The following is a 69,917-nucleotide window of genomic DNA, read 5'->3' on the forward strand; positions in this document are numbered from 1 at the left end:
TTTCTGCCCATAAAGTAGCATGGACTTTATCTACTATGTCAGGGGGTGATTCATCTTTGTTAAGTTTACAAGACTGTAAAAAGGTTGCATCATGCATGGCACGGGAAGTTTAACACCCTTTTAACCACCCCCTGGCCCCTGGGGAGGTTGTGGTTTGCTAAAGTTGATTTGACACTAAAAAAAGATGAGTACCCCTTTGGCACGATCGTGTGAGTTTGACTGACCAAAGTTTTTTTTTTAAGGAGTCGCTCTCAAGTGAAGCGTGAATATATTTGACCTGATTATTGCAACAACAAAAACGATAAACATGCGAAACCGCATGTATTGACCGCCGTTTGGTTCATTTTTTATCGCTGGAATTGAAGGAGCTGTCGTTTACGTTTGCTAAACTACGATATGACAGTCTATTCAGAGATGAAGGAAGGTCATTGATTAGTACCTACCACAGCTCAAGAAAGATGACTCTGTTTAAGCCTGTCCTCTTGGGGGGCCATGTCAACGGATCCGACTTTGTGTACTAAGGATTAATGGACCACTGCGATATGTTTGCACTTTGAAGCCTTTTAGCATTGCACTTGCACCAGAAGGAATAAACCACGAACCATCGTCAATATAACCCATCTACTCCGGTTACCGTATATCACATGGTATCTGCTTACCTGGGCAATGAGCATGTACCGAGTGGCAGTAGTGAATACGGAATTTCACAGGAATATGGTCAATTCCTTGCATTTCACAGTAATTTAATTTTAAATTTGATATATATCATTTCACAGTAAATCATGGGAAAAAATTACACTTTTTTATTACAAAAGAAAATTTACATGTTTTGAACCATCTGGTTGAATAATTCACTTTGCGAATATGCATGGTCAGTTCCTTGCAAGTTCACTTCACAGTAACTAGCATAGTGGCCCGCGTAGATTGCACGGCTAGTATTACTATATTTTCTCTCTTATAATAGCATATATATTTTCTCAATGTATTATTCAAATATATTAAAATGACAACATAATTTTGCATGTCTTAGAGCATCTCCAACAATCTCTCCATCCCATTCTCCAAGTCAAAATTTAGCCATTCTAGCCAAAAATCGTGCTCCAACAGCCTCTCCAACCGGCTGGCCAAAACCCTCCCTCCACTAGCCAAATTTAGCCACTCCATTTGGCTGGCCAATGGTGGGCCCCACACAGCCCATCTCCTCCATCCCCACACGACAACCAGGCACGGAAGGAGCACGACTGCACGAGGAGGAGGCGCTCGCCGCGACCGCCATCCTCCGCTCGGCGTAGCCCGCCACCTCCGCTCGCCGCGGCTGCAGGCCTCCGCTCGCCGCCGTCGTCCCCCACGCGGTGCGGCCCGCCGCCTCCGCTCGCCGTGGTCGCCGTCCCCCGCGCGGCGCGGCCCGCCGTTCTCCGCTCGCCGCAACCACCGGCCCCCGCGCGCCGCAGCCCTGGCCGCCGCTTGGCGTAGCCCGCCGCCTCTGCTCGCCGCCGCCGCCGGCCCCCGCTCGGCGTAGGGCGCGCCGCCCCCGCTCGCCGCGGCCGCCGTCCCACGCGCGGCGTGGCCTGCTGTCTCGGCTCGCCGCGGCCGCCGTCCCCCTGTTAACGACCAAATTTGGTAAATTCTATCACTATTGGCATCGGAGATGAAGATCAGATCGAAGTGGAATCCAAGATGAAGATCGTTGCGGAAACAAAGTAAGAATCGGCTGCAGTCCAAATCGGCTAAGGTCAGGATCGGCAGAGTTCGAGTCAGACGGGGCTAGCCGATACAGCCAATTTCGATAATATGACCCGGTGTACGTCATCGGGTTTAAGTTGATGTGCTTCAAGATGATTGCCACGCATGGATAGAGTCCTGGGAAGGCAATTGTATTTATTAATTAGAATATTCTATGTAATTTCCTTAGAGATATGTTTGGGCAAAAGTCTGCTATAGAGACTTATGGTATCTTAGAGTTTGTTAGAGATAATAGTCGTGTCTGTTATGGACGTATCTTGTAATTCTCGGGTATAAATAGACCCGAGCCCTATGTAAAAAAAAAGGACATTCAATACAATCTCGGCGCATCGCCACCCTTTTTGCTTTACTTTTATTTCGACGAGTTTGTGCTTTCGGGTTGAGCTGCATCGGCTTCGATCTTCAACAAGAGGTAAAACTTGTCGCGACGATTTATGTTCTTAGGATTAGTGCTTCCATCTTTATGATACTCTAATCTTGTCTATGTAATTCGTCGAGTTATCATATATCTCATATAATCTTCGATAATATCTTTATCTAACCTATAATCGACTAACATCTGTTAATGGAAGGCAGCCGATTAGGTTAGACAACAATGTTAACTTAGATTATGTGATATATCTACCACTCTATAAAACTTCCAGCGGCTTGATTGTCTAGATATTGTTTTTTCTTTTCATACTTAATGCTACATCAGTTGAGTTTGATCTATTAAGTCGTGTTTAGAACTGCAATCTCTAGCCTGCTTTCTGGTTGCCGATCAGGGTAGTATCGGAGTTTCAGCCGATCTTATCTGATTTAACTACTTTTATTCCATATGCTTAATCTATATGTTAAATCTGCCCTTTATGTTAAGATTTTGTCGCATCTAAATATATTAGGCTTCTGTTTGATATATTCTACTTGCTTTAACATCTTAATATAGAGTGGTATCGGAGTATTAGCCGATACATGCTAGATCCATTTGATCGGCTATGCTATAAATGTATATAATCCCACTATTAATATATATTTCGATCTAAGTGATTTATACTGTCTCGGCAAGGCAACCGATCTATCTCAATCACTTGATTTAAGTATATATCGATATAAGGATTATATATCATTAATATTTACAGCCGATCGAGTAGATTTAGTTCTGATTTGCTTATTGATATTTGCCGATCGATGTACGCATGACATCGGCTTGAAATAAATGATATGTCATCGGCACCTAGCTGATCGGCTATCATTTATAGGATTAATTGCGGTTTTTTTGTTTTATTTCTTGTTGATTGCAGGATCAAATCAACTGGCACGCTCATACATCCGAAGGCGAGTTTTGGACATGCACTGGAGTTAAGCAGATCTCCTAGGCCTCGTGTTTTCTGTCAACACCCCCACGCGCCGAGGCGCCGCCCCCGCTCACCGCGACCGCCGTCCCACGCGCGGCGCGGCCCGCCGTCTCGGCTCGCCGGGGCCGCTGTCCCCCGCGCGCCGCGGCTGCCGCCTCCGCTCGCTGCGGCCACCCGTGCGGCACAAGCTCCCCGCCGCGCCCACCACCGGTCCACCGCCGTCCCCTCCCAGCTTGTCGGCGTCGTCTGCTCCCAGCCAACGCGAGAAAAAAAGAGGAAGAGGGGAAGGAAGGGGAGAAAGAAGAAGGCAGAGGCTGACATATGGGTCCCGGTGTCATAGGGTTGGTTTGGTTTGAGGCCTATATTGGCCTTACCAATATTTGGCAATTTCAATAGTGTTTATTGTCTATTTGGTTTGGAGCCAAATTTTGGCATGCCTAAGAAATAGGCCATTTCAACAGTTAATTTAGGCTATTTTGGCTTCAATCCAAACACAATTTTTTCTTTTGCCAAAATTAGCCATGCCAAAAGTTGCCAAAATTTGACATTGACAAAAATTGGTAAGGCCAATTTAGGCTACAAACCAAACTAGCCCATAGAGTTAAAGTAGAGAGCGTAGATAAAGAGGCTATTGGAGTGAACAACTAGTTTGACTAGCCAAATCAAATGGAGAGTTGGCTATATGGGTGTTTGGAGAGTTAGATTTGGAGAGGCTGTTGGAGATGCTCTTATGAGAGCAAACTTCCAATATTCCTTTGAATTTTAGTTATTTATAAATTGTATTTCTATTTGTACTCTAAATTCTACTTTAATTTTATTAGTTTTATTCTAAATTTTAAAATCTTATATGTATTCTGTACTCTTATTCCGATATTCCTTATTTTAATTCCTAATTTCTATTATTTCTAAATTGTATTTTTATATATGGATTCTAAACTTATCTTTCAATATTTTTTTAATTCCGAATTTTAATTATTTTTAAATTCTATTTCTATATGGACTCTATATTCTTCATCCAATATATTTTTTTAATTTCGATTTTTTTTATTTCTAAATTGTATTTCTAGATGGACTCTAACCTTTACATTTAATTTTTTTTATTTTTTTAATTCTGAATTTCCATTAGTTCTATTGTATACCGATTTAGACTCTAATCTTAGCTTCCTATATTCCTTACTTTTAATTCCAAATTTCAGCTATTATTAAATTGTATTCTTATATAGACTCTGTTTTTTCTTTTTCTCCTATTAATGTGGAAATTTCTAGACCATTAAAGCAAACTTGAAGGCTTTTTTTTCTATTCCTTTAATAATATAATAGATTTGAATTCAAATTTGATAAATGTCATTTGACGGGAAATAATGGGAAAGATACACTTTTTTCTTACAAAAGAATATTGACATGTTTTGAACCATCCGGTTAAATTATTCGCAATGCTTTCTCCAACTCTAATGTTCATCTCCGGCAACTACGAAGATATGAGTTTAGCGGGTTTTGTGAAGGTGGTGGTTTTTTAGAGAGACTAAGGCAAACTGTGGATCCGTTCATCGTTCATCCGTGTTTGGATGTAAACTAAGAAATCGAATTTGTATAGGTAAAAAATTTATCATAAAATCTTGTTCGAAAAAAAACACCAATAAAGTAAGAGTAGAAGCTTTATCAAATGATATACGGATGACCCCTCAGGCTAAACATGTTATAAAATATAAATAACGTTTTGTCGATCAAACCACTCTTGACGAAGTTCAAATTTGGCGATCCAGGCCAGCGGCAACACAACCCATCTGGTACAGTCTGACCCAGCCCATCTTGATGTTTAACAGGCACTCAGGCCTTGGTTACTCAAGCTGGGACTGATCATTGTTCCTGCGTGCCTGCACTATGCCAACGCTAACCATGAGAAGTCGGTACAGAAGCTGGGAGCTAGGAGGAAGTGACTCATATATACTCTCTCCATTCAACAAAATAAATAAATTCTAGGCCTGGTTTAGTTTTCAACTTTTTCTTTAAACTTCTAACTTTTATATCACATTAAAACTTTCCTACACACATAAACTTTCAATTTTTCCGTCACATAGTTTCAATTTTAATCAAACTTCCAATTTTAGCGTGAACTAAACACACCCCTAGACAAATACTCCATCCGTTTCTAAATATTTCACACCGTTGACGTTTTAGCACATGTTTAACCGTTTATCTTATTTAAAAACTTTTGTGAAATATGTAGAACTATATGTATATATAAAAGTATATTTAACAATGAATTAAATGATAAAAAATTAATAATTACTTAAATTTTTTTAATAAGATAAACGGTCAAATATATTTAAAAAAGTTAAAAGCGTTAAATATTTAGAAACGGAGACGGTAGATAGTTTGGGTCGAGACGCGCGGGCGCCGGGCGGCTCTCGGCTCTCTCGTGGAGTTCCGCCCGCCGGCGCAGACGACGGGGGAGACGACTGCGCCGCGCGTCGCCGTTGCACAGGGCAGCGTTCAGCGTGTGCGCAGGGCGCGCGCCCCACGAGTCCACCACCGGTAGCTACACGAAAAGCCATTCGTTTTACGAGCGCAAAAGGCGCTCGCTTTTGTGTTGACTTTACCCTCGAAAAGCCTGGGATCCCCTCAAAAAACGGCGACGCAGACGGGGGACCACGATTTACGGGTGCATGCATGGACGGCGCCATCCGTCCGGGCCACATCTCTCGTCTCCATTGTTGGCTTGATGCCGCTAAAACAAACACAACACACCGTAGAGCTTATTACTGTACGTACACCAGGATGCATTTTACTGGCAGCAGCACTGCAGCAATAACGCTTGCTATGGCCTGGAACAGTAGTAATATTAGCGTGTAGCCGTGTACTGCTGACAAAGCACTCTGATTACCAGCAGAGAAGAGGTGCGTGTGTGGGGCCGTGGGGGTGCATCCGTCCGGGGGTTGTTCGTGTTGCCTGAGCGCTGACACGCTCGCATGTGGGATGCGCTGGATCGACGTTTCACGTGCTGACTTCCGTGCACAGGCGACGCACGTACGAACGTAGTACCGCCCTCTGCGTTTGCCTTTGTCCACCGCAACAGCACACTGCCTCTGCCGGCGTGGTCCACCGGCAATTGTGATCGTCGTATGCTAGTAGCCAATTAGCTCCCTGTTTTCTCAGCCAGTGATTGATTGTTCGTGTAGTCGTGTGCCAGAAAGTGCATCAGCTCTCTCTAAACTCTAATGGCCCCTTTGATTTGTAGGAAAAATATAGAAATTTTAGAGGATTTCAATTCTATGAAAAAAAAATCCTATGAAGACCTTTGAAACAGAGGATTGAATCCTATACAATCCTTTAAAATTCCTATAGAATGGACAATCCTATGCACATTTTGGAGGAAAGTTAGCAAGAGGTCTAACCTCTTGGAACATTTACTTTGAGTCCATCTCTCTCATCTGATTCCTGCATTTTTCCTGTGGTCCAATCAAACGGCCATTCCTGTTTTTTTCCTGTGTATTCCTGCTAGAATATTGTATTTTTCCTATTCCTCTGTTTTTTCATTCCTACGATTTAAAGGGGCCCTAAACTCTCTTTCTCTATCTCTATCCACATTAACGCTGGACGGCTGGAGATTCCACTTGCGAGAGAAACAGGAAGAGGGCTCATTCGGAATGGAGGAAATGTGAAGAAAAAAATGGAGGATTGATGATTCCTTTGAACTGGGTACTATAGATGCATTCGTTTGAAAGGGTTAGCTATCTTGAATTCCATAGGAATACTATTCCCTACCCATGTTTTCACAAGGAAAAAAAGAATCCACTTTAGCCTCTTTGTTGTAAGAATCCTGCGCACGGAGAACAAGAAATTCTTATGTTTTTCAATCCTCTGTTTTACACATACAATCCTACCATATTCCTATAATTTTTCTATTTCTTCGTTTTTACTATCTATATTCCGAATAAGCCATGAAAGGTTGGGGTCCTGTGAATCTGCGACGATAGGACAACGCGGGTGATGGGGAGAAGAGGGGGTGGGGCCGGGGGGGAGGCGCTTCGGCTTATCCACGCACGCCCGGCAGCGGAAAAAGGACTCGTCTTTGCCCTTTTTGGTAAAGCGGAGGCAAGGAGCGAGCTGACCTCTAGCGTAGCAACTAGCACGACGGTGGAGAAAAGGGTTTTTCACTAATTTGCTGGAGTTCACGTTTGACGTTTCCACGTCAATTTCGTGGGAGCTTTGTCACATGTGGTGCTTTTAACATGGAAGTTATAACCAGCAGTGGCTTCTCTTTTGAAACAAATGAGTTTTACATGACTATGCATGGCATAATAATATAATTCTATAGGAATTAAAAAAAGAACGCTCCAAAGAAACCCTAAGAATGCATGGTTGAGCTTGTTATCACATGACTGATAACTACTCCCTCACGCCGTTGGCTTTTTGACTAATGTTTAACCATTCGTCTTATTTAAAATTTTTGTGCAAATGTAAACATACTTATGTCATGCTTAAAGAAAATTTGATGATAAATCAAGTCACAATAAAATAAATTATAATTACATAAATTTTTTGAATAAGACGAAAAGTCAAACGTTTATCAAAAAGTCAACGGCGTCATACATTAAAATACGGAGGGAGTATATTAGTTACTCCCTCGGTCCCATAATATAGTAACCTAGTATAGGATGTGACACTTCATACTTCATAGTACAATAGATCCGAACATGCTTTCTTTTCCAGGTTCGTTGTACTATAAAGTGTCTGTTCTAGATTACTACTCCTATATTATGAGACGGAGGGAGTAGGGTCCATGGACTGGAAGAAATGATTATGTCTTGGAAAGCATATATACTTGTGAAATCTCCTTTACAGATGGTATATAAAATGATCTCTCTCTTACAAAAGTGAAAGGGTTTGAAAAAGGGATAAGGTGCAAGCAAGTTGGATAAAAGCTAACTGAAGATTAAATCTGAAAGATGAAGAAATTTGGATCAATAGATGTTCTTTCATTAGACATGTAGAGTATGTTCAGCTGCTCTTTTTTACTGTAGCTATGTGGCTGCAACTGTAAGCCAACATCAGTTGTTTGTGTCATGTCTGGCTGTAGTTGTAGCCACAGTAATGTTGCAACCCCTCCTACCGAACATAACCTGAGTTGAAAACACGCAATAGCTGGGTTCTGGAATTGTTGTTTTGGTGGTAAGCTTGTTAGGGTGCTGATAATGTAAGCTCAAATTCACAGCAGCGTGTTTTAGGTTTATGTTGTGAGTGTTGTGTCGGACAGTTTTAGCCTGTGTTTGGTTTTAGGGATGGAAACTAGTCCCTCCCGCATAGAAAACTGAGCAATCCATTAATGCATAATTAATTAAGTATTAGCTATTTTTAAAAAAATGGATTATTTTGATTTTTTAAGTAATTTTTGTATAGAAACTTTTTGCAAAAAACACACCGTTTAACAGTTTGAAAAATGTGCGCGTGAAAAATAAGGGGAAGGGGCTGAAAAAAGGGGTGCCTAATACACCCTACTCTGTTCGTTTTCTTAGAAAGCTGGATCGTATCTCTCGATCCATCTTTGATACTCTTAAAAAAGAGTTGGACCTAATATAACAAATTGGCCACGTTTGTGGCAAATTGTGGGACTATTCAGTTTGTCGCCGCTTTTAAAGTAGGTGACAAACTAGACACATATCAACCATTGCTATCTTACTAAATTTTGGTATTTTCAGAAGCTTCCTCTCTAAAAACTCTATCAAAATAAAATTTAGCGAAGGCATCAAAACAAAGTCAACACTAAAATTTATAAAAAAATAGAATTACTAAAATTTGATATGATTGATTCGGACAACAAAGTGAACTAAGCCATGTGTACCTATGAGGAGTGGCAGCTGTGTTCGGCATCCTCTTTTCCCAACCCTTCTTTCTCGTTTTCCGCGCGCACGCTTTTCAAACTGCTAAACGGTGTGTTTTTTGCAACAAGTTTCTATACGAAAGATGCTTAAAAAAATCAAATTAATCTAATTTTGGAAAAAAATTAGCTAATACTTAATTAATCACGCACTAATAGACCGCTCCGTTTTTCGTGTGGAGGGAATGAGTTCCCAACTCACATACACGAACACAACAACCCACATATATGTGTTGTCGCGCATCACGGCGGCGCTGGTGCCGGCGCTGGTTTCTGGGTGTTCGCGTACGAGCCCCGCCTAGCGACGCCAGCCATTGGCCTCCATGGAGCACCGCCTGGATGGAGTAAAGAAAGAAAAAAGAATGGGGAAAGAGAGAGATGACGTGGCACGCTGACACGTGGGGCCCACGTGGGTCCCACGCTGACTCAGCCGCCACGTAGACAAAAACCGGGGTCAAAACCACCGAAGGACCTCGGGTAATCAGTTTTGTATAGTTAAGGGACCCCGCGTATATTCTGCGGTTCGAGAATTTTTTTATCCTGATAACAAATTGAGGGACCTTCGGTGCACTTTTTCCTAGAAAATTTCTGAAGGATAAAGTACACCGAAGGTCCCTCAACTTGTTGTCCAGTTACAAAATCATCCCTCAACTACAATACCAGATATATGAGATCCTTTAACTTCCAAAACCGTTTATTTGAGGTCCCTCGGTGGTTTTGACCCCGGTTTTATCTGACGTGGCAGCTGAGTTGCGTGGGTCCCACATGTCAGGATGCCACATCATTATTTTCTTCTTATTTTTTATCTTTTCTTTTATTTCTTCTCTTTCCCTCTCTTCTCGATGCACCCGGCGCCAAATGGGGAGTGGCGGTCGTTGAGGACGGCCCCGGCCGAGCTCTGCGCGGCGGAGCGGAAGGCGGCGAGAGCCTTCTCGGGGAGGGACACGGCGGCGTAGGAGCAGAAGACACCGACAAGGTGCGGCTCGGTGGGAGGCTGAGAGGGAGGTGTCGTCGATGGCCTTGAAGAGGGAGACGGCACGGTTGGGATCGTGCTTGCGGCAGAGGTAGGTCTTGGCCGCTGATGCCATAAGGGGCGGCTCGCCAGCGGTGGTAGTGAGGACACGGAGGAGAGCGCGGCCACGACAATGGCTCCGCACGGCCCTCCTCTCCACCACGCTCGTTCCTCGTTAGCCGCCGGCCACGCCGGCCCTCCTCCCCGCCGCATCGAAGGAGACGGAGCGGAGCTCCACGGAGTCGTCCGTGGCATCGGGGCTCGACTTCGAGGACACCATCCTCACCCTCTGCCTCCCGTGCTCCCTTGCCGTCGCCGTCCCCGACCCCGACCACAAGCGCTCCTCCTCCAAAGCCGACACCGCCGACAACTCCTCCCCCCTCGCCACCTCCGGTTACGACCAGCGGCTTTCCCACTGCGGGCGCTGCCGACAGGGTGACGCCGACGTTGGCTTCCCCGCGCCTCCGCCGTGGCCGTGCTTCCTCACTACGGCCGCCGCGCCGTCAGGGCGCTGCCGACGCCGGCCTCCCCGCGCCTCGCCGCCACCGCCTGGGCGACGCCGACGCTGGCCTCCCTGCGCTTCCGCCGTGCTTCCCCACTGCGGCGGCCGCCGCCAACAGGGCGATGCCGACGCCGGCCTCCCCGCGCCTTGCTGCCACCGACTGGGCGACGCCGACGCCGGCCTCCCCGCGCCTCCGCCGTGCTTCCCAACTACGGCCGCTGCGCCGTCAGGGCGAGACCGACGCCGGCCTCCCAGCGCCTCGCCGCCACCGCCTGGGCGACGCCGACGCCGGCCTCCCCGCGCCTCGCCACCACCACCTGGGCGAGACCGACGCCGGCCTCCCAGCGCCTCGCCGCCACCGCCTGGGCGACGCCGACGCCGGCCTCCCCGCGCCTCCGCCATGCTTCCCCACTACGGCCACCGCCGTCGCCGTTGCGGTGCTGCCCTCCTCCTCTCTCGCTGCCCTGGCTAGCTTGCAGATTAGTGAGAGAGAGATATGAGTAAAGGGAGAGAAGCGGGGGAAGAGAAGAGAGAGGAGGCTGACGTGGATTACGCTGACATGTGGGGCCTATGTGGGTCCCACGCTAACTCAGCAGCCACGTAGGATAAAACTGGGGTCAAAACTGCCGAGGGACCTTTTGTGACCGGTTTTGATTAGTTATGGGACGCGGAATATCTGGTTTTGCGGTTTGAGGACGATTTTGTATCTCGATAACAAGTTGAGAGACCTTGGGTGTACTTTTTCCATTTCTGAACTTCCGATGCGTAATAAGGCTTTAGTCCCACAACTGACGTCGAACTAGGCCCATATACACATGGATTAAGCCCACCTGCGGCCGCCGAACAGTGGCGTCGTGCAGCTCGGGCTCTGGAAAAAAGAGAGAGGCGCATCTGTTTCCTTTCCTCCCAAAAAGTGGCCGCGGAAAATTTCGAATTCCCCCCACCCGTCGTCGGCGGCGACCGCGGGTGCCCAAGCCCAACCCCCCGCCGCCGCTCCCCTCGCCGTCCGCCGACCCACACCACCACCACTCAGGACCCCCTCATACCAGGCATGGAGGAGAGCGACGAGACCGCCGTGGAGGCGGCGCTGGGGCTGAGCGCCTCGTTCTTCGTCAACTCGGTCCTCAACGCGGTCGACGACGTCCGCTACGGGGCCTTCGAGTACTGCCTCCAGTAAGGCTACCGAACCCTCTCTACTTCTCCTCCCCCCCTTTCTCGCTCGCCCCCTCTTTCGCTGCTCGGTTGTTCGTTAACTTGCCCTCTTGCTGTTCTTCTCTCTTCTCCAGGGAAGGCGCCCCCGAGGCCGTCGGCGCCGCCATGGCGACCCAGAAGGCCGAGGAGCTGGAGCGGGTAAGTTCCCCCCCCAACCACTGGATTTCATGAAGCGTGCCGGCCCCCTCAGTTTTTTTCCCTTTAAAAAAATAATCCGGTTCTGGAACGCGATTTCCCATTCCACGATTCGATAGAAGGTGTCTTGTATGGTGTGGTTGTGTTTTTAGACGAATTCCATCTTTGTGCGTCGGGTTCTTAACAATGCTTGATCGTAGTCTTAGGGTAGCTTCACCTGCCTTAGCGCTCGTGATGTTCACCAATTTATCAGCCTTAGCACTCTCAGACTCAGCGTTCACCAATTTATCGGGGTCAGCCAGCGGTTATGACTAGTAGACATTGATCAATTTTGGTTCATTTCAAGGCTCAAGCTGGCTATTGGATCCTATATCAAAGGAATTTATGCGGCTATGTGGATGTGCCTTTCAGCAGTTCAGCTGCAGAACTATGATTACTTGTTTTGTAGCCCCTTTTGTACAGGATGTGACGTGCCGTCCTTCTTTTTTCAATTCAGATGACTTTTCCGTGCTGCACAGTGTGTAGTATCAGACCATCAGTACCACTTTGCAATGGCCTATAAAACACATATGTTTCTATTTGCATATATGCTTGATAAACAAACTTGTGCGGAAACTTTCTACGCATAAATTTAAAACCAAATGAATTACTAAGTGTGGCTTTCTTGTAAAGCTGGGTCAATCAATGATTTATCTTCTAAAAAGAAAAATTAAAACACAAATGGATTACTGAGTGTAAATATTGAAACAGCTAGAAAAATACCAAAGCAAAGCATGGTTCCAGATAACAATTCTTTCGATTGTTAGCTTCTCTGTTTTCATATTTTTGCTATAGAATGGATATTGTTCATTTGGTTTCAGAACTATGGAATGGATATTGTTCATTTTGTTTTAAAAAAAAGATACCACTTATTGTGGTCAAAAGCAACTATGGACCTATCAGGCTAGCTCTCCTTGGAAGCATTACATTACTTTAACACTTCTAATGATTTAGTAGCCCTATGAGTTATCATGTATCATATTTAATAACAATTGCTTTGTTTTATCATGGTGCAGTAATGTTTTTAGTATATTTTATTCTGGAAGCTATTGCATATCGTTCATATGTTTGTCAATTGGCACATGTTTCCCCCAATAGACCAGTCCAGCTTGAACGTTCTGAAAAGTATAGTTCTTCTTATGATTTTCTTTTTAGGGTGTAATCAGCATTCACAACTTGGTGAAGGATGTATTGGATAAGAGAATGAGCAATTGGGAGAAATACTGCCTTCGACATTGTTTCGCAATACCTGAAGGATTCCTGACACGTGAAGATGTATGTTCCTCATATTGAAGTGATTGGTTTATTTAATTTTTTTGTGAGGTTGAAGTGATTGATTTAGTGAAGTCAAGATATTTAATTATACTACATCATGTTTCTTTTGGAATTCATATTGTGTCAAAGTTGTACAGTCTTCATTTTCATATGTTCTTATGATGAAGCAGAACATACAATTCTGTTTCCTGAAACCTTGCTTTACTTTTATGTTTACTTCAATGTTCTATTTCAAAAAATGGTGTCATGAAGATGGTTAAACATGAGTTGTTTTCTTCATCAGGATATTCCTGCAAAAAAATCACTCAATGATGGGAATTCTGATTCGGATCTCGATGCTGAACTTGTTTCTCTTAGGAAAAAACTTGAAGATGTAAGCAGCTTACTTAAATGAATTAGCTTCTCTATATCTGCATTTATATGACAAACACATGTTGTTTCATCAGGCTAACAATGAATCTGAAGAACTTCAAAAAGAGCTTTCTTCCTTAGAAAGACAAGCTGAGTGCCAGAGAAATTTGGATTCCTCTATGGCTGAATTATTGAAGGTGTTTGAAAGCAAGGCCTTTCAAGACAATTTTCAAGGTATGACATTAGATTCAGTAGTTGTGTACAACAGGAGGAAGAGAAATCCACGCCATTTGATTATGATTAAACATCAATTAAGTTTCACGCTGCTTTTGTTTTTCACAAATAGTTATTTGGCATGCTTAAGCTGCAGTTTCACTTCGATATTGCTGGCATTAAAAGACTTTTATTTTATTTAGGCCAATGCCTTTCCATGAAATAAGGCTTACAATTTTGAATTTTTCAAGTGATCAGAACTCCAACCTGTTCACTTATGGTTGGGTAATTATTGTTGACATAATTTGAGTAATTGTGATGATGCTGATGTTATATCCTTCCTTGTCACCTTGTTTGACAATTGACATGCTACATGGCAGATTGTTAGTAATTGTAACGTATGGTGCATATTGGTTATGGGTTACTTCGCATGGTTAAAAAACTAGTAAGCTTCAGCCACTGGCATCAACAATTTTGAGTTTCAGAAAGCAAAATATTCTTGCCCGCCGCCCAAATTCTATGACATTTCTTAATCTGCTTTTGTTAATTTGTTTATGTCACGTACAAATACAGTTCAATGTTGTTTATAGGATCTCGATACTAACTACAAAGGAGTAAATTCTTCATAAGTATGATTTTTGGGCAGCCTGGTTAACTCTGGTTCAGAACATGCCTGACTAACTGTGCTATACCTGCAGATCTTGTGAACGTAATACCACTATTTCAGCGGAAACTGGAAGGTATGAAAAGGAAGATTGTTGAGAACATTGACGATCAAATTGATTGGAACGTCAATGGACACCACAAGCGGTTAGCATCAGGTAATCCATTTTCCCCTCTATCTCGCCACATTTCCTGTGCGTGCATTTGCTCGTTTGCCGTAATCTTTACTCACTACCTTAGCACCTTGCCTCGCAGGTTTCACTGCCAGAACAGAAGACAGTCAAGATGTTGTGAATGTCTTAAAGAAGTATTAGTAGCTCCCACTTTTATGCGACCTGTGCGATAACAGGACGCCTGCTATGTGCTATCCTTCGTAGCACGGGATAAGCTGGTTATATGTTTGGACTCTTGCTAACTGAGTACCGCCAATGCAGATCTTCAATGTAATCCTGAACTGCGATTCCTTCCGAACAATTTGTACGTAAACGTAAAGTACATGGGCTTTCCATAATTGGTTTATACGTGGTTATTTCTCCGGATGGCCGGATAGAACCACTATCGTATTGTTCACGTACTGGTTCTCAGTGCGACCGAATTTTGGTATGGTTCACATAAAAGGCCTGAACACATCCCCAAAGGCCCAAACGCACACGAGACAATCACAAAACGCAACGAGAAAAGGAAGACGGTATTCATTCCAAATAAAATTTGGCAGGTGATGAGATGAATTACCTTTTAACAATGTCGAGCAAATCCGTATGAAAAAAAAGAAGAATTCACAAATAGCATCATGTAGAACAGGGGAGAGGGCCTAGCGACGCGGCCAGCCCAAATAGGCCCAGAGATCGGAAGGCAAAGGGGCTCATTGATGCCGTCACTCTAAAAAGAAAAGGGAAAATAAATAAATAAAATTAAAAACAAAACAAAAAAACTCGTGGCACACGACGAAGGCGACGCACAAATCTCCAGAACTCGGGGGGCACAAGCACAACTTTATATGGAGTCGAGGACGACGCGTCGCCCCCATCCAAGGCACCGCAGCGGGCGCGCCCCACCACCGGGCCCTCCTCCCCCTCTCCGCCCTCGCCACCCCGCTCCTCCCCTTCCTTCCCCGCAGTGGTCCCGCAAAAACCCTAGCCATCCCGCCGCCTCCGCCGCCGACGACGACATGGACGACGACGCCATCACGGCGCTGATGGACATCGACGACTCCCCCCGCAGCAGCGGCGCCGGCGCCGTCTTCCTCGACGACGAGGAGGACGCGGAGGTCTTCCCCGGCCACCGCGCGGCCCGCGCCAACGAGGCCCGCGGGCCCCTCCCCTTCGCCGGCTTCTACAACTCCTTCGACGGCGCCGACTTCGACGACACCGACCTCGCCTGAGGCGCTTACGGTAACGTGTGGGGGCCGGTGCTCTTGTGGGGGGCTCTCCTGGAAGTTTGAGAGGCTGATCTGTCTCTATGGTGATGGATTCTTCTAGTTAGTTCGTCGGTTAGATTTCTTTTCATGTATCTCGAGACGTCGTGAGATCAATCTGGGTACCTTTTGCTGCCGATGTTTTTGAATCTCTATGCCTTGCCTGCATTGTTGGTTGCTTGGTTAGTGCTTTTGGCTCTTGATTGGTACCAATCTCTGCGAGGTTTTCTTAAATTCTCGTAGTACTTTGATTCACAAGATAGATTTTTGTTTATATATGTTGGCTTCAATGTGCGCGATGTTGGAAGCAGGTGGGTGTAACGTCGATGTCACATTGATCGATTGGCTTCGATTTTTCCTGCTAGAGTTTTCCACAACAGGAATATCTGGAGGGTCCAGACGTACTGTTGCAATGGGATAATTAGCAGCCTCATCCAATCAGTAGTGGCGTTGCAGTGGAAACTCCATTAGCACGGCGAATTAACCTAAATAAAAGTCTCTACCACGCAAATTTCTGTCTGAAATTGCAGAGGAAATACTTTTATGTTTGTAACCCATGAGCACTAGTTGGAGTCAGTCGGGAAAGGACCAGCCTCATGTCACATTGCTAGTTCTAGCTAGAAGGTGTTGATGTTGGGTGTAAAGTGCGTTCATGAGTCAACAAGCTGCTTCTGATTGTTGATTAGTAATATTAAATGCTTTCAAGAGTACCAAACTGCTATTGGGTTGAATTGTGCTACAGTTGGGGATGATTTGATGCCAATTTAATAGATTTGACAAACTGTTTGGTAGTACTGGTAGTGGCTATCTCCACTTCACAACAAAAAAAAGTTTGGGGATCCTATGGTAGATTTGATCAATTTCTCTTGAAATTAGTTCTAACTTGCAAGTAGCCTAAAAACAGCCCTCATTTTGTTTACCATGAGGCTATGCCATCTAGAGTTCTGAAGCGAGAGTGTTCAAGCAATGATTGTTTCCATATGAGATTGCATGTCTTTGCTTCTAACTGACTGAAACAATGTCAACAAGATCTGCAATTTAGAATTTATCTATATTGATTATCCTATTGGCCCCGCGAAAAAGTGATTATCACATTGAATGTGCTATTGAATATTATTTCTGATTTGTCCATCAGTTGAATTTGTCATCCAGAAAAGTGGTGAAAATAAATTTTCAGATATTCCGTCCTCTGATATTTGGCTAGACGAGGTGAAAATGAAAGACGAGACTGTTTTCACGTTCACTTGGCTGCTGCATTTGACTGCTGGTTGCCTGATTGATTGTTAGACTGCTACCAAGGGAGAAACGTCAAGTTGTGGTATCATTCCATTTCTTGTTTCCGAGATCTACCACTTGCGTGAACTGTTTATCCGCCAGCAGCTGGTCCTCGTTCTTGGCTCCAGCTTTGCCGCTGATCTGTTGTTTTGTGAACTTGCAATGCTGGAAATCTTTCAAGTTTCAACCAAAACGTCACTGTAGCGTCTAATTGACAGTACCTGCTTGAAACTTGAAGTTTGATCCGTGCTATGTTTCTGTTACCACTTAGCTTCTGAGTTCTGTGACGCGATTCTTCACTTCTGCGGGATTGCTTGTTTCTTACTGCTACAACCTAGTAGCTGACTCCCTCAACTGTGTGAACAAACAATTTTACCTGAAAGATTTGGAATCCAGATACTAAGGCCGTGTTTAGTTTTCCCCCTATTATCAACTTTCCATCATATTATATTACATCAAAAAATTTTCTACACATAAACTTTCAACTTTTTTTTTCTGAACTCCCAACTTTCTTCGAACTTCCAATTTTTTTCAGGAACTAAACACACCCTAATGTAGCATTGCATTAGCATGTTGACAAAAGATACTGTAATAAAGAATTGGTTGAACAGCATGTTGACAAAAGATACTGTAATAAAGAATTGGTTGTTCAACCAGTTTCTCTTCAGAGGGGAGAACTGCCATGGTGCCGCGGGTAGGCCATTATCTGGCGTATTGTTGGCTTGTTGTAATGGACCCTGCAATTTTCCTGATTAGGCCCCTCCTAAACCCGACCAACAGTTTGTTACAAAAAGCGGGCATTTCGTGTTTCGTTGTTTTAACTCGAATTCCGTCGTATTGTACCGAATCATACCAGATTCTACGATTTCATTTGCAAACTCAAAGCTGAAGCGCGATCCACGCCCTGTTTGACTCTCTGTCGTCTTGTGTCACGCTGCCGCCGCGAGAAAAGCACAAACGATCCGCGCCCTCCGGCAGCTGCGCCGGCGCCGGCCACGCGTCGCGCGCCCACTGGCCCCACATGTTTCGGGGAGCACGGCGTACGAACAGGGGAAAAGGATGGGTGTATCATCCCCTCATCCATCGAAGCCGTCGCATCGCCACCGTCCATCGGCGCATAGGCCAGTTCGCCCGGCAGAGGGCCCCGCTGCCGCGCCAGCCAAGCCAGCCGTCCGATCGCATCTCGCGGTCCCGTCCGCCGCACGTGTCCCGCCCGCACGGGCGGGGGGAAGGAAGGAAGGAGGCCATGTGGCCTGTCGCCGCACGGGATCCCGGGCCGGCGGGGGCTGGCGGTCAATGGCCTGGTCGTATGGTGGGCCCCGCCCGAGGCGCCACGTCAGCGAAGCGGATAGGGACGGCGGGGTTTTAACCCCTTCGTCGTCGCGCGGCTCGCGGTTGATCGCGAGCTCTAGCTGTTTTGACCGCTTCTCCGGTGGTGGCGTGGTGTGTGATTGTGTGGTGTGTGGTCGGTGGGTCTCGTTCTTCTCGTGACAAATTCGGTGGAGGTTGCTTTCAAGTTTGCAGCCGGCTGAGAGTTGTTTCTTTGCCCCCCGAGCTCAACAATTATCTCTGATACTGTATGTCTCTGTTTATTTATGTAATGTTCACTAAGCTGTCTAAGCATGTGTTTCATATGACGACGGTTTTTCTTTTCATGTGCGATGAACGGTGTGGCCTCCATGAGAATTGACCACTTGTTATCCGCCCCACAACCAAATTTTCAATAGATATAAATATATTGTACTAAGTTGCTAGGGGTAATGTAGTATATGCAATGATTGATCGACGAAATAATGTCTAAAGTTTCATCGGTCAAACAACGATACTTGCTAGACTGATTGCCACAATATATTATTGCTAGACCGGTTGCATAATAGAATGTGTTAGGAATCAAATTCAACTTTATCCAACTAAATGGTTAAGGACCAAGTTCAATGGCTACCTTAGTCGTTAGCCCGGGCAACCAGGAATAGTTGTACATAGTTTTTATTTTCTTTTTACCTTGTTCAATATTTTCTGCTCTATTTATTGAATTTGGCGGCTCGCCAATTCGTTTAAGAACTGAATGGTTTGGAGGTGGTTAGAGCCACAAGTTCAAAGAGGTACATAGTTTTACGTAAAGAGAAAAAGATTAGATAGGACAAGGATAGAACAGGTAGATAAGATGTCGCATTACTCCTCTTATTGACTGATCAACTTTTAATAATAACGTAAAGCATTTAAAATATCTAATTATGCAACATAAAAGTGTCATTTTACATTGTAATGTACCTAACAAAAGTTATACATTCAGAGTGGTTCGCATTTATATCTCTAAACTTAAAACTTAAAGAGTCAAAAGCCACATGTTTGTGAAAAAATCAAATTTGATAAGTATTACCAATATAGGAGTATAGAATACACTTATGTTTGCTATCACATTGACAAGTAGGGTTGGGCCTTAAAACAACAATAGGTAAATGTTGTGGATACATAAGTTGTTGTGTGAATATTTCCTTTTCAATAATATTCCCTTGGTTCCAAAATAACTTAATTTTTCACTATCTTATTTGCACAAAGTTAATGCACCATGGCTCTTGGCTGTCTGACCGCAGCTTATTAGTCTGCAACAGCAAGCCATGGCATTGCTGTTTCATGTAGCAAACAGTTGTACGGGAGCAATCAAGCAGGCACAAAAAATGTTAGAAAAACATAATATATCTCATTTCCAAACAAGTTTTATTAAAAAAAAACCAAAGTATATGTTCGTGTCATGGATATGTGTTTAATGCTAATTTTGATACAAATATCAAAATACTACTACTCCCTCCGGTTTAGAATATAAATATTTCTGGCTATGTATCTCTACACATATCTAAAAATACTTATATTTTAGATGAAGAGTACAAATAAGAGAAAATTCTCTCATAAAAGGTAATATCGCCTTTCTAAAATATAAGGGATTTTGTCCATCTAATAACATAGGCAAAATATTTTACTACTTCCATCCCAAAATATAAAAACTTTTAGTTATTACATCCGTCTCAAAATATAAGAAGTTAGGATTGAATGAGATATTCTTTAGGACTATTAATTTGGATAGGATGAATTTGGACAGCCTGTCCAGATTCGTAGTACCACGAAATATTAGATCCAATCATTGGTTCTTATATTTTGGGATAAAGAGAGTATGAATTTGGATAACTACATCTTCAGATTTATCACTAAAAATACTTATATTTTAAAACGGATATAGTATATTTTAGAGCAGAGATAGTAAGCAACATAGAGCTATTTTGGCCTCATAGGAAGAGGATAAAATTGACTTGTTTCCATTCAGAAAAAAATATGTATAATATTGACTTGTCCCAAATGATATACACATGCTGGGTAAAAATAATATAATATTATTGCACACACTTGTATATATTAAAAACATGAAGGAAGGAGATTCCTCTTGCCCTTGTTTTGATACAGGAAAGCCATCAGTCCAACTGCCCTCTCTTGGAGCCTTCCCCCCTCGCGAGAACTAGAAGTAGAAGAACTCATCATCTCACCTCCCAAACTGACACAACCCTCCTTAACTCATTCCTCCTACTCCTAACTGCAAGCTACTGCTCACCCTCTCCCGGTCTCCCTCCTCTCCTCCTCGACCTCGCGCGCGAGCTCATGGCCTCGAGCTCAAACCCGGACACCATGGACACGGACCCTCCCGGCGGCGGCGGCACCCTCTCCATCGCCGTGGAGCGCAACCCGCCGGAGTCGCGCCTGCTCCAGCTAGGCGTCAAGTCCTGGCCCAAGTGAGTCGCCACAGTGCCGATCGATCGCTGTCCATTTCCTGCTCCTTCATGGCGTACGTGTTTAATTGAGCGCGTGGGCGGGTGCGTGCGTGCGCAGGTGGGGTTGCCCGACGGGGAAGTTCCCGGTGAAGTTCGACGCGCGGGAGACGTGCTACCTGGTGAAGGGGAAGGTGAGGGCGCACATCAAGGGCTCGTCGGAGTGCGTGGAGTTCGGCGCCGGCGACCTCGTCGTCTTCCCCAAGGGGCTAAGCTGCACCTGGGACGTCCTCGCCGCCGTCGACAAGTACTACAAGTTCGATTCATCTTGACGTCTGTCTCGTCGTCGATCGATCTCTCTCCCTCGCCGAATTCGGTGACTAATTCGCTTCCTGATTAGTTCGGTGACTGCGCTTAGCCTCATTCTGTAGCTAATTTGTTGCTAGATAATTAAGCCCGTGCCTAATGTGATAATGTCTCTTCTTCTCTGCGTGTAAAAAAAAAATGGTGTGCGAGGGGGCAGGGGCATCTAGCCCCTGAGAGGCTAGTGGTTATTCAGGAGCCCCAAAAACCGGTCAATGCAGGGGCTGTTCAAAGTATTCTTGTTTATTCCTCCGAGTGCAATCCACTTTGAATGCTCTCTTTGACCGGCGCCACTAGACTCCATTAATTGTCTTTTGTTTTCATTTCCTGCGCCGTTTCTCTTTGTAGGTGCATTTGATTTTCCTGCTCTCGGGCGAAGGCAGTGGAAAATTTTATTTTCTGAACGTTATTCTAAACAAATTTTGAAATAAACCCTTCTACACGTTATGTACGATTGGGAACATTTACAACAACACAACTATAAATGGTACCGTAAGATAATACTTTTACGCCGTGAAAAAAATTGGTGCGACAAGGATTATGGCATTTCAGTATATCAACATAAAAGCGTTGTTACATGGTTAATTATGCCATGTCAATTATAGTGGTGTGGATAATAGGTTTTTCAGAATAATAAAGAAGTGAGACTCGAATACTCGATATTAGCGGGACTTCGCTTTGAGCTTTCCATCAGGGTTTTCCGCTATTCTTTTGAACCAAAATCTTTAAAGTATAAAATAAAAAATATTAATACTTTGGTTGTTTTTTATTATAATTTTCTTGGTGCAACCAAATTTCTATATTGAATAAAATACAAAATCTCAAAGCTATAGACGCGATACTCTAGCCTGTTTTGAAGGAATTGGTTGTTTTCATTGGTTGCCAAATTTCCCTGATGCAATATGAACTATTTTCTTTTTGAAAACAAAATCTAAAATATGCAATAATGTTTTTACTATGTAAAGTTTTACCATCCCTAACCAATCACACCTTGAGTCTCCAAAAAAGCCAAACATAGCCAAACTATTTCAACATCAGCTTAAAGATTTGAATTATTTTATTTAAAAATGAGTAATGGGGCTAAGTGCCTCAGGAGATATTTCACAGCATTATAATGTTAATATGACACCTTTTTCAGTGCACATGGTTAGTCATTTGGTGTATTTTGGGCCAATGCTTAAAATATAATGCCGTCATAACTTTAGAGCGGAAGTGTCATTTTATGATGGTACTTAAAAATTGGTGAGATTCCAATTAAGAGGAATCAAAAGTATTCAAAATTGTTTTCTTCGATTACTTGGAACGCACATATACACAAGCTAGTGCGTCCATAACACAAGCATAAAGAGACATACTCACTATGTCCCACAAAAAAATGAATCTAAAACTGGATGTGACATATTATAGTACAACGAATCTGGACAAATATATCACATTCAGTACTACTCCCTCCGTCCCAAAAAAAAGACAAACCCTAGGTTTCCGTGTCCAACTTTAACTGTCCGTCTTATATAAATTTTTTTTATAATTCGTATTTTCATTGTTGTTAGATGATAAAAATATGATTAATATTTTATGTGTGACTTGTCTTTTTAATTTTTTTTCATAATTTTTTCAAATAAGACGGACGGTCAAACGTTGGACACGGAAACCAGGGTTTGTCTTTTTTTGGGACGGAGGGAGTAGTTTGGTTTTTTTGGGAGGGAGGGAGTAACTAACAACAATTACTTGGTCCCACTAAATTTTCATTGAAAATGAACTAATATGTGAGTATGTCGTCCAACTCCCTCCGTTACATTAAAACTAATCTAGTACCGGATGTGACACATCCTAGTTATTATTATGAATCTGGACATATGTATGTTACATCCGGTTCTAGATTCGTTTTTAATAGGACAGAGGGAGTAGGATTTAGATTCTATAAGTTGGAGTCATGTAACCATAAGTCTATCGCACAGTTATCGCTGCTTAAAAACATTATAATTGTTCCAATGGATGAATTAGAAGTTAGGTACAAATCAAACAAACCAAAGTGCAGCTACCCAGATATTTTCTGGACTTAGTTCATTGCACATAGATCAGTGAGTGATAAGTGGATTGGATCACACGAAATAAAATTATGAGATGGTGATGCATGAAAAATGGCCAATTCATTGATTTGCCTGTCAGTCGCTATCTGCAGCGTCTTTACTCGCACCGATAGCAACACTATTTACGCCGTGTTTAGTTTTAAAATATTTCTTCAAACTTCAAATTTTTCTATCATATCAAAACTCCCCTATAGACATAAACTTCCAACTTTTTCATTATATCGTTTCAATTTCAACCAAACTTTCAATTTTAGCGTAAACTAAACACAGCCTTACTAGCCACACAATCCGTTTCATTCAGGCAGGAGGGAAAATGGGGGTATGGTACAAAAGAGAATATACCGAATCCTTGGATGGTAGTAGCAGCTATTTGGTTCCCCCGAGCTAGTGGATCGAGCACTAGGTTGAGAGCTCGGAATTGATGGTTCGTTGGACGCATGGTCCATGGCAACTAGCCATGGATGGGTCGGTCGGCGACTCTAGCTAGCAGCTGCGTGTGTGTGTGCGTGTGGCAGTGGTGGTTTCTGAACCTGTGATCAGGCAGCCATGGCCGGCCGCCCGGGCGTCTTGCTGCCCTAGAAGCAGGTGGTCCGGCCTACTATTATTCACTTAAGCCACCGAAAGTGTGGTTGTTGCAGCATGTGAGCGAGTGAAGTTGCTTGCTTTACTTTGACTCGTCCTGTGGCTGTTCATGCCTCTCTCTCTCTCTCTCTCTCTCGGTGTGCATTCACTCACATTCAGTGAGTGCCTTTTGACTGACGAATGGATGAATACCATACCTTGCATCTCTCATCTCTGGCAGCCGGCCGGCAGGAGGATCACTGGATCAGCATGAGATTTTTTTTCCCCTGATTTTTCTGTGGTTTTGGCCGGGCACTCTGTTTGTGTGGATATCGTTGCGAGTTGTGCTGCTGCTGCTGAGGCTGAGCACGAATGGTGCTGTGGTGCCCTCCCCGTTCCCAGCGCATTCGTGCTGCTGGTAGCTTTTGTGCCACCCGCAGACCCTGCATTACCCCGGTCCTCACGGTTTGCAGGAGCTACTGTTTCTTCGCAGCACCCTTGCCTGTCGGCTGTCGCTTCCCAGCTTGAATACGCTGCTGTACTCTTTGTCGTCGCCTGCCTCTGCCTGAGACATGTGTGGACTGTGGAGTAGTAGTTGCCATGGTTCTTTGCTTTGATGCGCAGGGTTAAATTACCATGTCTAGCCAATTAAGGTGTTTTTTTTTGTAGCCAGCTGTTTTGTTCAATGTCAGTATTATGTTTGACATCATCCAAAGTTATCTCGCTGTTTAGGATAGCCGCACAAGATTGTACACCTGACCAGGGAGCTCCACTCAGCTACCGGATCTTGACCGGGAACCTGTTTGTCTACGTACTCCAACGCCTTGAATGATGCCGCCGTGCAGCCAATTTTAACCAGCTGCTGCGCAACCGGCCAACCGCCCAGCCGTGCAGCTGTGGTGGAGTGACCACGGCCACGACTCCGTGCGCGCGGGTGGACGTAAGCGTTGGGCCCTCGGCTCGCGCGCGCGGCCGCATCCGGCGATGCATCGGTCGCGTTCGCGGTTTGTGGCTTCGCGTCATCGCCGATGCGAACAGAGGCTGCTTTGCGTTGTCGTCATCGGCTTGTTGGCGAGTTGCTCTGTTCCTCTCTCGCGCGCGCTGCAGATATCCGAGGTGGAAAAAATATACTACATATGAACAGATGTGGCCCAGCTGTGAGCAAGACGCCAAGACCAAAGATAAGTGCAGTTCAAATGGGCCTGAAATTGGGCCTCCATCAATTACAAAGCCCGTGAAAAGTTTCAGAAAAGCATTACAAAGCTTCAGATAAGTTCAGGGGTGACTGAAATACACATACAACAGTAACGTAGAGAGATCCCCAAATCAGCTGCGGCAGAAGGCAGAAACCGTGACTAGTATATCTCATAAACTTAACGAGCAGTACAATTTCTGTACATTGGTTTATCAATAAGTCAAGAGTAGCATTTGGGTAAGAAGAGAAAAAAAATCTTTTACGGTGGCGTTTATTGACATTTGATCCCTGGAGCCGAGAAGACTAGTTTATCTCATCCGTGAAAACTATTTGTCACTAGACATCAACGTCTCGCTGAGGACACCCGGTTTGCAATTTGCTAATAAGAAACACTCGTTTCCGTCCAATGGCGATTCGTTTACTAGAGATCCGTCCATTCTCTGAACTTCTGAAGGTCAACCTTCTGATATGCATACAGGTGTGGTAGCAGGCACGACAAAAGTATAAAACAATAGGTATTTAATCGCATCAGCGTGATCTATCTCCAGAGTGTAAAAATTAGATACGCAGCATCTGCAAGTCATACTTGCAAGGAAGAAGCAATTGCGTCCCTATCCACCACATCTTATCCAGTCTTGTCAGAGTTTTGACCTAAGGAATTGCTTCATCATCTGAATTTATTCTACTGGAAGAAATTACCTACTGCTATGCCAAGAAGTAAGAATACATGGTTAATCTATGTTGACACCCTCATTTCTGAAGACAAACAACATAAATTTGCAGTGAGTTAAAACATATAGTTTCAGTGAAAATATCGTACAGGTTAATGTAGCCAGACCAACACAGAGATCTGATTGACAATTACAGAGTACTCAGTAGTCAGCAAGCAGGTTTAGCATGGACTACCTGTTGATTACATGGTTTCAGTCAGACACGAGTTCTTCAGGGAGGCAAATTAATCACAAGGTTCTTCCAAGACAGAAGCCGCCGGTATGGTATGGAAGCAAATGGGTTTATCTCCGTTTGTGCCAATAACCTTATCGAATATCTAATCGTTCGCTAAGTACGCATTGCACACATCATATACCATCTCGATTGATGAGTTTTGTCGCCATGTTCTGCTAGGTACGACCTATCCGCTGCTGGGTTTACATGCATGCCTGAAGAACTTAAACAGTTAATCAACAAAGTCAATGGATATTACGCATACAAGTATATGGTTGTATATATGCAACTTCATGACACAACAGTATGCGTATAGTCGGACGTGACGACAAGCAACTACCTCGTGCAAGGATGCGAGGAGATACCAGATTAAAACCTGTAATACTTGAAGTTGACAAAATGCGATTCTTCAGACGATATAATAACAAGAACATTTCTGAATCTTCCTTTAAAAAATGTTGAATGCATAAAAGAATCTTAGCTGTGATGGCAACAACACGACTTTCTGATAGTGACATTGGATCTTAGTTGAATCTGGCATCTTGCGTATGCGACCTTGCTTGGATCTGTCGGATACTCCCAACCCAGCATAAATTACTGATGTCTGAAACTTTCTGAGCAAAGCGGGAACTCAGGCTAGTTGAGTCGCTCATCATCAAAAGTCAAGACAATACTTAAGTAAAAACAAAACAAATATCACTGTCGCAAAACCAGTGTAAACCTATTGGGATAATTTTAACAGTCTTACAACACCAGCGCCGAGACGTCTAGGTAACAAATTAAATCATCACTGACAATTTTTGAAGATAAGTGAATCACATGTCTTTCTCAATGAACTTAAATTTATGAATGAACCAACCTATACATGAAACTAAATATGATATCAAGATCAGTTAAAAATCTTGTTTTGTGAAATTTCAAAACAAAAAAATAAAATTGCAGCGTACCTTTATTTCAAGAGAAATTTAATTCACTAAAAAAAAGTAATTGTATGTGCCAAATTTTACATTAAAAAATGGTATCTGCAATGTATTCTTAAGGATGATAAAATTATCTCAGTAATATTCAATCATTCATTAATAGAGGTGAACTGCTCGTTCTTTTACTCATCACACCTGTTGGATGAAAAGATTGGTTGCTGCCACTAAAAAAATTAATCAACTCATTGCAGTTGGCAAAAAAGAAAAAAAAAGGTTTTCAGGCACTAGTATATGTGATGTTAGAAGGGAAACTATTCTAATCCCTCGAGGGGATGTTCCCTCGTTTACTCAAAAACCATCTAAACGGTTATGAAAAATTCTGAAAAAAATTGACAACATTCATACAACACATATATACAACTTCACAAAATCTTAAGTCCAAAATCAACTCACACTTCGAGATATAAAAAAGACAAATTCAGCGTATGAATAGTAGCGTACTGTTTATATCTAAATTTGTCTTTTTTGTTTCTCGATGTGTAGATCGAATTTGAATATGAATTTTGGTGGACTAGTAGGTATCATTATACTCTACATTGTTAATTTTTTTCAGATTTTTTCCATAGCTATTTACATCGAATTTGGAAGAAAAAGGTATACGAGGGGATATCCCCTTGAGGTATTAGAATCCACTCCCATGTTAGAAGGAATCCAAAACAGTATACATGCATCCACGCGCACCTCGGTTTTGCATTTCCCGCTGTCTGTGATCACGAATCATCCAATTAAAAACAACCATCAACCATGGATTCCAATGTGTTCTGCCCCTATAAATAGTCCAGCATCTCATTCTCTCGTCTACTTCAAAGAATCACACACCAAAACCTCCATTAGTTCCTAAACCCTAGCAAGAAGCAGCACAAAACCTTGCCACACTTGGCTAGTGAGACACACCATGGCGACGTGCTTGGACAGCCTCGGGCCGCTGCTCGGCGGCGCGGCGAACTCCACCGACGCGGCCAACTACATCTGCAACAGGTTCACGGACACCTCCTCCGCGGTGGACGCGACGTACCTGCTCTTCTCGGCCTACCTCGTGTTCGCCATGCAGCTCGGGTTCGCCATGCTCTGCGCGGGCTCCGTCCGCGCCAAGAACTCCATGAACATCATGCTCACCAACGTGCTCGACGCCGCCGCCGGCGCGCTCTTCTACTACCTCTTCGGCTTCGCCTTCGCGTTCGGGACGCCGTCCAAGGGCTTCATCGGGAAGCAGTTCTTCGGGCTGAAGCACATGCCGCAGACAGGGTACGACTACGACTTCTTCCTCTTCCAGTGGGCCTTCGCCATCGCCGCCGCCGGCATCACGTCCGGTTCCATCGCCGAGCGGACGCGCTTCAGCGCGTATCTCATCTACTCCGCCTTCCTCACCGGGTTCGTGTACCCGGTGGTGTCGCACTGGTTCTGGTCCACCGACGGGTGGGCTTCGGCCGGCCGGTTGACGGGTCCGTTGCTGTTCAAGTCGGGCGTCATCGACTTCGCCGGCTCCGGCGTCGTCCATCTGGTCGGTGGCATTGCTGGCCTGTGGGGTGCCTTCATCGAGGGCCCTCGCATCGGGCGGTTCGACGCCGCCGGCCGCACGGTGGCGATGAAAGGGCACAGCGCCTCACTGGTCGTGCTCGGCACCTTCCTGCTGTGGTTCGGGTGGTTCGGCTTCAACCCGGGGTCCTTCACCACCATCTCCAAGATCTACGGCGAGTCGGGCACGATCGACGGGCAGTGGTCGGCGGTGGGCCGCACCGCCGTGACGACGTCGCTGGCGGGGAGCGTCGCCGCGCTGACGACGCTCTACGGCAAGAGATGGCTGACGGGGCACTGGAACGTGACCGACGTCTGCAACGGTCTCCTCGGCGGCTTCGCCGCGATCACCGCGGGCTGCTCCGTGGTCGACCCGTGGGCGTCGGTGATCTGCGGGTTCGTGTCGGCGTGGGTCCTCATCGGCTGCAACAAGCTGTCGCTGATTCTCAAGTTCGACGACCCGCTGGAGGCGACGCAGCTGCACGCCGGGTGCGGCGCGTGGGGGATCATCTTCACCGCGCTGTTCGCGCGCAGGGAGTACGTCGAGCTGATCTACGGGGTGCCGGGGAGGCCGTACGGGCTGTTCATGGGCGGCGGCGGGAGGCTTCTCGCGGCGCACATCGTGCAGATCCTGGTGATCGTCGGGTGGGTCAGCGCCACCATGGGGACGCTCTTCTACGTGCTGCACAGGTTCGGGCTGCTCCGCGTCTCGCCCGCGACAGAGATGGAAGGCATGGACCCGACGTGCCACGGCGGGTTCGGGTACGTGGACGAGGACGAAGGCGAGCGCCGCGTCAGGGCCAAGTCGGCGGCGGAGACGGCTCGCGTGGAGCCCAGAAAGTCGCCGGAGCAAGCCGCGGCGGGCCAGTTTGTGTAGTAGGATCATATCGATCGTGTCCGTTTGGGGAAAGTGTTTTGTGAAGTGTGCATATATAAGCTGAGGCAGTCGTGTGGGCGTGGTGGCACTTCAGCCCATGGTGGTTGTGGCTTTCTTTTGATATTTGCTTCCTTTCTTCTCTGCATTTGCACCTGTATGGATTTTTGTGGCTTTCTTGTACATGTTTAGACGTGTCCTGTTTGTATCAGTATTTAGGTCATTATGATGTTAACGTGGAGCTCGGCATATGCCATTTGGGAGAATCGCTGCGAGATGGTCCAAAGTATCCTCCTATGGAGAAACTAGCTTGTACTAGACTACTGCTATAGTAGTACTACAAGTTTTTTTTTTAACGATCAGCACCACCAGACAACACGATGATTCGTTGAATAGTAGTACAAGGCTAGTATCTTGGAAGACAGTAGCCAGGAAAGGGAAGAAAAAAATTTCACCACCACGCACTAACAACAAATACACATAGTTCAGGAGAAAGCTTGCACTGGACCGACCATCGCAAAGCGTGATTGGTCGCCACTAGACCAACAAGCAAACTACAGCTAAGACCGCCCAAAACCAAGCCCTACGGTTGACCACCGATCTCAATTCTAGCCATGTATTTGAGATTGAGAGGGAGAGGGTGAGAGAGAAGAAGGAACTACTCTCCCTCCTAGGGCCCGCCAACGTGGTCGACTTGCATAACCTAGAGCATCGTCACAAGAGCACAAGACATCTAGAGCGAGCATGCACCAGCTGCCTAAGAGGAGTTTTGGCAAGGGACCTTCCTAGACGACATCTCTAGGGAGAAGAGCGACGATGAGCACCGCTGCTCCTCTCCATCAAGGTCTTAGAGAGAACCAAGACAGGGTTTTCACGCGGCAGCCTAGTTAGAGGAAGAGGATGGCTCGACAACACTTCTGAGAGGGAAGACGACGCCCAAAGCGCCATCGTTGGTGGCCCGGCCAAGATCGGGCTAGGTTTACACTGGGTCGCTCTTCCCTTGTAGATCCATAGCTAACGCTCTATTGCTCCACCATCAACCATCCTCCATTGACGCGTGGACACTGCTCCACCGACGCCCCCTGTAGTTGTGCCTCCCGCGTCCACCCGCTCTCCGCACAGTCGCCGGCTGTACCTCCTAGCCAAGCTGGCCTCTTGTCGCTGTCGACCACGTCTTCACGCACTGCGTCGGCCCGCCGATAGCACCTTCACGCGCCGCACCAGCCTCCCCGCGCAATGCCGACGCCACTCCGCACCCCCTGCTCCCGCCGTCGCTAGGTAGCCGAGCAATTTACCACGTCGCAACAGCTGCGCCTCAGCCCCCTCCTCCACACCCATCGATCGGCTGTCGGCCTGACCAGAGTCCCTAACAAGAGAGTGATGGAGAGGAGAAAGGGAGAGAAGATGGGAAAGAGAGAGATGACGTGGACAGTCTGACATGTGGGACCCACGTGGGTCCCACGCTGACTCAGCTGCCACATAGACTAAAATCGGAATCAAAATCACCGAAGGACCTCGCGTGATCGGTTTTGTATAGTTAAGAGACCCCGCATATCTGGTTTTGTGGTTCGAGGACGTTTTTCTATCCCGATGACAAGCTGAGGGACCTTTGGTGTACTTTTTCCGCTAAGGAACGTATGGCTGAGGCCCAATCGCAAAGTAGGCCCAGCCGCCCAACCCCCAAGTGACAGATGAGCCATGAAAGGCCTTCCTTACGCTTCTGCGAACGGCCTATTATGACCGCTTGCCCTGCGGACTGCGGACTGCGGCCTGCACTCCCCCGCGCGCCCCGTTCGTCCTGCATGGCTGCATCCCCGCGCGCACCGTGCGGTAGTGGCTTCTCGCACGGAAGGGACTCGGAGAGACGGAGAGCGTCGTTCTCCGCGCGGTTCAGGGCTTCAGGCCGCGCCGCCGTGCGCCATTGCCTACATCTGCATGTGCCGCGCTTCCCGTGCGGCTCGCGGCTCGCCGTTGATGATCCGCGCCCTCCCTCTCCGCTCCTCTCCGTGGTGCTTCCTCCACAGATAGAAGCCGGCTGCCCAGGAGGCGATCATGAGAACGTGGAAAACTAAAAACAATACAGCACGGTACCACACGACGTACCACCCCCACCTCTCGAGCATTTCGATTTCTCGGCCCCCCCTATCACGACGGCGACATTTCCGTGTTCCTGATTAAGATAAGAACTGTATATACACTATACAGCATACGGTTAGTTGGATCAGAGGTACGGAGTAAAAAAACAATATATCTGCGTTTTTTTAAAAAAGAAAACAAGAGCAAGCCGATTCCTCCGCCGCAACGTACGTACGCAAGCGTGGAAAATGGGTAAATTCAACGGCCCTCCTGTTGACGTAGCGAGCTCGAGCAATCGCCATCTCGAAGGGTCCAGAAACAGTAACAGCTGTCATCAAAATTCAAGCTGCAATAAATTACGAAACGAACCAACGCTCGAGCACAGATGCAGGTGAGCTCGATCAGATTCAGAACTGAATCACAGGCAGCGAACTCTTTTTTTCTGTACATTCTGATTTCTAAATGAAGCTCAACGTTACGATACGCCAAACTAGTGCTCAATGAGTACAATATACGACCTCCTCGGATCGCGTACCCCTGACACCATGAAACGGTTGGCAGGTAATACGGTTTGAAATCGGAAATACTCCGTTTCACATGATAGTACAGTACAATTGCGCTCGCGTTTCACATGATAGGTCACACTATTCTGTCAGGAGCAAACAGCTAAAACATTTTCATAAGATTCAGCAAATGAGGGGAGAGGCCAAATCCACTGTAAACTCAAAATACTATAATCGGCAGCAGGACGGTGATGTCAGACGAAAAACAGAGAGGAGAACACTTCCTTAATCACAATCCACAAGTCAACGGCAGATCCAGACACCGCATATGTGTTTCCGGACTCTGGATTCAGGCATAGTTTACTCGGGAGCAGCTCTTCGGGACACGGAAGATGCACACTGGATGGCATGGAGGTCAGGGGGAATAATCGAACATGCGAAATGGAAATTGGCTAGTTGTGGAGCGTCAACTGGGAGCTTATCTTATTACTAATTAGTATTACCATTGCCATTACGTCTGAAACAGACGGGGCTCCCATTTCTTTTTGATGTCGTTAGTACAGCCGGCTTCGTTTTTCTTTTCTGGCTGTCTCGGCTGTCACCTGTCAGTCTCGTCAGCAACTGGGGTGTTCCGCCGACGAGGGCGCCGTGGACTTCGCGGGCTCGCGGCGATGGCGATGCGCGCTCCAACTGCGGCGGGTCTCACCGGGCTGCGTGCGTACGCCGATATGCCTGCCCATCTCGGGATCGGTTGTTTTTATGCCTCTCGCCGTGGTCTCGCGGTCGGCACGATGGTCGCATCGTCGTGCGTGAGCTGCCTATCGACAGGTGGTGTGCCAATGAGGAGATACGTTGATCTGTGGTTTCCAAAAGTCCGGTGCAAAATGGGAGATAGCTGCGATGGCTTATTTACTTGGGTGGTGCACACTTGTACAGGTTAGCTTGACAGTTAGAGAAGTACGTACTCCTATAAAAGATTTCCAGGAATTCTCGTGCTGGACTTTTTCGCGAGCACCTGCACTTTGAGCATGAGGTGCAACGGCTGATCTTCTTCGATGATAGACAACGAAAATTTCAGGTGGGTAGAGAAGTACCATGAACGATAATACTACCTCCGTTTTTTAATATATGACGCCGTTGACTTTTTCTCACGTGTTTGATCATTCGTCTTATTCAAAAATTTTATACAAATATATAAGATATAAGTCACACTTAAAGTATTATAAGTGATAAAACAACTCATAACAAAATAAATTATAATTACGTAAATTTTTTTGAATAAAATAAATGATCAAACATGTGAGAAAAAGTCAACAGCGTCATCTATTAAAAAACAGAGGGAGTACATGTTCAACAGGGACGCGGTTTTTCTACACCTAGGTGCAGCTGCACCTAGGGCGTCTGCCGCCCGATCGATTAAGCGATTCGTGATGATTTCTCAGGTTTCTCACATATAGCAGGTGGGTATCGTGTACGTCCGAATCTTGAGGCGCATCTAGCGGTAATGAGCCTAGGTGCAGCTCACCTAGGTTCAGAAAATACTTTCCCGTTCAACCAGCACCAGCCGCTTAAAAAGGCAGAGCGACAATCATTACATGATGGTAGAGTTACAGGAAAAACACAACATTAATCATTGGGTTCAATTCGTAGCCCTGTGTTTTGGTGAAAGCTTCAAAAGTACTCCATGAATACCAAAATATAAGGATTTTTAGAATTCAATTGCATCACAATATAAGTAGTAGTTTCCATCATTCCGATTATCTCAATGATTTCATAGCTAATCATATGCTTGGAAGGGTTTAGGGAATCCAAGCAATTCAAAATTCAAAAAATTAACTATACTAAAGTAAAAAAAGACTATGACCTAACCTCAATGTTTGTTAAACAATTTAGGCCTTGTTTGATTCCACTTAGAATTATTATAATCTGATTATTATTAGGAGTAAGCTGAAACAAACAGATAACTTATTATGATAGATTATTATAATCTATAAGCCAGATTACTATAATCTGGTAATCCACTCTAAAGGTGCTTTTTTTAATTATTGGATAGCTAATAACTAGCAAACAGCTAATAATCCAGATAAACAAACAGCTAACAACTTATTCTATATCGGTTTATTATAATCTTATTATAATTCAGTTTATAGTAATCTAGCTCAATAATATATATTATAATAATCTTAAACTGAAACAAACAGGGCCTTAGAAATTCATATGTTTTGAAATGGAGATAGTACCACTCAGAAAGCTTGAAGGATTTCATGTGTTTTGGTTAACATATTCATGTGTGTCTTTTCGTGCAACCAAAATTTTCTTTAGAAACATGGTGAACCAATTAGATTTAGAAATTATAAAATATTTCCAAGTGTTACAAGTGGAAATATAATAAAAATAATATTGTTAAAAAAGTAAAGAAAGTTTAAGTACAAACAGAGGAGGAAATATAACAAGTGCTTCACTATAGACAAATATAGAGGAGGACGAAATGTACAAACAGTCGTTTTTACTTTTTAAAAGAAAGTACAAACCACTGTATTGCGACTCAGGCGTTGTTTAGATCCCAGAAAATTTTAGCCAAAAATATCACATCAAATGTTTGGACACATGCATAAGGCATTAAATATGGGATTGCGAGACAAATCTTTTGAGTCTAATTACGTCATGATTTGACCATGTGATGCTATAGTAAACATTTACTAATGACATATTGATTAGGCTTAATAAATTCATCTCGCAATTTATAAGCAGAATCTATAATTTATTTTATTATTAGTCTATATTTAATACTTCAAAATATGTATGCGTGTACTTCAAAAACTTTATATCAAAAAACTAAACACAGCCTCCAGGCCGCAGCCTACAGTAGGCCTATAGAGAGATTCCACGGGATTCGATGAACTACGACCACGAACAGGAGGGGGACAAATCAACAAGCAAATCATAGGGGTCCCACATTTCAGAGGTAGCCAAAGATTCACTGGCAGGTGGGCCCTTCACACTTTGAAGGAATCAACAACGACACCCCCCAAGTCATGGATTCCTTCTCGCTCCCTCTCCACGTCGCCTATAAATCCGACGCGGCCGCTCCCCACTCCACCCACAGCCCACACTTCCATTGCTCCTCCCCTCTCCTCTACAGTCTGTGTTGAGCGCGCGTCGAGGCGGCGAGGATGGCAACGTGCGCGGATACCCTCGGCCCGCTGCTGGGCACGGCGGCGGCGAACGCGACGGACTACCTGTGCAACCAGTTCGCGGACACGACGTCGGCCGTGGACTCGACGTACCTGCTCTTCTCGGCGTACCTCGTGTTCGCCATGCAGCTCGGCTTCGCCATGCTCTGCGCCGGGTCCGTCCGCGCCAAGAACACCATGAACATCATGCTTACCAACGTGCTCGACGCCGCCGCCGGCGCGCTCTTCTACTACCTCTTCGGCTTCGCCTTCGCCTTCGGGGCGCCGTCCAACGGCTTCATCGGGAAGCACTTCTTCGGCCTCAAGCAGGTCCCACAGGTCGGCTTCGACTACAGCTTCTTCCTCTTCCAGTGGGCCTTCGCCATCGCCGCCGCGGGCATCACGTCCGGCTCCATCGCCGAGCGGACCCAGTTCGTGGCGTACCTCATCTACTCCGCCTTCCTCACCGGCTTCGTCTACCCGGTGGTGTCCCACTGGATCTGGTCCGCCGACGGGTGGGCCTCGGCTTCCCGGACGTCGGGGTCGCTGCTCTTCGGGTCCGGCGTCATCGACTTCGCCGGGTCAGGGGTTGTCCACATGGTGGGCGGCGTGGCCGGACTCTGGGGCGCCCTCATCGAGGGCCCCCGCATTGGGCGGTTCGACCACGCCGGCCGCTCGGTGGCGCTGCGCGGCCACAGCGCGTCGCTCGTCGTGCTCGGCAGCTTCCTTCTGTGGTTCGGGTGGTACGGGTTTAACCCCGGCTCGTTCCTCACCATCCTCAAATCCTACGGCCCGCCCGGTAGCATCCACGGGCAGTGGTCGGCGGTGGGACGCACCGCCGTGACCACCACCCTCGCCGGCAGCACGGCGGCGCTCACGACGCTCTTCGGGAAGAGGCTCCAGACGGGGCACTGGAACGTGATCGACGTCTGCAACGGCCTCCTCGGCGGCTTCGCGGCGATCACCGCCGGTTGCTCCGTCGTCGACCCGTGGGCCGCGATCATCTGCGGGTTCGTCTCGGCGTGGGTGCTCATCGGCCTCAACGCGCTGGCGGCGAGGCTCAAGTTCGACGACCCGCTCGAGGCGGCGCAGCTGCACGGCGGGTGCGGCGCGTGGGGGGTCATCTTCACGGCGCTGTTCGCGCGCAAGGAGTACGTGGACCAGATCTTCGGCCAGCCCGGGCGCCCGTACGGGCTGTTCATGGGCGGCGGCGGCCGGCTGCTCGGGGCGCACATAGTGGTCATCCTGGTCATCGCGGCGTGGGTGAGCTTCACCATGGCGCCGCTGTTCCTGGTGCTCAACAAGCTGGGCTTGCTGCGCATCTCGGCCGAGGACGAGATGGCCGGCATGGACCAGACGCGCCACGGCGGGTTCGCGTACGCGTACCACGACGACGACGCGAGCGGCAAGCCGGACCGCAGCGTCGGCGGGTTCATGCTCAAGTCGGCGCACGGCACGCAGGTCGCCGCCGAGATGGGAGGCCATGTCTAGTGGAACCGGAGGAGCTGAGCTAGTAGTACATACATGCAGCATCATCGATCGAACGAAATGCATATAAGCGTTTTTCAAGGTTGATCTGATGCTGCAGGTTTCGTGATTGTATAATAGGAAGAAAAAGATAGTAGTATTTTTTATCTGAGATCATCTGTTTGGAACAGGGGATTTGACTAAGATTTGATATAAATTTACACAAAATCTTAGCAAAAATCCCTTTATCTCAACTCTCAAGTAGAGCTTTGCTTTGTACAACAAAGTATCATGTGTGATATAATTGTCAGGTGGAAAAACTGGAAACGGGTATAATCTACCTTTCTTTGTCAATGATCGGGTGACCACATGAGGAGAGAGCCCGTGTTTGCTATCAGGTTGAAAAAAAAAACCATACGTAATAATAAATAAAAGGTTGACAACTGTGGTATTTGTAGTTTGTACACCACTTATATGATTTTTTTTTGTACTTCCCGAATGCGTGTTCAGTAATGTATAGGCGACTGCTAGGAGAATGCATATAACGTATTAACGTTTGACTTTGGACCGGTACAGGAGCAGAGATATGTGCCAGTTTGGTGCACTCTCAAATAATGGAAGCAAAGTTTTTCCCCCTATTTAATTTTATAGGATTTTTATAGGAATTGATACATTTCGTTCCAAATTATTTGAAATTCCTATGTTTCAAAGGGACCCTTAGAATGAACAAATTTATCGAAGTTGTATGTGATTTTATTAATGAATTAGATCAATGATCGCGTGAATTGAGAGAAAAATTCATGTTTCCAAAGGAGATATTAGTATTGATACTCCTTTGGTTCCATATTAATTAACGTTTTGGACAAGGTTAAGGTCAAACTTTTATAACTTTAACCATCAATAACTTTAAAAATATTTAGTTTAAAGGAACTAGAACAACATATATAGATTTGTCTTTTAAAGCACTATAATAAAAATAAATATGTATTTATTTATTATATATATTATAATAGAAAAATAAGGTCAAAAATATATCTTGTAGACCGTGTCATTGTTCAAAACGTCAATTAAAATGAAACCGGAGGGAGGCTAGGCTCATGATATTAGAATTTGAAATGATCGCCTTGTCGTTCTGTCTTGGAGTGATAAGGTCATGGAGGAACTCCAGGCTAGGTTAGTTCTTAACTCGTTCCACCCGTGATTTTTTATGGCGCTTGAAAGCTACTTGAGGTATTTAGACTTAAAGACTTAAAAAGGAAATGCCAATCATTTGTCACACTTAGGCAACTTTCAAGTATATGTGAAACGTCTCCAAATTAATAGTTATATGATGGGATCTTTTAAACCTCACTGGTAAGTCTCAACCTCTTGGTGGTCCTTGTACTTAACATTGTGTTAGTACATGATAATTTTAACTTACTAGTTCATGTGGACCTCATCAGTCATCACTAGTACCCTTTTAGGTATTACCTGCTACTGATGCCCTGATCATGCTCCGATTAATTAAGAATGTAGGAGACAAAATATATTGATTCAAGCTTCAATTGTTGTAGGGCATAGGTTGTACTCTTCCTAAAAATGATTCTTTTTTCAAGAGAGTATAATTGGATGCATATACTTAACACACATGCCACATTCACACCACTGTATATAAGCGTGCATGACCTCTACAAAATGCAATGAAAATTGTAAATCGTAGGTCACCAAATAATCTCAAAGCATAACTCCCTAAAAGACCTTATTTCTAGCTATGCACATATACGGAAGGAGTACATGCAAGCTATCTTTGTAATGTTATTGGCAGTCCTCCGGTTCTTTTATTTTTTAAAAAAATTCTTCCCCTAAAGAGATTTTAGAGGCACATACTCATTCTGTCTCATAAAAAAACTTAATCCTAGATTCCCACGATTAGATTTTTTTTGGACATTTGAAGGAGTTTTAGATTCTAAGCTTAGGACATGTTTATGGGAGTTTAAGGTCCCATTTGGTAGAGCTTCAACTTCTAAATTTAACTTTAGAAGTTGGGTCTGTAGTGGAGTTGTCGAGCTGCGTAAATCCAGTTTCACCTCTCTAGTTCATTTTTACGAGAGTACTCTAGTCAGCTCCACTCCCTTTTTGGGTAGAGCTGAAATCGTTTGGTTGGACTCCAGCTATAAGAAAGATGGATCCCTTTTTGGGTAGAGCTGAAATCGTTTGGTTGGACTCCAGCTATAGGAAAGATGGAGCTGGAGCTAGAGCTCTGCCAAACAAGTTCTAAGATTCTTAGAAGAAGTTGGTAAGAACCTAAAAAGGCTGTAAAAACTTGCTTTTATTTTTTGGATTCCGTAATTTCTCCAAATTTGGATGAAAAACTAGGTTGTTTGAGGAAACTTGTGATTATAAGATACAGCCGCCGGAAGCTCTTCTAAGCATACCCTAGCACTGACATGCATGCCAAGGGCGCCCTTCTTTGGAACATCAGAAGGAGTAAATCTTCCAAAAACATGGCATATTCGGCCAATCTTCGATCCACTGTCAAACATGGCATATTCGGCCAATCTTCGATCCACTGTCATCGCTCGTCGAGAGAACTTTTACGGTACAATATACTACCAGTATATACTGACAGTATATAGAAGGGCATATTAGGAATTTGATAGAAAATAAAATAACTCTTTAGTAATTTTCTGTTCAGATTGAATCTAATTGGGAGTACCTGGTCCTGGATGACGAAGGACGTAACGATAGCATGATTTGATGATAGAATAACAAAGAAAAGACAAAATTACCCTTTCAAACTTTATACTGCAATCTAATTAACTAAAAAATCAAATCAATCTACACCGTTAGATCATATATACTTATAGTATATACTAGCAGTACATTGTACCATAAAAGTTCTCGCCCTAAAAATTGTCTGAGACATTACTGCACTTATCAGTTATCGCTGGCTAGTGGCTACAGGATCAAAGCCATTGCCAGTCGCTTATATTTTATTTAGTCTCACAAGTCACTTTCAACTCACTAAATTCGGAGGACTACAGCCATTGCCATTCTTTTGGATAGTCATACGGATCGCAATTTACATGGTCAGGCATGGCACCGGGAAACTGACACTGGCACTGCACTGGAATTTATTCTCAGATTTCCTTCCTTTCATCGTTGGTCCATTTCAATTGTACTCTGTATGGTTATTCTATAATCTGCGCCATCCTTTACGACCCCCCTTTCCACTGTCTGGATGACTGGATCTCTAGAATCGCAGCATGGCAACGTATGGCGCTCATTTCTCCATGTTTTCTGCCATGTGACACATCACATGAGCAGATGAACTGTAAGCATCTCGTCAGTCGCAATTCCCTCCGTACCCAGAATCTTCTTTCAAAGAATCACCTTTTTGCACCTTGCAGAGACAGGATAAAAAGATGATAGATTGAGAACCCACCAATTTAGAACGAATTACATAATAAGTTTAAACAAGAAGAAGCTTTGAATTGGAGGGAGGAAATGGTGGACATGAGAGCAAATCAAGAGAAACCGAGATAAGATATGGAAGATAAAATGATAAAATGTGTATTGGTCTTACTGCAAAGCAGATAAGGAGCAGAACATATTCTTTGAACCATGCTCCTACAATCATACATGATAATGAGAGGCCAATATGCAACTGATTGCAGCTTTCCGTATATCCCTCGTCTCAAGTCTCAACCAGCTATTCCAGCTGTTAATGTAATGCTTTTCGTTAGTCCAGGCTCAAAAGTCCAAAGTACTTGATAATGAAAGCATTTTGCAAGGGTTCTCCACAAATTGAATTAATATAAAATTACCTGCATAACAGATAAAAATGGTAGTTTATAGAAAACTCTTTATCATCTGTTCTTCACTCCATCTTTAGCTTATGTCTCCTTTACTTTGGTGCTCCTGTACAAGAGGGGGAAAAAGAACAAGAATATGCCCTGTTGACATTTGACAACAAATTATCAGCGAGCGTAGATTTTGTGAAGACTGGACCATAAAACAAAGGTTGGTCATGGTATACCGACATAGAGGTGTTATCCATACCTATAATGGTTGAGCAGCAGCAGGTATTACATGCCAGATAGGACAGTTTGTTACTTCCGAACCAAGGGAAACACAGTGGCAGCACTGAAGACAGAATTAAGAAAAAAGATCACCAGGTGTGGGATACAAAATGGGAGTAAGCAGAAGCATATTCGGCCATCCATAATATACACATACCTTCATGATATGCAAAGATAACAGCATTACAATGGATAAATCCTGTAGAAGTACACCCCAGTAGTGGCATATAAGCAGTACCTCAGCCATAAATAGCTCAGGGTAAGTGTTTAAGGGAACACGACCATCTATCTACCAGCATAATGCTGCCTAGGTCAACAGTTTCAGTCATGTACAGAATTAGAAGATGCTGATTTTTGAATATGAATTATTAATCTATGCAAATGTAGCCTGCATTTCCATTGTGGTAGCTAACTTATCAAGAGTGTCATAGATATCCTCTGACTCAGGGTGACCATCATCACCAGAATAAAACCGGCGAGTTTTGCGATCAACCTCAATCCAGCTACAACCAGGCAGCTTCTTGCCTGTAACATCCTCCTTCATGAGCTTCCTTACTTTCCTAACCTCTTCCCAGAAGCCACCTTCACTGTATAAGTTTGCAAGCATCACTACATAATTAGCATTACTTGGATTCAAATCCAACAAGTTTCTTATAGCATGCTCGGCCAGTTCTAGGTGTCTGTGTATTCTACAGGCATTGAGTAATGACCCCCAAATGACTTCGTCTGGTTGAACTTTCATATCATTGATAAAATTCATCGCATCCTGAAACCGTCCTGCTCGACAAAGAAGATCTACAACACAACCATAATGCTCAATCTCTGGCTCAATTCCATGCTCATCACACATCAGTTCAAAGTATCTAAGACCTTCATCAACAAACCCTCCATGGGTGCATGCATTCAACAGCCCAACAAAAGTAACCTCATCAGGTTGAACCCCTTCATTCCTCATCGAATTAAACACCGCAATGGCACTCTCGCTGCACCCATGTAGTGCAAGGCAATTGATCAGAGAATTCCATGTGGTCAGACCCCTATCAGAAAACGCATCAAAGATCCATTTTGCCTCCATCAAATTCCCACATTTACCATACATATCAATCAACCCATTCACAACGGATGAGCCAAAACCAACACAGCTCCTCCACGCATAACCATGGATCACCTTTCCAATCTTCAGCATCCCTAAATGTCCGCACGCAGACAGCAAACAAGATACTGTGGTGCCATTTGGCCGGAACCCCTCATCAACCATCCTCCTGAAAATCCCCACTGCCTCCACAAACAACCCATTCTGTGTGCATCCGGCAATGATCGCATTCCAGGCAGGCACATCCCTCTGAGGCATCCGTTCGAACAACACTATCGCATCCCCAACCTTCCCTGCCCTTGCATACCCGGACACCAGCGCGGTCCAGGAGACCACGTTCCTATCAGTCAAACCATCGAACAGCTTCCGCGCGTCGCCCATCATCCCGTACCTCGAGTACCCATCGAGGAGCGAGGTCCTTATAAAATCGTGCCCGTAGAACCCGTCCTTGCAGGCGTGGCAATGGATCGACCTGACCAGCTGGACCCCAATGGCGCAGGCGGCGCGGAGGACGAGCGGGTAGACGAACTGGTTGGGCGCGGGTCGGCCGCGGCGGAGCATGCGGAGGAAGAGCGCGAGGGAGTCCCGGGCGTGTTCCTGCGAGTGGGAGGAGGCGGCGGCGTAGGCGGAGAGCATGGCGGAGTAGAGGAAGACGTTGGGGCTGGGCGTGGCGTCGAAGAGGCGGCGGGCGTAGGGGAGGCAGGAGAGGCGGAGGGAGGCGAACCGGAGGAGGTGGAAGGTGGTGGTCTGCGCGGCGGCGCGGCCGGTGACGACGGCGTGAGCATGGAGCTGCTTGAGGTGCGCGAGGGTGGCGCAGCGGTGGAGGGCGGCGACGAAGTCGCCGTGGGAGGAGAACGGTGGCGCCGGGGGCATCGTGCGGCGGCGCCGTGCGGAGGTTTGGACGTTTGGTTTGCCTCTCTGGGCTCGTCGCACACTCGCACCGCGTCCGTGGGCTTAAGCTTTGGATGGGTTTTTGTTTTTTTGTTATGTTGTTGTTCTAAGAAAGCGTCATTTTTTTTCTTGTGACATGTGCTCTATTACAAATCTCAAGCAAACACAAAGAAAAATTGTACCGCGATTTGTGATAAAACCGGAGAATGCCCAGCATCGGTCTACCGGGGAGGTGGGAAAATCGATCGCTCGCCCTCCCCCACGTGAGCACCTGTTTGGCCCACCCACTTATCCATCATCTTTATTCCACAAAAGATGTTTCACCTAGTGTACTTACAATGTTTTACTATGACATAGATCTAATGTTGCAGTGAACGAAACCTTCCATTGCAAAAAAACCCCCACATATTTTGGAAACTCCTTATTAAGGGAATTTGGTTTATTTTTTTTGTTCCACTGAAAAATGTTTCACCTAGTGTACCACAATGTTTCACTATGTATAGATCTAATGTTGCAATGAACTGAAACATTCTTTCGCTATTTGCTGAAACATTGTTTTTATATAAGGTGAAACAACATCTAATTTAAACGAGTGAAACATTTTCGATCTACTTAGTGAAACAATTCCAATATACCTAATGGAATATCGTGCAACCTTTAAAAATAATTCAATAATAAGCTAATTTTTTTTTGGAATATATCTAGGAGTGGCCTTGTTTCGAAGATTTAATTACAACGAATTTAATGGTGCAACCGGATCATGATTTGGATAAGTAATTTAAGAGAAAAATCAGTTTAAAGTAGTTTTGCACGTAAATCGAACGCTGCCGTCAGCGCCCGATTTTAACCTCCTCCCATCGGGCGCCTGAGCGGGAGTCAAACCTGAGGTTTTTTTGTTTTAAGAAAGCGTCAATTTTTATTGTGATGTGTGCTCTATCACAAATCTCGAGCAAAGAAGAATAAGATTGTATCGTGATTTATGATAGAACCTAGGGTGTGGCTAATTGGTGCGTAACTGCGTACGCACCATTTTTTGGAAATATTGCACGGGGTGAAAGAAAGTGGTGGACCCACTTTTGTTATGCGTTTCTCGCTAACCTCCCGCGTGTGTCTCTTGGTTTTTTACTTTTTATTTTTTTTTCTAAAAAAATTCCCCGCACACGTCTTTTTTCTATTATCCTTTCTTTTTTTTACTGAATCAAATTTTGAAATTTTGAAATCATTTCAACTTAGATTTGAAAACTATTAAGTTCATATTTAAAAGTTTAAACTTATATTAGAAAACTTTCAATTTAGATTTAAAAATTTTCAAGTGAAGATTTATAAACTTCCAACTTATATTTAAAACCTTTTCAACTCAGAATTGAAAATTTTCAGCTTGGATTTGAAGATTTTTAAATTCAGATTTAAAATTTTCAACTTGGATTCGAAAACTTTCAACTGAAGATTTGAAATCTTTTAACTTAAAATTCAAAACTTTTAACTCAAATTTGAAAACCTTCAACCAACTTAATAAAATTTTCAACTTAAATTTAAAACTTTACAATCAAATTACTGTAGTAAGTAAACATGAAGCCACTTTTTTCAACAAAGGCTTAAAACAACAATAAATTTTATTATTTGTATGTTTTTATAGGGGAAATTAAAATAAAGTCAGTAATAAAAATAGGTGAAAAAACATAAAAATTCTAGCACGATCGCACGGGAGAAACGCAATCACATGAGTCTGGGGTCCACATGTGGGCACGTGGCCGACTGAATTGTTTCACTGCGTAGAGCGTGACGTGGGCCTTGGTGGGCCAGCCATGTGCGCGACTTGATTTGCTCGTGCATACAAGAGAGAGAGAGATGAATCTCGTAAAACATGAGCCACAAAGTCACATCGTGAGAAACAAAAACAATTTTCTACATATGTAATCATCCAATACAACAATATTTTCTTAGGGAATTTCAAACCACTTGTCATAAATGTGAATTTTCATAATGGAGGTACTACAGCTCGTTTAACTCTTTTAAGGTATTTTTATATGTGACTTTGACAATAATTTTCTATTGAAAAGTTAAATTTATAAGATCCACTAAGCTTACAAAATCAAAATAAATATACCCATCTTTTTTTTTATGTTTTGGAGCTAAGTATTTTTTAGATAAGTTAATAGTGAACGTTTTAAGAGTTTTAATAGGGGTTAAACATCATTGTTTTAATCAAAGAGAGTAGTATAGTTAGCTTGCAAGGAAAAGAATGTTTGATAGGGCACGAACCATCATATCTGTGTTGGTGAAGGACTACAAGCAGACCTATATTGGTGATGGATTATAAGCAGACCTAGGTTGGATAACTATTCAATTATCCAAAGCGCAAAACTTTTGTGCAAAACGTTAACTGAAGTATTACGTACTACAGCATACACCTCCAACTCCGGACGTCCAGAAAAAATCCACAGCTATTACGACACCGATTCGTAAGGGCGGAAACATGTCACACGACAACACGAACGCGGACGCGGCTACACCGGTGGACGAACGCCGGGAGAAACTGACGAGCCCTCCGCGCGCAACGCGTCCTCACGATCCTTTGCTTCGATGGTCTCCTTCAGGTCGCGAGCAAACTCATTGAATCCCAGTGCATTCAGGACGATCTCGTCTACGGCCGCGTCCACTGTCGCCGCCGCCGCCGCCACGGCCACCTCGTCCTCGTCCACTTCGCCCACGGTCACCGCCGCCGCGGTCAACTCGTCCTGCGTAAAAGCCAGGTCGACACCGTTGTCGTCGCACGGGGCCGGGACGTGATCAGCGCCGGCGACGACGGGCGCCGACACATGAGCCGCCGTCGTCGCCGCGTGCGGGCAGAAGCAGGAGCAGATCATGTACAAGTGCTCCACGACGCTGCCACCGCATCGCTCCCGGTCGCGGCCGGTGTAGGCGCGGGCGGCACAGGCGAGGAGCTCCTCCGGCGAGGAAGAGGCGGCGATGCTCGGGCAGTGCAGCACGTCGTCGTCGTCGGAGCGGAGCAGCTCGCCCGCCATGTCCTCGCCCAGGTAGCGGAAGACGCCGGCGAGGAACTGCACCGGGTTCACCTCGTGGACGGCGGCGACGAACCCATCCGCGTCGCGAGGGAGGCCCGTGCACTCGTAGAAGCCGCCGACGTGGTTCTCCTCCCCGGCCTCCGAGTTGTACATGTTTGGTTCCTCCTCCTCCTCCTCCGGCTCCATAGTGATTAGTGAGCGAGGCCTTTCACGAGCGTGTCAGTTGGGTAACACGAGGAAGAGCCGAAGAGGTCGGGCGCACGTGCATCGAAGTATATAAGCACGGAGGATAGTATGTAGGCGTTACGATGAGTGGAGTCACTCTCGGACTCGGTCACGTACGTAGCACCGCGCGGCGCCGTCTCCGATCCGGTCTCTTATTTTTGGGTTAATCAGTTGCTTTCGTGGGACAGTAGTAGTGTTTTCATCTGTTGAGATTTATATATCACCTCTTTTTTCATGTAATCTAAATAGTAATTAAAATATTTTTTAAAAAAACTGGTAAGATAGATTAGTAAAAGATACATGCTTCATCCGTTTCACAATGTAAGTAGATATCTAGATTCATTAACATCAATATAAATATAGGAAATGCTAGAATGACTTACATTGTGAAACAGAGTGAGTATATCACTATGCAAACATGTAAGTTAAAATTAATTTAGGCCTTGTTTAGATAAAAAAAATCTTGGCTAAAAACGTCACATCAAATATTTAACACATGTATGGGGCATTAAATGTGGGAAAAAAATCAATTGCACAGTTTGGATGTAAATTGCGAGATGAATCTTTTTAGCCTAATTACGCAATGATTTGACAATGTGATGCTACAATAAACATTTGCTAATGACGGATTAATTAGGCTTAATAAATTCGTCTCCCAGTTTACATGCGGAATCAGTAATTTGTTTTGTTATTAGTATACGTTTAATACTTCAAATGTGTGTCCGTATACTTAAAAAACTTTACACCCAAAGAACTAAACACACCCTTAACTTTTACAAGTTATAACAAATATACACACGTTAATTAACTAGTTTCAATTTTCCCCGCAAAAAAAACTAGTTTCAATTTAATTTGTTTTTGTCCTAAAAAATTAATTTGTTTTTATTATAACTTATCGAAGTCAAATTTAAACTTGAACTTGTTTTATTTAAGTGGCATGCAAGAAATGAGAGATAATATCCTCTCAAGAAACGAAAAACCATCTCCACTTTTGTAGCATCTAACTTGCAACAATTCTATCAGTGTCGTCTCTAGTCGTCCTCTTTTTTTTTAAAAAAAAAAAGAGAAAAAAACGTAGCTTCGATCGTCGGATGCTTGATCCAAGAAAGAAAAAAAAAGATATGGTTAAACTGTTTTAATTGATAAAAGACCAAACATCAAACAAACAAAAATATCGAAACATTCTTTATAAAACGAGAAACAAATAAAGTATAAAAACTGCAGTATCATCACTGGTGGAGGAACCATCTTTGGTCGGTCCACCAGATTTCACAATAGTCCCGGTTATATTAAAAACCGGGAATAAAAACATCTTTAGTCCCAGTTTGAAAGCTCTGATGAATTTTTTGATCTTTAGTCCAAGATCTATTTACAATCCCGGTTGGTGTTACCAACTGGGAAAAAAGATCAATATAAGCTTTACTCCCGGTTGATGTTACCAACCGGGACTAAAGATCTCACCAACCGGGAAAAAAGTCGACATAAGCGGGGTGGCTGCACGCGGGTTGGACCAATACAATCTCCTCCTCTCCTTTTTTAACTCATCTCCTCACAGAGTCACCCTTATCTCTTTCTCTCCCTCCTCCCTTCCTCTCCTCCTCTCCCTCCTCCCCACCTCCCTCTGCAATGGCGGGGCGCATAGGCCCGGTCGGCCAGCGTGGCGGCGTGGCGCGCGGAGGGCCGGGCTAGGCGGCGCGCTGGCGGCTGGCGGCCTCGCGGCGGCGGCCGGGGACGCGGCGGGCAGCGCGCGGCGGCTGCCGGCCGGTGCGGCGGCGCGGCACACAGAGGGCCGGGCGAGGCGGCACGGCGGCGCGCTGGCACGCTGGCGGCTGGCGGCAGATCCGGGGACGCGGCGGGCGGTGCGGCGGCGGCCGGCGCGGCGGCGCGCCGCCGCGGCTGCAGGCCGTTCATCTTCTTCCTTTATTTCTTTCTTTTTTTAAATATGTGATTCGGATCTGAGACGATTTGTGTGTGATGTGAATATGTGATGTATTTGATTTGTGTGTGATGTGAATATGTGATGTATTTGATTTGTGTGTGATGTGAATATGTGATGTATTTGTAATGAATTTTGTAGAAGTTGTGATGTAATTTTTTAAAGATTTTGTTATGTATTTAGAGATTGATTTGAGAATTTGGAGACTATTCGGGGTTGATTGATTTGGGATTTTGGGATGGGATATAATGAATCTATATATGAAAAACAATGAAGAAAAGAATAGAATAAAGTTGCAACCTGAGCTAGCCTCTTTAGTCCCGGTAAAGATACTCTATATTTAGTCCCGGTTGGTAACTCCAACCGGGACTTAAAAATAGATTTTTACTTCCGATTTTTTCACCCGGGACTAAAGATAGCGATCTTTAGTCCCGGATTCGTAGTCCCGGTTAGAAAATCAGGACTACAGGGGGGTTACGAACCGGGAGTAAAGCCCATTTCTCTACCAGTGCATACTAAAACATTTACATAACATCGGTGCAAAATTTGTAAAATGAAATAATAAAACATCATAAAAATACTTATTGAACATCAAAGACCATTATGTGCAACATTTAAAAATCTATAATACATACATATGCTAGACACTGCTCCCCTGTCCACATGTCGCGTTTGGATACAGGTCATTTGCAGTACTGCTTGTGCAGTACTGCTCACTGACATGTGGGCCTCACAACCTATCGGTGTCACCTTACGGGGGATCTCAATTAGTCGCGTTTACATCTCAACTACTCGGCTTGTTTTGTGCTTACATTAATCTAGAGTTCTCCCATGTGCTCATCTCATAAGTTTTGCCAATAAAACCTATACAAAAACCACATCGATCTTCATAGTCCATCTCCCTAGCAACTAGAGCCAATCTATGGAATTACAGGTTGATTAACGATCATTATAGCGTGCGTTTGTTTTAACTCAAGTACAAAAGGTAACTAATTAAATATTAGTCCCATATTTGAAGGAGAGATTTAAATTGATTTTGTAGTCTTTTATGTTGTTGTGTTCTCCTCTCCTTCCCCTTATATGAAGATGTTGAGAAGTGCAATAGTAGCATGGATCAGCAATTACAACGAATGATACAGTGCTTTCATGATAAGACCAAGTGAAGCAAACACCCACCCCTATTTGCACAACGATACTGTTAATTTTTTTCGCACAAGCTCCGCGTCAAAGAACTTAGGGCTTATTCGGTTCATAGGATTTTTAAATCAAAAGAATATGAAAAGTAAAAGATTAATTAGGATTCACATCCACTCCATTCCTTAGGATTTTTTTTCAAGAGGTCTTACCTCATGCTAAAAATCCTATGGAATTAGCTTGTAAGACTACAATCCTTAGGAATTTGGTAGGCTACATTTATAAGAAACGAATGATGCATATAGAAAAAAAATCCTAAGGATTTAATTTCTACAATAATCCTATAAAAATCCTCTAAACCGAATGAAGCCTAATATAGGACTAAGGCAATAACCATGAATCGTGTAGAAGCAACATTGTTATGCATTTGTGCTACGTCAGTGAATGGGCATGGCCTGGCTGCTCTTGCCGCTATGTGTTATTTATGGGGGCTACATCATTGTTGCTTGCAAAAGATCAAAGTGAGGCTAGGCACACTAAAATTGAACCATTGATGTATATAGATGGAAACATAGATATGGAAAGAGAGAAGGTGTATCAATTACTAGAAATGGATTGATGCTCGTTAATTAGAAGTCGAGAAAATATGAAGCACAAACTTGAACTATGTACACGGAGATCACTATTGTAACACATGGACATGGGATAAGAGAAATTGTGTTGGTTGCTGGATAGAGATCAATATTTGTTAATTAGAAATTGAGGAAAGAGAAAATAAGATGCGAGGACTAGTACAACAAAACTTAAACATAGACGCACATGAAAGCATATATGGAAACATGGATATGGAAATAGGGAAGTCACAAACATGTAGTATTAATTAAATCAAGGAAAGAGGAAGCAAAGTTGTGAGGCCAAACACAACATTACTAAACCGTTGCTACATACAGGAGAACAAATGGAAAGATGATAGAAAACAGGAAAGCCGCGTTGCCGGACAAATATCAATACTCCTTAATTATATCTCAAGGAAAGAAAAAGTAAGTTGTAGGATAAGCACAGTAAAACTATACCATTGATGTACACGGGAACACCCATAAAACATATATATGAAAAGAAACAAGAAAGCCATTGATAGAGATTAATTAGAAGTCGAGGAAAAAGGAAATACGTCGTATGTCTAGATACAATAAATATGCGTTTGGTTCATGGTCATGGTTAGATAGGATATTCTCATTCAGCCATTTTGGCCGGATATTCTCATTCAAAATTCTTGTAGAATATCCTCTCTCTGACTGTCCCATACATACTTATCCACTAACTAAACACGCTCAACAATTAGATGACTATCTCGATATCATTTCAACCATGAACGGAGATTAATCTTCATTAATTAAATGGTAAGAAAATAGGAAAGTAAGACATATTGACAGACACACCGTTGATATACATGGTAACACGAATGTAAATATGAAACAAGAAGCTGCGTACAACCCAAAGTATCGGGTTTGTTTCAGCCGGTGGCAGTGCGCACAAACAGACATGGACAAGTTCATTTAAACTACATTGTTGATGTACATGGGAATATAGATAAAACATACTTTTTCTTACAACCACTACTAGAAAAAGCATTTTTCCTGACGTGGGGTCTTTTTTTCGTAGGTAGACATGAACCTTGGAGTCAAATAACTGCCTAAAAAAAATAAATCAGGGTGAAGTTCGCTGTATTTTCACAGACGGACCACTTAAGCGGCGTCTGCGAAAATCTATTTTCGCAGACGCACCTTATGTGGTCCGCCTGTAAAAATCGTACATTCAAAAAAAAATGATACTTATCTACTCCTCCAACCCCTCCCCACCACTCATTTCCCCAAACTTATCTTCTCAACTCTCTCTCTCCCTCCACCGGCTTCTCCCCTCCCCTCCCCTCCCTCCCTCCACCGGCGGCACGGACGCGGCGGCGGTAGAGCGCGCAGCGGCGGAGTGCGCGGACGCGGTGGTGGCGTGGACGGCGACATCGGTGGCTCCCGGTGCGGCGGCAGTAGCTCCCCTCCCCTCCCCTCCCAGATCCGGCCGGAGGGAGGCCGGGGGAGGGCAGCGGCGGCGTGGACGGCGACGTGGGTGGCTCCCCTCCCCTCCCTTCCCCTCCCCGATCCGGACGGAGGGAGGCTGGGGGAGGGTGGCGGCGGCGAGGCGCGCGCGTGGTCGGCGACGTCGATGATGGCTCCCGGTGCGGCAGCGGCGGCGAGGCGCGCGTGTGGTCGGTGGCTCCCGTTGCAGCGGCGGCGGCTCCCATCCCCTCCCCTCCAGATCCAGCCGGAGGAGGCCGGGGGAGGGCGGTGGCGGCGAGGCATGCGCATGGACGGCGACGAGGTGATTTTTTTTGTTTTTTTATTGGATTTTCGCAGGCGGGCCATTGCCCCAACTGCGAAAATAGATGATTTTCACAGTCATTGGTCTGCAGGCGATCCTCCTCTCCGTCTGAAAAAATTGCTTTTGGCCATATGCAAAAATGCTTTTTCTAGTAGTGAACGTTGTATCTATGGAAGGAATAAGAATACAGTGAATGGAGATTAATCACAAGTTAAGGAAGTTGTAGGGCTGGATACAATAAAGTGCACGTTTGGTTCATGTTCAAGGTTAAATATGATACTCTCACTCGGTCAATTTGGCTGGATATGTTTATCCAGTATCTACGTGGAATATTTTCTCTTTCGATCGTCTCATCCACCCATGCCAACAAACAAAAACACTTAGGCTGTGTTCTTACTCAGGTTTCCTAACTTATCTCTCTCGTTTTCCACGCACACGTTTTTCAAACCGTTAAACGGTGTATTTTTTTTAAAAAAAGTTTCTATACGAAAGTTGCTTAAAAAATCATATTGATCTATTTTTGAAAAAAAATTAGCTAATACTTAATTAATCACATACTAATGGACCGTTCTGTTTTCTGTGCGCACGTTAGAGCGAACACAGCCTTATAGGGATTAAAATGGTCATCTCCTATTCAGGATATCCTCCCAACCACGAACGAAGATCAATCGTCATTAATTATAAGGTGAGAAAAAAAGAAAGTAAGTTATATTGACAGACACACCCGGTTGATGTACGTAATACTAACACATTAACACGGATGCAAAATGGAATGTATGAAGCTGTCACCAACCCGAAGCACCGGGTTTGTTTCAGCCGATGGCAGTGGATCCACACACACACATACAGGTTACAGGGAGACCGACCGAGGTCCGAGGGTACAAGAAGCGCGTACCGCCCAAACATCGCAGCAGCAGGTGGCGCCTCTAATTCCTCCTCCTCGCGCCCTAGTCCCCTCGCCTTCCCCTCCCGTCTCCTCGCCCGCCGGCCGCCGCCTGCGACGATCCCCATCCCGCGAGCGGCAGCGGTGCCGGCGGTCCTCTGCCGCACCCTCGCCGCGGTGAGCTCCCGTACGCGCACATCCTCATCCTCCTCATCCCTCTCTATACGCACCTCTTTCTCTGAAGCAAATTGGGGTTTTGGCCGGGTGGGACATGCACCATGCACCACGTTAGGTCCGCCCCTGTTGTGATGCGGGGTGAGGGCTCCTCGTATGAGGGTTTTTCTTCGGCCTATTTCTGCGAAGTTTCGATGTCCTCCCGCGTTGCTTGGGTGTGCGAATGTGATCGCTCCGAGGTTGAGGAGCTTTGCTCGTATTGTATTTTGGGTGCCTGTTCAGTCGCTTTGAGTTGCTCGTTTGTTGCTCTGATCACAATAAGGCTGCTTCTCCTGCTTAGTTTTCTTGTGTGAAAATTTGTGAGATCTGGGCGTGCCTTTGGCACTATTGCCCCCAAATCCACCATTGTGCCGACTTGTGAGCTTCCTGTTCGGGAGTTGGAGGCGTTCTATGTGAAGAATTAGATGCATGCAACATTGAGTACTTGTTCAAAAGGTCATAATATATCAGAATGCAGCCTTGGGTATTTGTTCAAAAGGCTAGATTCTATATACTTCCTCCGTCAGAAAATATAGCTACTTCTCCACTTACTCCCTCATCTCAACCATCCCTCATTTAATTTCTGCATCTACTTTCCCATCTCAACCAATCACAACCATCCCTAATGTAATTTAACCCCTCTTCTTAATGTCCGGGAAAAACTCCAAAAGTGTTTTTTTTTTGGAATACACGAGGAGCGTATCTTTGTATTAAGAAGGAATAAATGTATGTATAAAGCGGGCCAAAAAGACAAAACGAAGGGGACAGGGTACAGGAGGAGAACAAAAAACTAAAAGCCTAATCTCCAACTAAATTTTTGCGACCCTTCTCCACTAACATGGGCTACCAAAACAGGGATTGCAGCTCTTGCTAGCCGCCACAGCTCCGCTTCACCCGTCATAACCCTTGCAACCTCCACCCAAGTTCTGCTCTTCTGGTTGAAGACTCGATTGTTTCTTTCCTTCCAGATCGTCCATGCAACCAATGTTGCGATGGTGTCGAAACCCCGGCGATGTTCCTTGACCATCTTCTTATGACAGTCACACAACCATGAAAAGAAAGAGTGTTAATGAGCGGTAAGCACTCCGAATGCCCGATAGCTTTGAATGCAACCCACCATAGTTGCCGCGATTCCGGGCATTCGACCAAGAGATGATCAATCGTCTCTTCGCATTGATCACAAAGAACACATCGATCCGGGTGTGACAAACCACGACTCGGGAGGCGGTCCGCTATCCAGCAACGGTTAAGGGTGACCAACCAAAGGAAGTAGCGACAGCGAGGGGGCGCCTGTTTATATTTTTTTTGACAGAGGGAGTATTATATAAGTTAGTGAAGGTTAAATGGAGCCAACATATTTGCTCTCAAGGCCTAGAAATTACCATGTTAATGAGGTAAAAAAAGAGAAAGATATATGCCACTAGTCATGGTTGGTCTAGATTATAGCTATGTAGATTGAAAATAGAAGAAAGAATATATATATATATATATATATATAATAAATTATATATTCAAATAAGCTTTAATGGAGTTGCGCATAGTTTGGGTGGGAAATTTGACCAGATATCAAATGTTTTATTAAAGAAAATGATTGCATGGGAAATATTGAAATATATTTCCATAGGTTTGTAGCTACGATTTTCCCACTTTTTTTTTGCTGAAGCCTTTTTAAGCAACTGTTTGGATTAACTCAGTCAAATGCAGCAGGATATAATATAGCTAGGGCAGAAATGGCATTCTTATGTTTCAGAACCACAATAGACTTGGTGATGTGAGTGATCTAGATAGGACTGCGACTTCCTTCCATGACAATTGCAATGGGATATTTGTAGTATCAAATGGGTGGATTCACCCATGTAAAGTTTTAGACTGGATTTCAAAACCAATATTCAATACCGATCGGATAGTACTGCAATTTCCTGCGTTTGTTAGTCACAAAGTTCCCGGGTCGACGGGATTGAGGAACGGGGTCGAGAAACGTGGTATGCTACTTGTGAGAGGTTTTTACAAGGTGGGCACGAAAATGACCCCGCGTTCCCTTAACGGGGATGGCGTTCCCGGGTCTAGGATTCGCTGCCACTGACCCCGTTTCCAGTGACTAATATGATCTGAAATTGATTTTACTTTGTTTGTATTCAATATGTTAATTAAGAAGGGAATTTATATCTTTTTTGAGGAAATCCTATCCTCTACAAACCAGATTTATATGTTTTTGAACTTGTTCGTCCATTGTGAACAAGGTAAACCACTTGCCCATATTATTAGTCTTATCAACTCGACACTATGGCTTACATTATAACTATATTTAGTAAATGATCATTATACACCTATTTATGGACTACTGCAATTCAAAAAGAGATTATTACTACTGTAGCTTGAACAGTTCTCTGAACAGAAAGTACTGTTCAAATAACCTAAAAGTGCCAATTTCTGACACAGTTTTATAGCATGATTTCCTTATGATGTTTGTTTTTGCTACTGCATTCTGATGGCAGAGAAACATGAACAATTGAGCTAAAGGTTATATGTATTCTGCTTCTGTTCACGGACACTATTGTATTTGCAGGGTCAGCAGTTTCCACATCTCAGCTAAGGACTGGAATGGCCAAACCCAATGGCAAAGAGAAAACGGGTGACACGGGATTGTCGTAAGAGTTATTCTTTTACTCAGCATTTTTTAATACAATTGTTTTTATGGGCATCCGATGATATTATCCGATTCCAAACTCTATCTCACTCAGCAAAAAAAAAATAATTCACGAATATATGACATGTCTTGCACACTCAGAATTCTTATACTAAACCATAGACACATCTTACAGAACATTACTGCCTCATGTAACACTGAACAAGGTATACATTTCTGAATGCTGCTCAAGTTGTCTAACTTTGCATGCACATGGAGAGATAATAATGCAGATTGGATGTCAGCTGCTCAAGTAGTATGAATTACTCATTTTCTGTTTTTCCTGTTGTTGCACTGCTGTGTCATGAAAACTAGTCACTTCCCCTGGCATATATAACCATTCTGGTTATAGTGCTATTTGTTAAGTTTATTCCTCAAAATATTTAATTTTTTCCTATAATCAAGTAGATGGTATGTGGCAATTATCCGGTGAGTAATCTATTTCAAATGCTGACTGAAAGAATAATATTAACATGCACAATAGATTGAAAATTCAGCAATAAGCACAGCCCTTCTCCAAGGATAAATAAGTTAGCTTGTACCTGGAGTACTCTTGTGGTTGGTCCTGTAGCCTAGTGTGCTTAGTCCACAACTTCTCGTAATGTATCACAATCTTAACTTCATTGTACATTCGTAAGATGTTTGTGATACCATGCTTAGTATGTGTATATGGTTTTTCTTATCACTTGCTTTCTCAAAGGATATCACGTGTTAATGTGCCATGCTGATTTGTTCCACTGCAAGCAGGATGGCTCCTCCAAAGATTTCCAAGGATAGATTTGATGCTGCTATCAGAGCCATGGCTGATATTGGTATCCTAAAGGAAACTGCTGCGCCCGTGTTGAATAATCTACTAAACTTATTCGATTACAACTGGGTGCATATAGAAGCTGATAATTATCTGGCTCTTGCTGATGCTATATTTTGTGATTCAGATCCCAAAGTATAATCTTTTTGCTTTGTTCTGGCATATTATTAAATATTTGGTTCTTTAAGTCAGTAGTGTAGTTTTATTCTTTATTATGTGAGCACCATATATCTTATTATTTCATTAATCTGCCATTTTGATTTGATTCAAGTTTTGGTGATGTACCAGGAAGGACAGAAAAGGCAAGCTAATGAGACAAATCTTGATGCAGACCAATCTAACAAGAAGCTTAAGACAAAAAAGCGTTCTCAAAATCCTACATCCAAGATGCATGGCAATGACAATAGAGAGTTTGTTGAAGCTCCACCACAGCAGGGACGAGGCACACTGTCTGCCCGAACTGTTAATGGGAAGAAAGTCACCAGGGCCCACTTGGAGTTGCCTTCTTCACAATTACTGATCAAGGAACCACATACATGCCCTAGCATTGCAAAGAATACAACAATTGTTGAAAATAATTCTGCTGTATTATGCCATGGTCAAGACCTTCAAACTTTTGAGGTCCCAGTAGCAACTACTTGTCCGCAAGTTGTAGCCCCCAGTACTCGCAAAGGTAATATCTTTGTAGGCGACATAGTGTTAATAATTTATATGAAAATGCTAACCTTTTAATGCTTTGTTGATGGATTCCCACAAATTAATCTAGTTTTATTGTATAAACTAAAACATACAGGTCGCCCAGCCTATTAATGTTGTCTACCTGAGTGTGCTAATCTAAATATTCTTCTCTCCACTCTATCCGTTCCAAAACATCTTTTGGGCGTGGTGCGGTAACAACATTTTGAAATTTGACAAATGTATCTAAATCAGCTGCATAAAAGCAATATTAGTGTGTCCATCATCAATTTACTTTCATAATGCTGTTAATTCATAGACCATCCAAAATTAATGACTACTTATTGTTGGGAATTCATGGAGTAAGTTTAATTGTTGGGTTGTATTGTTGTCAACTTCAGTGCTATTTTATCAATTTGTTAACATTATGTTAATATAGTCTTGGTCTGTTAATCAGCTTCCTACCTACACATCACTGTAGCGTTTTTTTTTTAAAAAAAAGATGAATTACTTATGGTTTAGAGTTGAAAGGAATACTTTATATAAATTCCAGTTAATGGGGTGTTGAGGCTTTGAGAGCAAGCGTGTATTGTAAAGCATTTTGCTAGACATGAGTGCATTATTATTTAAAGAGAATTTTTTACTACTACTTTCACAATAAGAATCATGATCCTCAAACTTGGATTTGAAAAAGACCCGTTATTTAAGTAATATTTCTGTGGGATTTTGTGGTCACTCCTTTTGAACTAGGGTTGTCAATATATCCAAAAGTAAAACTAATATTGATATTCAGATGGCCTCCTTCGGCCTTCCCGGCGAAAAAAACTAATATTGATATAATGTTGTTGCCAATATATTGCGATCAGAGAAGTTGTGAAAATCTTGCATTGTGACTATTAACTTAAAGACCATTTATATTTGGCCAGAGATTATTTCGAATTGTGTTGTCAATTTTGGTCAAAGAGTGGACGTATACCTCTATAATGGTATATATATAGAGAGAGAGTAAGTTCACATAGTTATCTGAAATTGTTGCTTAGAAGTGTGATTTTTATAGTTTTGTGAAAGGTAGTGTTGTTTTTGTGGAATTTATTCACATATCGTATACACTTTTTGCAAAAAGAAAAAAAAACATGTGGCTGTTTTTTGGATATATAGAATTTTATGTGTGGATGTCTGAGGGATTATGATCTTATGTCTGTTATTTTGGGGGATGGGGCAGGGAGGTCTAGAGCTCTGGATGTTGATATCTCCTGGCAAAGAATTGGTCTAGAATTTGATCTCTAATAACTGTACAAATGTCAGTCCTTTAAATCCCTGTTCTACTCTGTTGCGAGCATGCTTGTCTAGTGATACTGAACAATATTGGAGTATTCTAGAGATGTCCTTTGCTTCCTGCAGAAAGTGTCATTGTTGTTGCTGTCATGTTTATATTCTTTTTTTGGCTTGTTGCTAGCTCTTTACTTCATTTCTAATCAAGTCTTTTGGATTTTCTATTTTTCACGTTATGAAGATGCACGTAGGACTTCTGGTGCTCGCCATGATCAGAAGCATGAAGGTGTATCTGGTGCGCATGAAAGGAACAGGGCTGTTGCGTGTAGCAACCAGGAAATTGTAAGCAGCAAGGATTCTCCATCCAACATTGAGGTAGTTTTGTCAAATTATGGAGCTGGGAAACTATCATTCACATACAACTCTTCCCTGGCAAACCGTTCTGATTTTCATCTGCCTGACATTAAATTAATTTGCAAGAAAATGGAGGCTAGATGCCTTAGGAAATACAAGAGCCTAGAACCCAATTTCTCTTTTAAGAATCTTATTAAAGATACTTGCCAGTGTATTGTTGAATCTAGTGGACCTAGACATGAAGGCATCATACAAACTGTTCCTGCCCTGGACATTCTGTCCAAACCTTCAGTGCCGCAAATATTGCAGTCAAATCAAGCTAATTCCGCTTTTATGCCACCTAATAATGTCATGAGCCTTGGTGGTACTTCTTCCTCTTGCACTGTTGCTGGAGTTAGCCAGAATTCTAGTAATATGCCGGTTGTTCCGCATCAACTACATATTGGTGCCAACAGACCACCTCATGATGTCAATGATATCACAAAAGGTGAAGAACGTTTAAGGATTCCAATTATTAATGAATATGGCAATGGGATTCTTCCTCCTCCATTTCACTACATACCACACAATATCACACTCCAAGAAGCCTATGTAAACATCTCCCTTGCTAGAATCGGAGATGACAATTGCTGTTCTGATTGTTTCAGAGATTGTCTGGCACAATCACTTCCTTGTGCGTGTGCTGCAGAAACAGGAGGAGAGTTTGCTTATACAACAGATGGCCTTCTTAAGGGAGCATTTCTAGATAGCTGTATCTCAATGATTCGAGAACCACTTAAACATCCCCATTTCTACTGCAAGATTTGCCCAAACGAACGAATGAAGATAGAAGTAAATTCTGATTCATCAAACACAGAAATGAATCCTGGTCCTTGTAAAGGACACCTTACAAGGAAATTCATCAAGGAGTGCTGGAGAAAATGCGGCTGCACTAGAAATTGTGGAAACCGTGTGGTGCAGCGAGGCATCACACGCCATTTACAGGTAAGTAATAATATCAAAGTTTTTGCTAGCTTGACGATAATTTGTCAACTGCCAAATATTGTTGAAATTATGATGTTAGCTGCAGCAGTTTGTTGTGATAGTGCATCATGTGTATGATCATGTGCTTGTCACAGTAAACATCTCATTGCTTACGTGTTTTAATAATTTTTCTTGTTCTTTCTAAAATTTCAGGTGTTCTTAACCCCTGAAAAAAAAGGATGGGGATTGCGCAGTACTGAGAAACTTCCTCGAGGTGCTTTTGTTTGTGAGTATGTTGGTGAAATATTAACGAACATTGAGTTGTATGACCGTACAATTCAAAAGACTGGTAAAGCAAAGCACACATACCCATTGTTACTTGATGCCGACTGGGGTACTGAAGGTGTTCTTAAGGATGAGGAAGCCCTTTGTCTAGATGCCACGTTTTATGGTAACGTCGCAAGATTTATAAACCACAGGTATCCATTTATTATTTATAATAATGGATTCTTTTTTTACCAGAACGTCTAATGATTGTTATGGAGTCCTCTGTAATACATGAAGCTGTTGCTTCTATGGGATGGGTAAAAAAAGGGATGAGCTGGTTCTTGTCGCTTTCTGGTTTTCCCAGTGAGAACCTGGTGATGTACATTTTCTGACTGTTCTGCGATTTAGTGAGTTCTCCATGATATGTGTGCTTCAAGTTGAAAGTGTAGGAAATTTCATTGAAAATTGACAATTGGTGTGACTGGTAAATGGCTACCAGTGGGGTCCCAACTAAAACCTCATGGACCATAGCGTTTAACCCTGGTTCTGTGAACTAACTTAATATGTGCTTTTCAGTTGTCATTATATGATATTTCTCGTTACAAAACTGTGAACAACATCGTAGATTTGTGATTGTTTGGCTGCACCTATATTATTGCCTGATGTCGTAGATTAGTGATTGTTTGGCTGCAACCTATATTATTGCCTGATGTCAGCACTTAATCAAGATAGTTAAGTCAATGTTACTCTTATTTGAAGCTAGCTAACAGAACAAAGTCTTATCCAAATTTTGAATATATAAGTATTTCTTAAAAAAATGTTGCTTCTGTGCTCTGCTGAATCTAACACTTCTTCCTTCTTGACCTGGCATATCATTGTACGGTTTTCAGGTGCTTTGATGCTAATATTATAGGAATACCTGTTGAGATCGAGACGCCCGACCACCATTATTACCATGTATTTTTTCAACTTTAGCTTGTAACTGATATATATTAGTCCAAGTTAAACCATATTGAGCTTATTCTGTGTCTTCCATTTTTTGGTTAGCTGGCGTTCTTCACAACAAGGATAATAGAGCCTTTTGAGGAACTCACATGGGTAGGTTGTACTCCACAATTTAAATTTAAGCTCCATTTCATGTGGACTATAACCATTTTCAGACATTCTAGTTGAATTTGCTTTCATCTTATGTTTTGGGCTTTTTGACCTTTTGGTGGCCACCTTGTGACTTGATACTCATTAGTGCTTTTCCCATAGATAGTATCCCCCCTTTGTTTGGTTGAATCATGTAGCATATGGAGCACTACCTGTTGTAAGTCATTTTTCGAAGTTTGCCATGATCTTGTGTTTACCTGCAGGACTATGGGATTGATTTTGATGATGTCGACCATCCTGTGAAGGCATTCAAATGTCATTGCGGAAGTGAGTTTTGCCGAGACAAAACGCGCAGTAAGTTCCTGATGGCATCTATATGTGCATTTAGGAAGTTGAGGTTCTCCCCTAAAATATGGCTTTATTAATGCTGATTCTGTGAGGCATTTACCTTGTGTCTCCATATGTATAGATGAGTGGTTCTATGCTGCTGCACTCGTCTGGTTCATCAATGAAATTGCATTAGCTGACAAAAGTTTATATACTGCCACAGGATCTAAATCGAGGGCGCGGGTTTAACCTATGAATTCTCTACTCTGCTATTCAAGTGATTCAAGGAAGTCAATGCAGAGCCATTGATGGTATCGTCCAGAAAGATGATATAGTAATTTTTCTCTGGAATAGGATAAACAATCCAGATTCCAGAGTTACAGACTGCTGGTTCAGCACTTAAATATTCCAACAGCTCATACGAACTGCTGTCCTTTTTTTCCAAGCTTGGTTGCCCGCAAAGCAGTATGCTTGGTTGCCCGTTCTTTGTTCCTTTTACCAATACCAAGTGATGTAAAGAATTCTGGAATGTGAACTCTCTGCCATGATATAGCTCTAGCTCAATGCATTATATTGGGGAATCATTTGTATGTGGAGCATTTCTGCTTTCTTCCAGCACTATTTCCCTTCATTTTCGGCATGCAAGAAAGAAGAGTACACTGTCCACTCTTCCATGACACAAACATGAAACATATGCCTAGTAGTCTGATACTCTGATATAGAGTACACTCTGAATCAATACATGCAGTTGATAGTCGGATACTCTGCGTGTTTACTTCGTGGAGAGCATAGTCATCGGAAGAATACACTGTGCAACTCTTCCATGACACAAACATATGCCTAGTACTCTGGTACTCAAATAGAGAGTACACTCTGATACTCTGCGTGTTTACTTTTTGGAGATCATAGTCATCGGATCGGTTAAAAAAAAAGGTAAGAGAAGAACAAAACGTGCACCAGCCTGGAATCGAACCCGGGTCTGTACCGTGGCAGGGTACTATTCTACCACTAGACCACTGGTGCTGTGTGCTTGAAGGGTCGATGGTTTCCTTTTTGAACGAAGCATTTCAAACCAAACGATAGTGGAGAGGAAATCGAGGAGATTGGGAATATACGCAAAACGAGGTGAGCCATTAGCAAATGATTAATTGACTATTAACTATTTTAAATTTTAAAAATAGATTAATATGATTTTTAAAGCAACTTTTCTATAAATTTTTTTTGCAAAAGAAAACACACCGTATAGTTCGGGAAATGTGCGTGCGGAAAACGAAACAAACTCACTCACAATCACCCAGATCACCCAGGAAAGAACACAGCCTTAGAAGTGTGAAGCCAGTGATGCATCTGATTTTGCTGTGTTGCCACTAGTTTCAAAGATTTTGTGCAGAGCGTCATGGGCGAATTTTACAGTGTCGAATCAAACTTTAAGGGAAGGCTAAAACGATAGTAGCAGCGAGCCAGCGAGTAAGCTTAGCTTTACCTGGTCTTGTTTGTCTCGTCTCAAGAGCACTGACCGTGCGATCAGTCAGGTTTTACTTTGCGAAGTCTAAACAAGAAAACATTGCCTATTATTTTAATTATTCCCCCACAAGATTCAAATAAGAGATAAACGTAATGTTACAGAACTGACATAGACTATAGATTATAAAATACTGAGCTATTGGAATTAAGTTCGTTTGCACTGTGCCTCCTCATGACTTATCAGTACCCAAGCTCAGTATTACAAACATAGTAAGATAATAAGTGAATAATCCATCTGGTTCCCAAGCTAGATAATGAATGGATTATGCCGTTGCTGGAAATCATAGCATCATCTACTAGCATGGAATACACCATCCATGCTTCCAGAGGTGTCAAGCTTTAGTGAGAGGAAGGAATCCATGCCGAATGGCAGCTGACCATGATTTCTCAATATCCATCATCTCATCCCCACACTCGTGCATGTTCCATCCTTCCAGAGCATGAAGTATTCCAGCAATGTGCCAAGCACTCATCACCCTTCTTGGAAGCCAATTCTGACCACAAAGGTAGTAGCACTATTAAGAAGAGGTTCTTTGATGTCGTATATTTTCAGATTAACAAAGCAGATAACATATCTGTATTACCTCGCAGGAGTGGATATTCTTCATTTCCTCCGGGATCCTCATTGCTGGGGTGCTCATGTAAGTGCAGTCCTTGCGAAGTTTCTTAAGGGGGAACTGTGATATGGGAATAAAAATTGTTCCTTTTGGCGCCATCTTTTGCTCGTTGTCGTCAATATTGTGTACTATCCAAAGCTGCAATAACATGAAGTATTAGCATGAATATAAGCTGCATTTTAACATTACTTGTAGAAGAGTCTATAAGCTACATTTTAACATTACTAGTAGAAGAGTCTACAGGTGCATCATGTTGCTTGAGAGTTTGTCACCATTTCTTGCAACAATTTTTTTACCTGAGGTACGTTGTCGCTCGAGAGTTTCAAATAGCTTGCCCTGTTCTCTGGTATTTGTGACTTGAGCATGTGGTATACCTCCTTTTCATTCATGATCACCTGATCCAGATTAATGTAATGCAATTTAAGGCAAAAATTATGAGAAAAATTAACCAAAATATATTCAAGACAACGATGATTTGCAAATTGATATATAGATTATACCTGGACACCTCTGTCACATAGTGCAATGGCAATGGCACGAGCTATCTTAGAAGTGCCTGTACGAAGAAAAACTTTCTTTGCATCTGAAGGAATACTTTTTAGCACCACTGCAGTAGCTAAGCCACTTCCGTCGATAATTCGAACTCCTAATTTTGGATACTTCTGTCTAAATAGTTCACCGTTTCCATTGAGCTGCTTTGCCTGAAGAGGAAACAGGGGAAAAAAATGCTCAGTTCTCATGATGATTCAGGATTATACACACTCTAAAATGCAATTTGAGAATTCCTAAAAATAGCACAAACTTAAATTTTTGCACTCCTGCTGTCCTTTTTCAACTAATCACATTTTTAACATGAAACAGAGGACATGTCCATGAGATTTTCTTGTTATTGTTTATTTTTGGCACGTTTTATCATGCTACTTTCAACCTTTACCATGCCATTAAACTATTAATTTGATTCTCATTACACGAGCTTTAAAGGTAAGAACTCCACACCTGATTCAGTAGTCCTAGACTAATCACTTTAACCCCTTTCATATCAGCATCCAATATTGCCTTTTCAATTAAGTCGTTGATTGGTTCTCTCTCCCACGTAAGGCCATACTGCAGAGTGCAAAACCAGAACAGTTAGTATCTTCCATAATCCATACCTTTGAATTTAGAAATGCATAAGCGAGGGGAAGTGATTACTTGGAAGTTGTATCTTGGTAATGCCCATGTTTGCATCTTCATCTTGTTTAGTTTAATTCTCTCAACGACAAATGCTGAGGACCCATAAATCCATGCAAGTACCATTGACAGCCATGCCAAGGGCCATAACGTCCACATGTACCACGCAGAGTCACTGTACGGTTTGGAGGCTATGGATGCAATTCCTATCCTTAGATGATAGGCTGATTGCAAGTTGGTCATATGCGTGAGATGAACAAGGTCAGGTGTTTCTTCCGTTCCTTTCAGTGAGCTTTCATACAGCTCGTCAGATGACTTGTCCATGGTGTTATATATGTAGTCATAAAATGGCATGAATAGCGAGTAGTTTGTGCGGAACTGCGTATGATGAAGAGAATGGAACCTGCAGAAGGAAATAGCATTTGTTTGTTAGCATTGGGTTTATGAACTCACGAGGCTGAACTTCAAGTTATGTGAATTCAGTGATCCAATCTGTCATCACGTTGGTAATACATTTCTATGATAGATACATGAGAGAAGAGTGTTGCACTTACGATGGGGTGTAGATCAGATACTTAAGGGGTGGAAAGATTTGGAAAATCCACTCTGGCACCAACTCAAAATTGCAGTGTCCCATGTTGTTCATGAAGTCAATGTAAGCAATGTACCCCACAATGCCCATGGCCGAAACATTTCCCAAATAAATTGTTGACAGTATGGGGATTGCAAACAGTATGAAATAGACCACATGTTCAGCAAAAGGATGAATAACAGCTGCAATGTATAAAATCGTTGTAAGTGCCAATAGTAATTGTGCATTAACAGGGTAGGTACATACTCTTATATATGTGCTTTATAAAAAAACAACAGGACCTATGCATGAACATCACACTGATGTTTTATAGCTAAAACACCTCGTTCAATTTCAGGTAATAGCCTCCTCCCAGATATATGATCTTTTCTTTTACTTAGAAAGCAACTATAATAGTCGATCAATCCCTTTCGAATTGTTCTACTTGTAGGACCTGTATTTGCCAACGTTTGATAAAAACTACTCCCTTTGTCCTAAAGGGATTTCATTTCTAGTCTTTCAACCTTGCCCATAAAAGACTTATTTTAACTTTCTTACCTACCCTCCGTCCGTGAATTAAGATTTTGTATCCCTTCAATACCCCTAACTATCACTAACAATACTACTTTCTTATTAATGAGGAGCACTTCGATCTTTTACCCTTATTACTAATTTGTTAACTTTGTTTAAAAAAAAGTCATTGAAGGACGGAAGAAGTATTCTACTTAGGTTGTGTTTAGTTCGTGTGACAAAATTTTTGAAGTATACGGACACACATTTGAAGTATTAAACGTAGACTAATAACAAAACAAATTACAGATTCCGCCTTAAACTACGAGACGAAACTATTAAGCCTAATTAATCCATCATTAGCAAATGCTGACTGTAGCACCACATTGTCAAATCATGGCGTAATTAGGCTCAAAAGATTCGTCTCGCGATTTACATGTAAACTGTGCAATTGGTTTTTTTTCGTCCACATTTAATGTTCTATGTATATATACAAACATTTGATGTGACGAAAAAATTGCAAGTTTGAAAAAAAAAAGTTTGAATCTAAACACGGCCTTAGGCCGAGTTTAGTTCCAAACTTTTTCTTCAAACTTCCAACTTTTACATCACATCAAAACTTTTCTACACATATAAACTTCCAAATTTTCCGTCACATCGTTCCAATGTCAATCAAACTTCTAATTTTGGCGTGAACTAAACCAACCCTTAACCTATGTTTGTTTTCAGTTTTCCATTCAGTATCAGTAATAGCAACAGCTATATCTAGATCAGAAGGTTGTGGAGGTGGTCCAAACTGCATTTTCTGCAAGCCGCAATATTTATGTCTCGTTTTATTGGGTACTCTCTGTACTGTAAACTACAGGCTCTGTGCTGTAAACTGTAGGCTGTTCACCCATCATCACTGAAGCTCTGCAAATGCCATGTGAAATGTCAATAGGAGTATACCGGCCGTTCTTTCCAGCATTTATCGGTCAAATTGGTAAGGAAAGGTAATACTCCTACTATTGGCCTGCACCGGGAGTGGTCCTAAACTGAATCGAACACATCAGCGCTGCAATTCAGAAAGTCACATGCATTTCTCATTTCTTGCAGGCTGGACGGGCCTCTCTCTCTCTCTGCCTAGCAGGTACAGCCAATTTATGCCGTTTACTCTACGACAGTGACACAGTGTGAAGCTCAGAGCCTCAGACTGGACATATCACAATCCCGTCCCGTAGGTGTTCTTTTTCTTCTTTTGTCATGAAAAGGTGCATTGCAAAAAAAAAAAAAAGATACTGTGGTACTGTTCATGGATCAGAGAACATAAATGATGTTGGCAGAACATTTGTGATTTTTTTTTTCTGGTAGAAGATGAGCTGTTGGTCTGAAATTAATACTCCGTACAGTGTCTTCAATTCGATTCCTGCATCCTGCTGGTCATTCTTTACTTTCATGTGTGTTGTTCTTAGCTACGACGAATTCTTTAATTATCTAAGAATGTGTTATTCCGAGGAGTGCAACTGCTACTTCATCATATTTTAACTCGAGAACATACTAGGAATGTAGGGCATGGCATCTCCGGCAAGTGACAAAAAGTTTTTTCATGAAATTAAACAAACGAGAGGAGTCAATATCGGCCACTTTGTGCTTACTATTTATGATCTGCGCACTTCATTAATCTAAGAACGCAATCAACTATATATAACAATTATTAGACTGAACAGTGAGACACGGTACGGTACTAACAAGTTAATTAAATGAACACCCATGAGATGATAAGGCATTAAACAAAAACTAACGAAGTGAGATGAGCTGCTATGAGTTGTGTGAACTCATGACTGATGCATGTAAAACAAAGCCACTTATTAGCAAATGATAAATTAGGGCTAATTATTTTTTTAAAAAAACAGATTAATGTGATTTTTTAAAAAAAGCTTTTCTATAGAAAACTTTTTATAAAAAAGCATTGTTTAATAGATTGAGAAGCGTGCGCGTGGAAAAACAAGTAGGATGGAGTTGAGAATATTGAGTAAAGAAACACAGCCTTTAAGTCGTGTGGCTTACAGGTGATGGGCTCGGTGACGATGGAGGCGTGGTGGTGGGAGTGGTAGCGGGAGTAGAGGAAGTGGTGGTGCAGCGCGCGGTGGAACCAGTAGTAGAGGAACTCGACGGGGCCCGTGTGCACCAGCGCCGTCACCACGGCGCCGTCCGTCCTCCACACCGGCATCCGCCTCACGCTCGGCATCGCCAGGTACCCCGCGTAGAACACCAACCCATTGAACAGGATCTGGTCATCCCTGCAGCACGCAACGCAAATCAGCACGAATATATACAGTGGTGGTAGCTGCTTGTTGTTGTTGTTGTTGTTGTTGTGCGTGTGCGTGTTGAGGTGACTGACCAGCCTCGCTCGCGGTCGACCTGGTCGAACTCGATGCCGCGGTCGACGATGCGGTGCTTGCTGCGGGCGGTCTGGTAGCGGGAGAGGCTGATCCAGATCTGGTTGTGGATCATCCGCAGCAGCAGCGACGGCAGGATGAGGGAGAAGGCGATGTCGAGGTCGCCCCACCCGTTGCGCATCACCCGGCGCGCGCCGTGCGCCACCACGGGGGCCATCACCACGTACTGCGCATGCCACCCCATGCCATGCATGTCAAACAAAGCTACTAGCCGAGAATATAATCATCTTTTTTAGGAAACTGCATGCATGTACTGGGATGTGCAATTTTAAGGTTTGGATTTGGCTGGCCATTCACTGTATGCAAACAACTGCATCTGTTGAAGTTCATCAAGAGGAACGAACGGGGGAGCAAGGAAAAAGGATGAACATGTTTTCTTCGCTCAGAAATCAGAAGGTGAGAATTTGGGCGTGTACCTTGAAGTTCCCCAGCCTATGCCACGGCCATTCGGTCAAAGGGCCCGGCCTGGTCGCCATGGCTACGCTGCCGTCGCTGTGGTCACTCTGCCTCACCTCACCTCACCTCACGTCCTCACCTCCCCCTCTTTCACGCAATAATACCGTGGCTAGCCAAGCACCAACCCAACCTAGCACTACCCACTGCTTCGCCTTTTATACCCGTGTTGAGGGAGGCCGTGAGAGAGGCGTGAAGCGCATATGGAGACGCACACGCCTCTCTTTCCTGTGCCTCTCTCATGGTGTGGGTGTCTGTGTCTTTGAGTAGTCGTCATTCAATCGAGACGGTCAGAATCAGCACAAGCCACAAGGTCATCGTCTGTGGCCACTGTCACTACTGCAGCCAAGGACAGGGGCTCCAATCAGGCAGGCATGCATGCATGCATGCAGAGGGCGCATTGATGCGTCAAAAAAAGAGAGAGAGAAACAGGTACAGTACGGGGATGACTCAGCACCTTAATGCGGTATACTGCGGCGCGGTTACGCCATAACGCGGGCGCGGCGGCCTCCGTGTTTCACTCTTGCGTTGCGGCGCGCGCATGAGGCAACAAGGCAGGCAAAGGCGCGAGAGCTAGCGGTTGCAACAACTGAAAAAGTTTCTTCCGGTCGGTCACGCAGGACGCGCTTGCCGACGCCCGGTGCCTGCCTCGTCCCGGGTATGTATACAAACTATACACGGCGACGTGTTAGGAGTAGGGATGTAAGTGGAGCGGGTAAGCGGGTTTTTTTAGCCCGCTTATCTCACTTCTAGTTTATTTTTTCTTCTAAATTTTATACTACCACGTGAAAAATAAACTAGCAAACGGGTTTTTATACGGATAGCGGGACTACCCACTTGCATTCCTAATAGGGAGTCGGGACCGAGCACGCAACAGCTTGCGATGGAGTCACCGCCCCGTCCTCATTTCTCCCCCCCCTCCTCATACCTAGACAGAGAGCGAAGCCAGAGGCGATGGTTTGGCGACGAGCTCGACGGAGAGAACGACGATGAGCTCTTCAATCCCTGGCCACCGTCTTCAATCGTCGCCGTCCCGCACCTTCTTCCGCCGCCGGCCACCAGATCCGGGAGGGTAGCCGGTAGCGAGCAGTGGGGAAAGAGAGGGGGCTGCAGCGGTGACCAGCGCAGCGAGTGGAGGACGGTGGCAGCCAGCAGAGCGGGTGGAGGACAGCGACGACCAGTGACCGGCGCAGCGGGTGGAGGACGACGACGACCGGTGCGGAGGAGGAGGGTTGCGGCGATGACCAGCGCAGCGAGTGGAGGACGGTGGCAGCCAGCATAGCGGGTGGAGGACGACAACGACCGGTGCGGAGGAGGGCTGCGGCGATGACCAGCGCAGCGGGTGGAGGACGGCGACCGGTGCAGCAACGATTAGTGCGGCGGCGGGAGGATGACATCGACGAGAACGAGATGCACATTTTTTTTCTTTTCTTTCTTTTTATTTTTTTCCCTCACCTGTTATAGCGTATATAAAGCGGCGAATTATTGATCGTTGGCACCATTTATTTTTTTTATAATTCTTTATACCAATTCACCCATTACATATGCAACAGATTTTAACAAAATTTGGCTGATTGAATAGTACTATAACTACAATTGAATGGTACACTAAAATTGCAAGGGGTAATCTTACCATACAAAAGAGGAGGTAACCATATTCTAACCTCATACACCAAACCAAATAATATCTCTTGTATACAGGATTAATTTGCGCGTACAATCAACCAACTTAACTCGTACAACCAACCTAACAACCCTATTTGCACCCACCTATCCAGGCTAGGGTAAGCCTGGATGGAACATACGGAC

At 43.9% G+C, this 69,917-nt stretch overlaps 8 protein-coding genes and 1 non-coding gene across 11 annotated transcripts; 6 read left to right on the forward strand and 3 right to left on the reverse strand.

The window, feature by feature from the left end:
* The first annotated feature begins 11,372 nt into the window (after positions 1–11,372).
* LOC4330004 (protein MIS12 homolog) lies at positions 11,373–14,927 on the forward strand. The gene is made up of 7 exons (XM_015768555.3): positions 11,373–11,642; positions 11,756–11,819; positions 13,011–13,130; positions 13,414–13,503; positions 13,577–13,715; positions 14,393–14,515; positions 14,613–14,927. The coding sequence occupies exons 1-7, from the start codon at positions 11,521–11,523 to the stop codon at positions 14,669–14,671; spliced, it is 717 nt and encodes a 238-aa protein (XP_015624041.1). The 5' UTR covers positions 11,373–11,520; the 3' UTR covers positions 14,672–14,927.
* A 515-nt stretch (positions 14,928–15,442) lies between these two features.
* Positions 15,443–15,910, forward strand: LOC4330005 (uncharacterized). Its single transcript, XM_015768244.3, has one exon. The coding sequence runs from the start codon at positions 15,526–15,528 to the stop codon at positions 15,736–15,738; it is 213 nt and encodes a 70-aa protein (XP_015623730.2). The 5' UTR covers positions 15,443–15,525; the 3' UTR covers positions 15,739–15,910.
* Positions 15,911–20,587: 4,677 nt separating this feature from the next.
* On the forward strand, positions 20,588–21,457 carry LOC4330006 (uncharacterized). The gene is made up of 2 exons (XM_015768319.3): positions 20,588–20,825; positions 20,923–21,457. The coding sequence occupies exons 1-2, from the start codon at positions 20,695–20,697 to the stop codon at positions 21,131–21,133; spliced, it is 342 nt and encodes a 113-aa protein (XP_015623805.1). The 5' UTR covers positions 20,588–20,694; the 3' UTR covers positions 21,134–21,457.
* A 6,174-nt stretch (positions 21,458–27,631) lies between these two features.
* LOC4330007 (ammonium transporter 1 member 3) lies at positions 27,632–29,590 on the forward strand. Its single transcript, NM_001416744.1, has one exon. It carries the CDS (start codon positions 27,831–27,833, stop codon positions 29,325–29,327), a length of 1,497 nt encoding a protein of 498 aa, NP_001403673.1. The 5' UTR covers positions 27,632–27,830; the 3' UTR covers positions 29,328–29,590.
* A 5,415-nt stretch (positions 29,591–35,005) lies between these two features.
* On the forward strand, positions 35,006–36,994 carry LOC4330008 (ammonium transporter 1 member 2-like). Its single transcript, NM_001416745.1, has one exon. The coding sequence runs from the start codon at positions 35,077–35,079 to the stop codon at positions 36,565–36,567; it is 1,491 nt and encodes a 496-aa protein (NP_001403674.1). The 5' UTR covers positions 35,006–35,076; the 3' UTR covers positions 36,568–36,994.
* A 2,344-nt stretch (positions 36,995–39,338) lies between these two features.
* On the reverse strand, positions 39,339–42,626 carry LOC4330009 (pentatricopeptide repeat-containing protein At1g33350). 2 transcript variants are annotated; one of them, XM_015768143.3, is made up of 5 exons: positions 40,762–42,626; positions 40,585–40,668; positions 40,350–40,443; positions 40,109–40,243; positions 39,339–39,925 (listed from the first exon to the last, which is right to left on the reverse strand). In XM_015768143.3, the coding sequence occupies exon 1, from the start codon at positions 42,568–42,570 to the stop codon at positions 40,978–40,980; it is 1,593 nt and encodes a 530-aa protein (XP_015623629.1). In that variant the 5' UTR covers positions 42,571–42,626; the 3' UTR covers positions 39,339–39,925; positions 40,109–40,243; positions 40,350–40,443; positions 40,585–40,668; positions 40,762–40,977. The 2 variants fall into 2 exon arrangements, with proteins under 2 accessions (XP_015623629.1, XP_015623628.1); XM_015768142.3 differs by having other exon boundaries at positions 40,350–40,478.
* A 9,536-nt stretch (positions 42,627–52,162) lies between these two features.
* Positions 52,163–61,424, forward strand: LOC4330010 (probable inactive histone-lysine N-methyltransferase SUVR2). Of its 2 annotated transcripts, none has more exons than XM_015767909.3 (10): positions 52,163–52,352; positions 54,945–55,026; positions 55,812–56,007; positions 56,161–56,545; positions 58,061–59,157; positions 59,350–59,615; positions 60,294–60,360; positions 60,451–60,501; positions 60,762–60,852; positions 61,049–61,424. In XM_015767909.3, exons 2-10 carry the CDS (start codon positions 54,980–54,982, stop codon positions 61,072–61,074), a joined length of 2,226 nt encoding a protein of 741 aa, XP_015623395.1. In that variant the 5' UTR covers positions 52,163–52,352; positions 54,945–54,979; the 3' UTR covers positions 61,075–61,424. The 2 variants fall into 2 exon arrangements, with proteins under 2 accessions (XP_015623395.1, XP_015623394.1); XM_015767908.3 differs by having other exon boundaries at positions 52,163–52,342.
* Positions 61,425–61,777: 353 nt separating this feature from the next.
* TRNAG-GCC (transfer RNA glycine (anticodon GCC)) lies at positions 61,778–61,848 on the reverse strand. The gene has a single exon. It is a non-coding gene; the product is annotated as a tRNA-Gly (tRNA).
* A 527-nt stretch (positions 61,849–62,375) lies between these two features.
* Positions 62,376–68,238, reverse strand: LOC4330012 (very-long-chain aldehyde decarbonylase GL1-4-like). The gene is made up of 10 exons (XM_015772132.3): positions 68,072–68,238; positions 67,598–67,821; positions 67,264–67,496; positions 64,691–64,910; positions 64,158–64,539; positions 63,963–64,070; positions 63,467–63,667; positions 63,263–63,361; positions 62,934–63,104; positions 62,376–62,843 (listed from the first exon to the last, which is right to left on the reverse strand). Exons 1-10 carry the CDS (start codon positions 68,129–68,131, stop codon positions 62,682–62,684), a joined length of 1,860 nt encoding a protein of 619 aa, XP_015627618.1. The 5' UTR covers positions 68,132–68,238; the 3' UTR covers positions 62,376–62,681.
* Between the last annotated feature and the right edge of the window lie 1,679 nt (positions 68,239–69,917).

The sequence above is a fragment of the Oryza sativa genome, chromosome 2, assembly GCF_034140825.1.
Source record: "Oryza sativa Japonica Group chromosome 2, ASM3414082v1".
Classification (NCBI taxonomy): Eukaryota; Viridiplantae; Streptophyta; class Magnoliopsida; order Poales; family Poaceae; genus Oryza; species Oryza sativa.

Bases quoted from the DNA above. Each gene is read 5' to 3' on its own strand.
- LOC4330004 (XM_015768555.3), top strand. From the start codon at position 11,521: ATGGAGGAGAGCGACGAGACCGCCGTGGAGGCGGCGCTGGGGCTGAGC. The intron at 13,716-14,392 runs GTATGACATTAG...CTATACCTGCAG, and splicing joins CTTTCAAGACAATTTTCAAG to ATCTTGTGAACGTAATACCA. The intron at 14,516-14,612 runs GTAATCCATTTT...CTTGCCTCGCAG, and splicing joins CCACAAGCGGTTAGCATCAG to GTTTCACTGCCAGAACAGAA.
- LOC4330005 (XM_015768244.3), top strand. From the start codon at position 15,526: ATGGACGACGACGCCATCACGGCGCTGATGGACATCGACGACTCCCCC.
- LOC4330006 (XM_015768319.3), top strand. From the start codon at position 20,695: ATGGCCTCGAGCTCAAACCCGGACACCATGGACACGGACCCTCCCGGC. The intron at 20,826-20,922 runs GTGAGTCGCCAC...GTGCGTGCGCAG, and splicing joins GGCGTCAAGTCCTGGCCCAA to GTGGGGTTGCCCGACGGGGA.
- LOC4330007 (NM_001416744.1), top strand. From the start codon at position 27,831: ATGGCGACGTGCTTGGACAGCCTCGGGCCGCTGCTCGGCGGCGCGGCG.
- LOC4330008 (NM_001416745.1), top strand. From the start codon at position 35,077: ATGGCAACGTGCGCGGATACCCTCGGCCCGCTGCTGGGCACGGCGGCG.
- LOC4330009 (XM_015768143.3), bottom strand. From the start codon at position 42,570: ATGCCCCCGGCGCCACCGTTCTCCTCCCACGGCGACTTCGTCGCCGCC.
- LOC4330010 (XM_015767909.3), top strand. From the start codon at position 54,980: ATGGCCAAACCCAATGGCAAAGAGAAAACGGGTGACACGGGATTGTC. The intron at 59,158-59,349 runs GTAAGTAATAAT...CTAAAATTTCAG, and splicing joins GCATCACACGCCATTTACAG to GTGTTCTTAACCCCTGAAAA. The intron at 60,853-61,048 runs GTAAGTTCCTGA...ATACTGCCACAG, and splicing joins TTGCCGAGACAAAACGCGCA to GATCTAAATCGAGGGCGCGG.
- LOC4330012 (XM_015772132.3), bottom strand. From the start codon at position 68,131: ATGGCGACCAGGCCGGGCCCTTTGACCGAATGGCCGTGGCATAGGCTG. The intron at 67,822-68,071 runs GTACACGCCCAA...TGGCATGCGCAG, and splicing joins ATAGGCTGGGGAACTTCAAG to TACGTGGTGATGGCCCCCGT. The intron at 62,844-62,933 runs GTAATACAGATA...CTTTGTGGTCAG, and splicing joins AGAATATCCACTCCTGCGAG to AATTGGCTTCCAAGAAGGGT.